This window comes from Gekko japonicus, unplaced genomic scaffold (genome assembly GCF_001447785.1).
Source record: "Gekko japonicus isolate JY-2015 unplaced genomic scaffold, Gekko_japonicus_V1.1 scaffold292, whole genome shotgun sequence".
Taxonomy (NCBI): domain Eukaryota; kingdom Metazoa; phylum Chordata; class Lepidosauria; order Squamata; family Gekkonidae; genus Gekko; species Gekko japonicus.
The window spans coordinates 768,146-820,908 of NW_015173131.1; the positions used below are offsets into that span (position 1 = coordinate 768,146).

Consider the following 52,763-nt stretch of genomic DNA (forward strand, 5'->3'; position numbering starts at 1 on the left):
GTGTGTGTTTCAACTAGAAGTGTTACCTGGGGCTGCACCTCACCCCACCCGTGTCACCACTTGCTTCTGCCCAGGAGCTGTGCTGTGTGAGTTGCCTGACCCTCTGGGAGGAATAAACACAGCTTCCAGGTGAGTGGCTGCTACATAAGCCTACCTGATTTTAAAAATGCCCTCAGTCTCACTCATCAGCCTGTTGTCCAAATAAGTACATCTTGGCAGGTAATGCTGGGCGGCAATTCAGTGACTCCCAACCCCTTGTTTTGTCTAGGGGAAGATGCGCCTCCTGTTCTCTACTGAGGAGATACATGCAGAAGGATTTATTAACTGTGGCTGGGCTTTCTCTTTCTACAGGGCCTGAGCCATCCTTGTTCTACTCTGCTGTGCAGAAGATCTCACTGTTCTTGGGACTGACCTCACGGGCTCATACTGGCAAGTTCCTTACGGTCACGCATCGTGTTAACAGTGCTCAGCTTGCTCTCTTCAAGGATGAAACTCCACCTTCTGTAGTTAAGGCTTCATCCCCACCCTGGCTTCTGACCTCCTGCTGTGATGGCGAGATAGCGGGCAACGGAATCCCAAAAGCAGCTGTTCTTTTCTTAGCATTCCAGCTGCGCTTGGATTTCGTTTCCTGCTCTCCTGCTCTGCTCTCCAGGGTGTTGTTTGCTGCTCTTCTTTGCCTTAAGGCACAGAAAGGGAGTTGGGGAGGTAGGGGGGAATGGATTTTGGTAGGAAGTATCAGTTTGATTGTCTGGGGTATGGGACCTAGAGACTTGTTCTTTGAAAAACCAAGATCCTAGATATTCTTCATATGCGGTACAATTATTTGCTAGACCAGTGTTCTGCAAAAGGATTATGATGGAGGGAGGGATTTCCTAAACCTGATAGCCATTGAGGCGGAGCCAGTGTGGTTATTGTGGTTAGAGTGTCAGACGAGGATGTAGGAGACCCAGGATGGAATTCCTGCTCTGCCACAGAATTTTGCTAGATGACCTTGGGCCGGTCACACCCTCTCAGCTTAACCTACCTCACAGGGCTGTTTTGAGGATAAAATGGAGGAGAAAAGAACAAAGTAGTTTTAGGTTCCCTTCAGGGAGAAAAATGGGGTATAAATGAAGTAAATAGGAGGAGAAGAAGAGATTGGATTTACACCTCACCCTTCACTACCCGAAGGAGTCTCAGAGCGGCTTACAATCCCTTTCCCTTCCCTTCCCCACAACAGACACCCTATGAGGTAGGTGGGGCTGAGAGAGCTTTCTCGAGAACTGCCCTTGAGAGAACAGCTCTGAAAGAACTTATGACTGACCCAAAGTCACTCCAGCAGCTGCATGTGGAGGAGTGGGGAATTAATCCCGCTTCTCCCAGATTAGATTCCACACTCCTATCCACTACTACACCAAACTGGCTTTCTAAATAAACATGATAAATAAATAAACATGATGGCCAGGTAGCAAACAAGAAATATTCCGGAAATCAGCCAGGTAGTAATGTAAGGAATGTCCCGGAAATGAGGGCTCTGTGCAGCTTTATTTAATTTGTTGTTCATCTCCCACTTTACTCCCCAGTGGAGGCCCAAAGCTGCTTACTTCATTCTCCCTGTCTTCATTTTTTAAATCTTCACAACAACCCTATGAAATAGGTTGGGCTGAAAGAAAATGACTGGCTCACTGTCGCCTAGCAGGCTTCCATGCAGAGCAGGGGTTTGGCCCTGGGTCCCCCAGATCCAGTTGAGCAAACTTTGGAGGAGGATGGAAGACAGGAGGGCCTGGTGCAATGTGGCCCATGGGGTCACGAAGAGTTGGACTCAACTGTGCGGCTGAACAACAACAACAACCACACCCAGATCCTAGTCTGACATTCTTACCACTACACCACACTGGCTGTTTATGTAATCTTCCTTGTGTAATGTATAGTCAGTGGGTAGAATTAATTGCTGAAGGGTATTGTGATGACTTCCAACATGTTGGAACTGGGTTTTCCAGAGTGTTGGTCAAACTTGTATCAGTTATTGTTTACTGGAATGGCAAAGAATGAATATGGAAGTTCCTTTTCTTCACTATTCCATTCCCTATTAGATATCGCCAGCATGTCCTTACTGTGAATTTCTTCTTCGTAGCTATCCGGAGACAGTGCAGGACTACATTTGGTCTGATCCAGAGATGCCATTACCAGATTTTTTAAAAAATGTGCCTGTAAAGGGGAGTCCTCTCCTAATACTATGTATTTGGCCCATGGAGAGAATAGGTGAGACACGATAGACTAGAGGAAACAGCCTGTGGGTGAAACCGCTGGGACTGTGTGCCATGTTGGCAGTTCGGTGGGATGCCTTCTCTGGGTTTCTTCATGTTCCTCCTGCTCTCTAAAGATAGAGGCTTATTTCCTGAGGCGAAACCGCCAGAGCTGGGTCTGCCTGCATCCTTTCAGCAGCTGCTGGCCACAAAGCGGATAAGACCATCTGCAAGCTGGGCAGGAAGAGCCCAATCGTGTAAGGCACTCATGAGCTTCCTCCTCTTCTGAGGGTGGCAGAGGTATGGTAGAGATTGGGGTTCGGCTTGGGCAGACTGAGTGTCGGCAAGGAGTTGTGCCCTCGAGACATGACCATGTGTCCAGAAAATTAACAAGGGGGGAAACCTAAAGGAAGAGAAGCGTGCTGTTTCCCTCTCACTACAGGAACACTACTTTGCATAGATTCAGGTGGGTAGCCGTGGTGGTCTGAAGCAACAGAACAAAGTTTGAGTTCAGTGGCACCTTTAAGACCACTTCATCTGATGAAGTGTGCATGCACACAAAAGCTTATACCCCAAATTAAACTTTGTTTGTCTTAAAGGTGCCACTGGACTCAAACATTGTCCTACTACTTTGCATAGCCACCTACCCACAGTAAAGATGTCAAGTGGTACGTGAAGATGCAGAGCAGGCAGGGTAAATCTGTGGCTTAGTGGCTTTGCATGCAGAAGGTCCCAGGTTCAATTCCCAGCTTCTCTGATTAAAAGGATCAGGGACTAGATGATGGGAAAGACTTCTGCCCAAGAAGCTAAAGAATCTGTGCCAGCCATAGACAACACTGATTTTACTGAATCAGTGGCAGCTTCGTATGACTGCTGCTAGGGGATTCTGATCAATAGCAGCTCCCCAGCTCATGCCCACAATGTGTCTGTTTATGGCTAAAGTTAAGCTAAAATAGAAGTGATTTTGACTCTTATTTTCCAATGCAAATGTTTTCTGTGTCCATAGACAATAACAGTCAATGTTGGTCTTCAGTTGAACACCAGAAGTTCAGGGGTTTTGTGTGATATTGATCTTTTTCTGTTTCTTTGAGCGGCTTTGAAAGCTTTTCCAGGCCTCTTCTCATCCCTGTTCAGCCAGCCTGTAACCAATAGGGAAATTTGTTGCTGTCTCCACCAAGAAGTCCCTTCCTGTCAAGGAATAAGAATGACTGAAATGACCTTTTGAGTCATGGTCTTATAGAATCAGCTGCTTTCTGAGAGATCACCTTGAAGTCCGTGTACAGGGAATATAAACATTTTACTTAAGATTGCTTTTAAAGTGTAGCTGATGTGGTTCTAGGTGTGCTGTTTTTAGGGAGAGCCTTCCTGCCAGACCATTAGCTCTTCTGACCATTGATGAGATGATAGGCTGTCAACTTCCCTTTTCCTGTATATTTTATTTCTAAAGCTGACTCTAAGGGTGTACAGATGATTTAAGGAACTGCCTTTTGGTTGCTGATCATTAATATATTTAACCCAATACCACAGTATTTAAATAGCTCTTGAGTGGCTCTCAGGCTGGGGTCTTTCCCAGTCCTTCTCTGCGACAGCTTCATAAACTGATGATGAACCTGGGCCTCACGGGTGCAAAGCGTTTGCTGTTTCCTGTTAGTTAGGGTCAGGGACTTGATGATGCTGAGTTGCAGAAGATACCTGTAGCAGTAAAAATAAGCATGCACAACTTTCTAAAACTGTCCTAGATTTGGTACGTTTCTTCAAGAAGTCTTCTATTCTTTGTGGGATAAAGCTTCTAGTTACAAAAAAAAGGCAGGTAGGCATGAGAAGTTAAGCATGTGTGGATGCACCTAGGCCTCAAAACATTCGTCCTGTGTGCCTTGGGAAAATTAAAAAAGAAAAAAGAAATTGCTTTGGAATGACACGATCACTCCCGCTGAGCGAGCAGCGAGACAGCCACGGGGATGTCGTGTCTGTCCCAAGCTTTTTCATGGATCCTGAGGCGGGCCCATGAAATGCAGCATCTGTGCAGCCATTGGATGACAAATAGCCTGTTTCAGTAGTCAATAATGGATAAACTTTGGATACTGTATGAAGAGCTGGTTTCTAATTTTACCTCATTCTCTCATTTCATGGCCTGCCCTACTGCAGAAAAATTCTGTTATGAAACTCTTGAGAAAACATAACAAAGCCTCAAGGGTTCATGGGAAATAAAGTAGAGGCAGTCAGGCCAGATTTCATCCGCACTAGACTTGCCCTCAGTAAGCTGAGGGTCTTTTCATATAACTGCTCTGTATAAACGTTACCACTGTGTAACATGAAGTATAGACGTGGGAGAAGTTAACACTTGGGGTGGGAAGAAAATTACGAATTACATGGCTTATCATGCTAGTACAATAAAGACCTTAAGTTAGACATCAGTAAAACCGCCTTGAGCCTGCCTCAGCGGGGAGGGCGGGGTATAAATTGAACTAATAAATAAATAAATAAAACATAAGTACAATAACTGGATCTAGTTCTTTCTTACTCCGATTGGTTTGCAGGCAAAAATGGCAATTGGTTTTGTGACCAGCATTATTATTTACTGAGGAAAAATATGTATTAAAAAAAGTAAAAATGTCTTCTGAAGAGATGGGGGTGTATGTTTGCTCTGAGCCCCATGGAAGAAGGGTGGGGAGCCCTGCTGGATCAAATTGATGGGCTATCTAGACCAATGTGCTGTTTCCTGCAGTTTCTAGCCAGATGCCTCCCAGAAGACCTGCAAAGAGAGCACCGTGGCCAAAGCCTATCCCAGCAGCTGACACTCAGAGGTATCCTGCCTGTGAAGGTGGAAGCCCCATTTAACCATTATGGCTGATAGGTCCATCAGTGGCTGTCCTCCATGACTTTGGCCTAGAGAGCCATTGTCCGTCAAGAACAGACCGTACTGGGCTAGAGGAGCCAACAGCCTGACTTGGTATCAGACAGCTTCATATCTATCATGTTACAGGTCTCTGGTTGTGACAGAGCTTTGTTTTTGCTCCTGATTGAAACTTTCAGTTTGGGGGGATTTCAGTTGGGCCTAGAACGTTATCCTCACTCGTACTATCAGCCATGATAAGGGTCACAATGGGGGAGTCCATTGACAAAGGTGCCTTGTCAGAGGTTGGGTAGAAGGTAGAGGGATGAAATAACTGCCTCCAGTGGAACCCTCAAATTTAGTATTTAGCACCCTAACTACATAGGCTTGTATTCTAACTACATAGGCATGTATTGCGCTCAGCAAATTTCAACTTAGTGGCTGTTCCAGGAAGAGGAAGGCTTCTTAAGCTAAAGGAAGGTATACTTTGCTGAGAGGTATATTAGAATACAGGCCCCAGTCTTCACTACAGATGTTTCTATTTAAAATGTAACACAAGATGAAGCACTTGGTTAAAAAAGGGGGTAGAAATACTGTAGGCTTTTGCCCATACTACTGTCCTAGAGTGGTAGGATTGTGAACACATGATCCCGCCTTATCAGGCCCTTGGTCCGTCAAGGTGTGTATTGTCTTCTCAGACTGGCAGAGGCTCTCCAGGGTCTCAGGTTTACTTTATCCTTTTAACTGGTGATGCTGGGGATCGAGCCTGGGACCTTATGCATGCCAAGAAGATGCTCTGCCTCTGAGCCACAGCCCCTTGCTATATCCTAGTAAGCCAGGCCTGGAGTTTTCCCAGCCACCCTTCCCTCCCACCTCGGATGTGAATAGCTCATTTCTGTGCGAGTATCGAAGCATTGTAGGGATCCTCTCTTGCCGCTGCTGACAGTCAGTAGTTGGTCTGGCGTGAGCAGGAATTCTCAGATCACCTTTTGGCTGTGGGTGGTGCAGAGTGCTGTTCTTTTGCCCCAGGCCTCTGACAGCTAACAGAAGTGGAAAGCAGGTTGAGACGAGAATGGGGAGCAAACGGAAGGCGCTGTTTGTATGTACTCCTGATCTATATAAAAATAAAATAACTCAAGTTCTGTAGAAAAGCCGAAAGCTTTGCTTTGTTTACACTGTGCATATTAGGCACAAGTTACCTGACTTGGAATAATGTTTTCTGTTGAGTATGAATCTATTTATTTATTCATTGGATTTATTGATCACCCAATCCCTGCTATTGCCAGGCTCTGGGTGATGTACAGTATCCATAAAATACCACCAGATAAAATCATTAAAACATTAGTAACACATATTCAAAGAAAAGATTTGGCAAATGCTGCTGGCCACTTTGCGGGCAGGGGGGGAAGAGGGCAAAATAAAGGTAAACAGCAGGAGGAATGAGAAAGGGTGCCAGCCAAGGAGGAGACCGAAGCTGTCCTCAACCAAAAGCCTGGCGGGACATCTCTGCCTTACAGACCCTGTGGGACTGCATAAGGGCCCTGACGGTATTTAGCAGGGGGTTCCACCAGGTTGGGGCCAGGACCGAAAAGGCCCTGGCTCTGGTTGAGGACAGCTGGATATCTTTAGGGCCAGGGGACCACCAGCGAGTAGTTATCTGAAGTGTGTAACCAACAGAGGAAGCGGTCCTGTAGGTACATTGTTCCCTGACTACTCAAGGCCTTATAGGTCAATACAAAAACCTTGAACTTGACTCGCTATTCAACTGGGAGCCAGTGTAGCTGGCACAGCGCTGGATGGATACTTGCTGCCCATGATGTCCCCATCAGGACTCGTGTCGCCGCATTCTGGATCGATTGGCGCTTCCGGGTCAGTTTCAAGGGCAGGCCAGCATAAAGGGAGTTACAGTAATATAGCCTGGCGGTGACCATTGCATGGATTACTGTGGCTAGGTTGGAGTCAATGCTCCCTCTAAGCTGTGGAGGCTTGTGAGCAAAAGCTACTGGCATTAACATTGTGGGCAGGTGATTTGGCTACTGCATAAATTAGTTTGCTCTGGAGTCATCCTTCCTGAGCTAAGACAAAAATGTGTGAGCTGGAGGCTAAAAAACTGAGCTCACATTAACTCAGCTTAGAAGGAACACTGGTTGGGGTGCAACAGAAAAGGGGCCAATTGCCAAGTCTGGCGTAGATGAAAAAACACCAGTCTGGCGATGTGCGTGACCTGGGCCTTTATATTTGAGGAGGAGTCCAAAATCACTCCCAACTCCTGACGGACTTGTGCAGGTGTCAGTGGCGCCCCATCAAGGGCAGGCCACCTGTATCCCAACCCTGATGCTCCCCCCCCCCAGGCACAAAACCCCCATCTTTGCTGGGTTCAGTTTCGACCTGCTCTGTTCCACGGCCTCCAAACCTGCAGCCAGATTATGTGGGGTGGTATCTGGGTGGCCTTCCAATAACAGATACAGCTGGGTGTTGATCATACTGATGACACCTAAGCCCGAAACTCAACATCACCTGGGCAAGGGGATGCATATAGATGTTAAAACAACATTGGGGAGAGAAGTGTCCTCTGAGGGACCCCACACGTTAGGGGGTATCTAGAGGACACTCTCTCACCCAGTGCAACCCTCTGTCCCTGACCTTGGAGAAATGAGGCATGCCATTGAAGGGCCAATCCCAAACTCCTACATTGGCAAGGCGGTGGGTCAGAAGATCTTAATTGACTATGTTGAAGGCTGCTGTAAGATCTAATAACAACAGCCGTGCCGACCCACCTTGATCCAGCTGCCTGCGGAGATTGTCAAGGTGACCGACACTGTCTCCGTCCCATGGCTGGGGTGGAAGCCAGTTTGGAATGGATTCAACGCTGAAGAGGAGAAATCAGGCACTGAAACTGCTGAGAGTCCTGCACGTCTCTGGCTTTGGGAAATCCCCCGAGCTAGAAGCTTCCTTTTTCAAGACAGTGAACTTTTATTCTCAAGATGCTGAATTCTGTTGCTTTTGTGTATTTATAGGCAACCGTGAAATACACACAGCCACGGAGATACCAAGGCCATGCCCGTCTCTGCTATCTATGATACAAAATCCTGCCCATGCGACTTGCTCTGAAACCCTTCTGAGGATCTGCCAGACATTGGCATTTTATGGGGTGGAGGAACCATATAAAAGTAGGGAATAGAATCTGAAGATCTGTGATCCAAACATGCTCCCGGACCTTTCTTCCTGGTTGCTGCATAGTTTCTGAGGTTCCTATGGATCCACTCGTACTTCAATATTGCTCAGTCATCTTGTTTAAGAGCCAATTTGGTATAGTGGTTAAGTGTGTGGACTCTAATCTGGGAGAACCGGGTTTGATTCCCCACTCCTCCACTTGCACCTGGCTGGATGACCTTGGGCAAGCCGTAGTTCTGGCACAGCTGTTCTTGAGAAAGAGCAGTTTCTGTCAGAGTTCTCTCAGCCCCACCTACCTCACAGGATGTCTGTTGTGGGGAGGGGAAGGGAAAGGAGTTTGTAAGCCGCTCTGAGACTCCTTTGGGTAGTGAAGGGCGGGGTATAAATCCAATCTCCTCCTCTTCTTTAACTCCAGGACATAAAGGACTCTTAATTTCCTCTTTTGCAGCATAAATAGTACAAGAGATTTTTTTTTTGGGGGGGGGGATGTTTTCCTTGTTAATTGTGCATGTCAGTTATTCATTCTCATATGTAAGCCCAAAGAAATGGAAATGAGCCTCTAAGGCACTTCTGTGACTATTTGTGAAAATTCATTTTGCATGCAAGGTAATAGAAACAAGGCAATTCCGCACACACGCAGAAACACCTCACCCCAGTGCAAAAGAATAGAAAAATAGGAAGATAGCTGTTTAGATCAAACTAGTTTTCTTAATCTAATCTTCCTTTCCCAGTGTGGCTGATATACTATGACTGAGGACAAAGTTTTTGCTTTAATCAGCCTGTGGACTATCATGTTCCAAATCATTCCTGTCACATCTGCAGCAAGCATCTGCTTGAAAATATTCTGCAAGCAGACACCACACACACACACTGTTCCAACCACATTTTACACTGCTATAAGCTTGGGTCCTATACCGTATCTGCCAGTCTTAAAAGATTCACTGTGTGTATTGCTAACAAAAAAACATGGGGATGTAAGATGTGTCTCTAAAGCAACACGCCAACCACTAGCTCACAGTACTGATCGGTGAGTGAATGCTCCCTCTTGCATTTACACCTTCAGTACTCAGCCTTCTGACTTTAAGGGACAATTGAAGTCTGTTATTCCAGATTCAATGCGAATACTTTGATTTCCTAGCCAATAATCACACAATATTCTAGTTAAAAACTTTATGTAAAAGTAGGATAACGAAGTGTGAGAAAATAAGGCACAAGAAAATCAAAGGTACACAAATCACACTGGCCTATGTAAAAGCTATTATAAGTAAATGAAAATGCTGTACAATTCTACTCTGCCTGCATTGAATCTAAATTCTGAGTTTCTTACCAAAGCATATTTAGAAAAGGCACCCTTGCTGAATCCAGATCAGAAGAGTTTGCATGCCATGTAGTGCTGACAGCATGTACACAGTGCAATCCTGCCATCCTGCTGAATTGTCTGTTTCATGACATTACTCTGAGGGTACAAGAGATGCACAAAGTAAAAACTGTGAAGGCTAAAGGCATGTTGCCAATTGATTTATGAAGGTGAAATGTAGTAGACAAGAAGATGGTATGCCTAGGAGGGAAAGCCCACTGTATTTCCTTGCTGCATAAAAGGAAAAAGAAGCTAAAGGAAAATGAAGCTAACTTCTATCCTTCATCAAAATAAGCGTTATACTTCTGCTAAGAATTACCAAGAGGCACTTACTGAAAAGACTACTAGGTGCCACAATGAACTTTTTTTGGGGGGGGGGAACATGTGTGTATGTGTGCGAACTGCCATGATGTCGCTTCTGACTTACAGCAACCCCATGAATTAATTTCCTCCAAAATCTCCTGTCGTGAACAGCCTTGCTCATGTCTGGCAAATGGAGGACCGCGGCTTCCTTTATTGAGGCGATCCATCTCATGTTGGGTCTTCCTCTTTTTCTGCTGCCTTCCACGGTGCCTGGGATTTCTTAAGCCGTGCTGTAGAAGTTTACAAGCTGGTGTTGGCATGGGGAAATGACAAGGAACTATGTGCAAAGACCGTAACTATGTTATGTGCAAAGACCGTAACTATGACCGTATCCTGTACCACACATCAATCACAACACAATGGCAACTGAATGTGCTCTCGGGAGGAAAGGGTCCTATTGGCCCATGTACAAAATGTTGCACACCAAATGCTAGAAAAATAGAATATCCTCATACCAGAAACACTACGACAAGAGCTGAATGTTCTCTGCAAACTGGTAACATTAAAATGCGGAGATGCCTGTGCAGTTAGGAGGTTCCCCTAGACTTGTCTGCCATTTCAAGCTATGGGCCATGATTCCAAGGATATGCACAATCCTGCAAGAGTTTGCCTGCCCTGGCTCCATTATAATCCTTTGATTTACGTTCCCCTGAAATCCAGTATAAGTTGGTGCTCACTTCAGAAGGGGAGACTGACTTCAGATAAGTGTAGATCTGCTCTGCGGCTCATGGTTCTTAGCTATAGTTTGTGGCAGTAATTATTCCACCATGCTGACCCTACTATATCTGTAGCTACAACTCTGTACTGTGCTCCAGTGCAATCATCATATCAACAGCTGAGGCTTGATGCTGACAACACATGGACTTTATTTATTGTACCATTCCCCCCCCCCCCCCTTTCAATAGCCCTGGCTGCCAAGTCCATAACTGGCCATTTGTCATGTAGTTTTCTTTTTCTCTCTCCAGGTAATGTAAAGCTACGATAATATTTTTCCACTTGCAGCACTTGATGTAGGAAGACTCGCATCAGTCACACATTATATTTAGGAAGGTCATAGTGCACAAGGATAGACTTGCCCAGCTCTGTTCCTGGCCAGGCTGAAGCAGCTTGACCAGGCCTGGTGGTGAGTTTGAGGCAGCCCGTAGCTTCAGCTTGGAGTGGAGGAATGAACAGTGCAATCCTAAAACGAGTAACACACTGCTAGATGGGTGTGATTCCGTTTAGGATTGCACTGTAAATTTTGTTAACTATCTTCAAGCTTTGCAAACTTAATCCATGCTGTAGAACAATTAAAGGGCCAAACTACATCAACGGTGAGCAAGAGATCAACAAGGAGCCGGTACAAGAAACCCAATCTGTGCAACTGAAACTATACAACTTTACATTACTGATAATCGACATGCCGATTAATAATCCATACAGTTTCCACAAACCAAACGCTGGTTGTTGCGAGTCCTTTATGAGGAAGTGGCACGTGCAGAGTCTGATAAATCGCACCCTCTGCAATTGTGGTAGTGCACTGGGATAAATCTGTAAATGATTAACTCTTGGGTCACTATTAATCTCTATCATTTCCCTTTCAGCAAAGCATCTCTAAGAAGCCTTTCAAGTCCCATAGAAATCTTTGGCTGCCATTCCCTTCTCTCACTGGTTATGCTAGCATTCCAAGTGCCCCTAAAGATTAAATTTTATTTTAAAAAGATCCATAGGCTGCCTACCTGTGCTGCAGAACCTTAATAAAATGTGATGAATAGGTGAAAAAGCAACATAGGCCCCAGTCACACAGCAAAGTTGCCGCGGGAGAGGCATGGAAGGTGGGCGGATTATCCGGGCGCGATCACACCCCAACATCTGGGAAGTGGAGCGCACCCGTGGCTTACCGCCGACAATGCACATTTAAAAACTAGTACCTCCAAGGTACTAGTAAACGTTTGCCACGGGCTGCCTCCAGACGCCCGTGGTGTGATCCCGACGGCATTCCCCTCCGGTCCCTCGTTTACCTGCTGGCACCGAAGGAAGGACCCGTGGTGTGCCGCCGACCCATCTGATCGCCTAATCGCGAATCAAACTGCGCCGGGGCAATTAGCCACGCCCCCCCCCCCGATATCCGGCCCGTGTGACCGGGGCCATAGTAGCTGGACATGTTTTGAAGCGACTCCTAATTCCCTTGGCGTCATCCCTGCATCAGACTAAAAACTTGAATATTGAAAAAGTTGAGCTGACACTGCGCAGCCTCCACCGAAAGTTCTGCCAGAGGTCCTGTGCCCTTTTCCTGGTTACTCCTTATGGCTAAATACCACAACACTACTTGGCTTTTTTAGTTGTTAATTGATGACAACATAGGGTTTGGGGGCTACTGTGCCCCCCCCAGCACATTTCCCCCCTGCTGGAGGAGTTAAGCATCTCTTTCCCGCACAGCTTTCCTATGGCTCTGAGCCGGATCAATGTAACACTGGGCTGCTTGTTCTCACAACTGCACACTCTGGATGCAGCAGCAACACCAGTGTTGTGTTGCTGCGGTGTCAGCACACCTCTCACTGGGGTGGTACTTTGTTCTTCCCAGCTAGTTGTTCCTGTTCCTACTACAGCCCTTGGACTGCCAAATACTAACTGTAGGCTTCTTGTGGGTAGATCTTCAGGAGTTTAGCAGGAAACAATGTGGATGATTTGCTAAGTGATAAGGAAGTCACCGACTACTGTGCCAGGCAGTTAGATGGCAAGCCAAGACAAAATACTCTTGGTGAGTCAGTTAGTGAAACATCTGGATGCCACTGGTCCAAGATAGGGAGCTATTAACACTAAGAATCTCAGTCTTTCCAGAAGTAGCTTGTTGCCCAAGCCACTGGCATTAGATGTTAGAAGCACAGAAGATGTTCTGTGATTGTGAATCTACAGAAAACACTGCCCATACAAAACATGGCCACAGGAAAGATTGTATGGTTTGTGTTTTGTTTGCATTTTCCTTGGCCCAAGCAACAAGACTTGTCTGGGGAGAGTTCATTTCTTGTTTATTTCAAATTGTTTGTTTGTGTATCCTGTGTTGTAAAAGAAAATGCAAACAGACAGCAAAGCTTTCAGTGGGGCCTTTGAAATCATTGTACTGATCTTAGGATAGTTAAGGCTACAATTCTGCACATGCTTACTTTAGGGTTAGCCCTAGCAAAATCAGTATGACATATTTCTGAGCGGAACTGTGATATTAGAACATTTACAGTACAATCTGGCCAGAATTACTCCAGTCTAAACCCAGTTAAATTGAAGTAATTCTGCACAGGATTCCACTTTGTAAAAAATCTCAAAATGTGTGTGTTGGTTGTGAGGAGGGGCATGTGTGGTGACAATGGCCTAGCCATCAACTGCCACTTTTTCCTTCTTGCTGACCATATACAACTGGACAGGGCTCACTGCTAAAACTACTTCTGGTGTTAGAGAGAAGTCCCAGAATATCTGGACTATGAGATTAAAGCATAATGATACAGGAAACCAGAAAATAAATGCTGGTTTTTTAAAATATATTTTTAAAGGAAAACTATTTAAAAACCCCTCAAACATTTAAAACCTTGAAATAAATGTGATATAATACCTCTTATTAATACTAACAAAAGTAACACAATACAGCAAGGAGGCTTTCAAGTTCTCTGGAACTTTTTATCAGATTGGATGTTATGAGGGTAAGAGAGAACAAAGATGTATCAGATCATGATCTTAGGGCCACTTGTCTACTTTTGTGACAAATTGGAACAAAGTGCTGCTAAAATCATATTTGTGCAGATGCAGACAAGGCCCCCTTCAGCTGAGAAAAAGGGCTGAAGAACCTGGAAGACTGCACACTGTTCTGCATACTTTTGCTTTGTTGTAGTAAAAGGTATTACTTAGCTTTTGTATTTTGCATCACAGCATCCTCATAGAGAATAGAGTCAGATGGGTTGGTTTGAAGTAGCAGAACAACGTTTGAGTCCAGTGGCACCTTAAGACCAACGGAGTTTTATTCAAGGTATAAGCTTTTGTGTGCACACACACTTCCTCACACACAATAAAATTAGGGTTGCCAACCTCCAGGTGGTAGCTGGAGCTCTCCTGTGATTATAACTGATCTCCAGGCAGCCGAGATCAGTTCCCCTGGAGAAAATGTCTGCTTTTGAAAGGTGGACTCTATGGCATTATACCCCATTGAAGTCCCTCCCTTGGCTCCACCACCAAAATCTCCAGGTATTTCACAGCCCGGAGCTGGCAACCCTAATTTCATGATGTCTGAGGAAGTCTGTGTGCACACGAAAGTTTATACCTGGAATAAAACTTCGTTGGTCTTAAAGGTGCCACAGGACTCAGACTTTGAACCACGGAAAGTCACTTTTCAATACAATTCTCCCCTGTCGCCATCATTATCGGAAACGAATACGCGGGATACTGCTTTTCCTTCTTAGCGCCTAAGTCCCATCTAAAAAGGCACATATGCCACTCTCAAGATGGCTGCCAGGAGTTCCGTACCGCAGAGGCAAAACGCCTCTATGGTTTTTAACGTCACATCCAGCGAGGTTCTAAACGGAAACGACCTCTGTTTATTCCCCTGCTCCTCAAAGAGCTCTGGAGTGCGTGGCTCCGTCGCCGTCGCTATGGAGACCGTCGACGGCCGGCTGTCGGTGTCGAAGACCCTGAGAGCTCTCAACGGTGTCCTCACAGGAAAGGTCGGCGAGGGAGGCCGCGGCTCGGTGTGGTTCAAGGAGAGCAGCAGCCGGAACTTGCGTAGCCGCGACTTCCTAGCCCCACGGGCTGCCCTGAGGGCGGTGTTCGGGGACGGAGAGGTAGGAGCGGGACCTGATTGAAAAGGGGGCGTGGCGGCGTGAGTGTTGCTGTCTCCTGTTTGGGGGTGCGGGGGGGGGGGGATAGCTGAAATGATTCTGTTAAGTAATATAATGAAACAGGAGTCCAGAAGTAAATTAAAGACTGTGTTAAGTCATTTTCGACTTATGGCGACCCTATGAATCCACGTTCCTCCAAAACGTCCTACAGTTCACAGCCTTGCTCAGGTCTTGCAAACGGAGGACCGTGGTGGCTTCCTTGACTGAGTCGATCCATCTCACGTTGGGTCTTCTTTTTCCCCGCTCCCTTTAACTTTTCCAAGCATCGTTGTCTTCTCCGGTGACTCTTGCCTTGTGGCAGGGCATCCAAAGTACGATAGCCTCAGTTTAGTCACTTTAGCTTCTAGGAAGAGGTCAGGCTTGATTTGATGTAAACTAATCTAGTAGAATTTATTTAGGTAGCAGGATTTTTAATTTTAATTTTATAAACTTTATTGATTTATGAACACTTACGCTATAATAAACGTTAGTCTTTAAGGTTCTGTTAGATTAATCATTTATTGAGTTGCAACAGACTAAGATGTCAAGTATTTGAAAGGCTGTCATGTAGAGAATGGTGCTGAGTTCTTTTCTGTTGCCCCAGAAGGTTGGACCAGAACGAACAGGTCGAAATGAAATCAAAAGTCTTTGGCTAAGCATTAGGAAGAACTTCCTGGCAGTTAGAGTGCTTCCTTGGTGGAACAGGCTTGAGAGGTGGTGGGCTCTCCTCCTTTGGAGGTTTTCAAAGGTTGGAGGTTTGGCCATCCGATAGCAATGCTGATTGTGTGAACTTAGGCAGATCAGGAGAAGAGAGGGCAGGAAGGGTTGCATCAGTGCTTAGTTCTCGTGGCCCTTTCTTACAAGCCCAGGGAAATGCCTATCACCACTCTGGGGTCAGGAAGCAATTGTTCTCCTGGCCAGTTTGGCCAGGGATCCTGAAGGGTGTGGGGGTTTTTTGCCCTCTTCTGGGCATAGAGGAGGGGTCACGGGGGGGGAGAGGTAGTTGTGAATTTCCTGCATTGTGCAGGGGGTTGGACTAGATGACCCTGGAGGTCCCTTCCAACTCTATGATTCTATGTTACCAACCCATCCGGACCTGTTAATAGTTATGCAAGCATGAGTTGAGTGTTGGGGAAGGTATCACACATGGGTGGTGATGTTCTCTGTCTTCCATGACCCTCTCTACTGGCAATTTCCAGAGGGACTATAAACAGGAGGCCTTTGGCACCATGAAGGATCACAAGCTTCTTCTTTGACCATAAACATCTGTGGACTAGAGCCTGCTTCTTCAGTATCTGTCAAAAAGAACCGAGTCTCGAAAGCTTATACCCTAAAAATCTTGTTGGTCTCTAAGGTGCTACTGGACTCAAATCTAACATGTCTACAGAGGCCATCTAGCGGGTTCTGGTCTACAGAAGTAATGACAAGCACATTTTCTAAATCGATATAGTCTTCCTAGCTTTGCTTTGTTAATTTAACTCCTGTATTGGGGAGAGAGCAGGCTAGATGGAACTCATTAGATCTTGGAAGCTAAGCAGGGTTGTCCCTGGTTTGGTGTAGTGGTTAAAAGCGGTGGACTCTAATCTGGGAGAACTGGGTTTGATTCCCCACTCCTCCACATGCAGCTAGCTGGGCGATCTTGGGTCAGTTACAAGTTCTCTCAGAGCTGTTCTCTCAAGAGCAGTTATCTCAGAGCTCTCTCAGCCCCACCTGCCTCATAGGGTGTCTGTTGTGGGGAGAGGAAGGGAAGGCGATTGTAAACCACTCTGAGACTTCGAGTGAAGAGTGGGGTATAAATCCAATCTCCTCTTCTTCTTCTGGTTAGTATTTGGATGGGGACACTAGGATTGCTAGGCAGAGGCAGGCACTTAAAAACCACCTCTGTTGGTCTCTTGCCTTGAAAACCCAATGGGGTTGCCATAAGTTGGCTGTGACTTGACAGCACTTTCCGCCACCAGTGGGGAGAGAATAATATTTTTATTTCCATTATTGCAGCACATATTAATATGCCTAACTTTGCTCATACTTCTGAACATGCAGCTAAACAGTTATGCAAATAGCTTCCCACTGGAGGTTATTTAGGGTTGGGGAGAAGGTGTGGGGGGAGCAGGAGCCCCCTTTTCAATCCAAGCCACTCATCTTCACCAAAATCACCAAAATCAGCTTCTGAGGATTTGAAAGAGACATTTGTGAAGTTGATATATGACTTTGATCAAAGCAGGGAACCTGGAGACAACTTGTAAGCAAACATATTTTGTAGCTTAGCCCTTTGCTGCCACTTACATAGAGTTCTTCTTTCAAACAGCCAGCACTGATTGTCATTTCTGTCTTGTTCTGTAACAGGTTCCTGATGGGATTGCCGAGAAGGTGTTATTGATAAAATGTCCAGGTGTGCCACCCATCCAGAGCTGCCAAAAGGGCCCGACAGGACTGACAGTGCATCTGGACAGACCTGTTGTCTTTGCAGAGATCCTGGAATCCATTCCTTTATATGCCAGACCTCCACAGATAGTCCCTGGGCACAGCATTGTGCTCAACTGTGTGCCCCTGCATGGGTGCAAGGGCCTGAACTCGCTCAGTCTGAGTCATCTGAGAGCTATCCTGGTCACTGACCACCTGGCTGATGTGCTCCAAGCTCAAGGGTCAGTTGATGGAGCTGCTCTTGCCATGGCTCAGTGGTAGAGCATCCGTTTGGCATGCAGAAGGTCCCAGGTTCAATCCCCAGTGTCTCCAGTTAAAAGGCCAGGCAGTAGGTGATGCGAAAGACCTTCGCCTGAGACCCTGGAGAGTCACTGCCTGTTTGAGTAGACAATACTGAACTTGATGGACCAAGGGTCTGATTCAGTATAAGGCAGCTTCATGTGTTCATTGAGGACCAAATCTCACCAGTCACAAATCTAGAAATGTGCAGAGCTTGCCTGTTTGTCTGCTTAAGACACTCAGCTTAATTTCTGCGCGGCTCGAGGCCATTAACATGTGGTGGGCATGGCAGGGTGTATTCTTGCTGCTTCTAGTAGCTCCTGCAAAACTCCTAGCCTTTTATGGTTGTGGAAGCACAGTAGGGACTCTGAGGGCAGGGTCTCTGCCAAAAGCAGAGGGGCTTGGGGCTTGACTGTCCAGTGATTAGGCAGCAGGACTTCTTCACTTCACCTGCTTCAATGTAGGAGATTTTCCCTAGACTGCAACCTGGGTTACTCATATTCAACAAGCATGCATGTGTGTCCTCCTTCCTCATGAAATGTATTCTGTAATATAATTGTATGGCATTGTGTGTGGAATAGCCAGGAGATCCCGAAGGATTGATTGACTGCCTGAAGCGGTAGCTCTCTTTTGGCATCATCAGGTGGCAAGCTATGCTTATCTGGCTTCAAGTGGGGAAGTGGTTCTCCGGATTAGAGTCCACCGCTCTTAACCACTACACCAAGCTGTCTGTCCAACAAATTCTGTGTCTGCTAGCTAAGGGGAGCAGCAAGCCATGCAAGACACTGAACACCCGTCACCTAATGGAACAGAATAGGGGAAACAGTGCTGCTGGAAGTGCCACAGCTAATGCAGTGTGATCCTGCCCTTGTAGGGTGGATGTCCATGTGGTCCCCGCTTTGGCTGATGAGGAAATCCAGAGATTCCTGCACCAGTTGCGAATTGAGTGGCCCGCAGGTTCGGAAACCTCCCCCAGCTCTGAGGATATCCTCGCCATGAAGGACGCCCTCCGCCAGTGCCCTCATGCCATGTTCGCTGAGACAGATCAGGAGGGAGTTGTGTGCAAACTGCACTTGAAAGGGTTCTTGGGAAAGCAACAGCCAAAGAAAGAGAGCCTGGAAGGATATGACCCGAACCTGGACGTGTTCCTTGGTAAGTATCACTTAAGCACATCACTTGTCTTACCCCCTGAGGCGGGCTGTGGTATTTCTGTATCTGTCCTCGCAGTCTCGCAAAGTAGGTCACCACAAACACTCAACGTTTTATAGATGTGGAAACGGGCCTGGGATCAAATGACTTGCCAAGTAGTGAGTGAGTACGGCTGGATTTGCTTTGAGTCTTAGCTCTAGTTGGCTGCTTCAAATCTCAGTAAAGGGAGCCCCTGGGGAAGCCGGGGCCTCGCTGCTTCAAAAGCGTGCACGACGAACTTCCTTGACCCATTCTCCCCCTCCTCTGTTGCAGTGACAGAGGAGAAGCTGCTCCATGTGGCTGAGCTGCAGCGTGCGGCCTCACGGTGTGCGGTGAGTCGAGAGCTGGCCTCCTTGGGGCCCCAGCGGATTCTCCCCTAGGCCTGGGTCTAATGTGATCTGCTGCTCTCCTGCAGGTGTCTGTGCCAGGAAGATGCGATGGCATTGTGCACGTGGTGAGCCACGAGGAGGCATTCCAGCAGCAGAAGGTGGACTTGCTGTGGAGGTTGGTCGCTCCGCAAGCTCCCCCACCTGCCCCCCAGGTAAGGAGCTGTATTTCTGTCCAGGGTGACGTACAGCACAGAGTGTGTGTGAGGCTTTTCCTGTTGCCTTCCTCCTTAAGTCCCCCTTTCCTCCTTTAAAACCTTCTTCCTCCTTGTATTACATTTCCTTCCTCCTTTAATTGATACTAATCTTCCCTTGTATCCCGCCGGCTGTTTTTACCCACCTTTGTCTACTAGGCGTCGTAAGCCGAAGGGAAAAAACGCAGCCAGCCTTGCTGCAAAGAAAGCTCAGTGTGTGTAATTTGATAAAGCGTGTGTGCACACCAAAAGCTCATCGCTTGAATAAACCTTTGTTGGTCTTAAAGGTGCCACTGGACTCTAAATGTGTGTAATTGAGACAGGCCAGAAGTGACAGAGTAGGATGTCGGAGAGCTTTGCGCTGGAAGCACACATGTATTGTGTGCTCAGCTCACCCCCCAAAAAGCATAGAAATGAATAGCCTTGTGCAGAATACGGTACCCTGAGAATCTAAGTTTTAAAAGAACAAACATTGAGTTTCTCGTTTCCATGGCTGGGAGGACAAAGTAGGAAATGTGAAGGTTGCCCATTGAAGACCCAGCAGATTCCACCCAGAGGCTGAAGAGAACGGACTTTAAGTGTAGTCAGCATTGGGGTCTTTAGGTTACTGATTATATTCCTCCCTGTACAGCTCCTATTCCACCTATGTCCAGCTGCTCCCTCATCACATCTTCCTCCCTAACCCCTTTACCATCCATGCTGTCTTTCACGGGAGGATCAAAATCAGTTGAAAAGATAAATCTCTGCATTGTGACTCTGTAAAATACACGCAAATTGGGGGGAGTGTCGTTTTTTGAATAATTGTTTCCATAGCCAAAAGTCTAAACAGACTTGCTTGTAGTCAGGTAATTCCTCATTCCTTCTGAGCAGATAGCCAGGTTAACAGAGGCCTCTGCTGACATGACCCCCTGTCTGCTTTCTTCCGTAGAAACACCTTGTCTGTGGACCAGTGAAAGTCCCCGCTGCCGCCTCTCCTGTCACCATTCTTCAGTACTTCCAGTGAGTAGGGCCCTATTCCTCCTCTCAGAAGACCATTGTGCTCTGTTAAAATGACAATGAGAATGGACCCTGTTTCCCCCTTCTTCTGCAAGGTTCTGGGCCAGGTGACAATAGCATACGCTTCCCTGAGCTCCCTCTTTGGGCCGTTGGTCGGGGGGCAGGGAGGAATTTCCCATTACTGTCTTAATCAGCCACTTCCCCCCCAAAAAAACAATTTTTATTCTTTTTCAAAAGGAATACAGAATTCAACATTATAATACACAAAAAGGTTGCTTCACTTAGAGAAGAAGAAAAAAAGAATACTATAAGATTTCTGTCTCATAACAACTTACATTCTTTCAGAATACAGAATACAGAGTGATAAACTTATAACTTGTCAACTGTAAATCATTATTTTATATCTAGCTTTGTTGATGCTTTCCCAATTAAAGTTATCAAAGGTTATTTTTTCTATCATGGGGAATAGCCAGAAGTAGAGAGTCAATACCTTTTTGTTTTCTTCCATAATGAATGATATTTAGTGTTTTGCGGATGTTGTCCGAAATATCCCTAGTCGCCATAAAACCCGTCTGGTCTTTATGAACATAGTTGCCCATAATTATCTTTAGTCTTGCCGCAATGACTGAAGTAAACATTTTATAATCTAAATTGAGCAATGAAATAGGGCGATAGGATTTTGGATCTGATACGTCCTTTCCTTTTTTTGGTATTAAAATTACATTAGCAGCTTTCCAGGTCTCAGGAAGCTTGCCCGTTTTAATCACTTTATTGCAGGTCTCAGTGAGTAATTAATCAGCCACTTGATAGGCAATTTTAGCCTACTTGTGCAGGAACTCAGTCCTGGCTTGGCATAAAACAGCTTTGCTTCTAATTCCCTTGTATACAGTGGGGCTCCAGTGATCTGGGTCCTAGGCTCTGCTTAACTTAGAATGCACTGAGAAATGTGAAGGCAGGCTTAGCTGCAGTGAGCCTGCAGCCTATTCCCCCCCCCCCCCCGGGGGGAGAGGGGGGTGATGGGGTCCCTCTCCTCCTCCTCCTGCTCCTAGTGTTCCCAAAAACCCCAGTATTGTGCAGAACACACAAGTTGCTCAGTCTCTCTTCTAAGTGCTTCCAGCCTCTCCTTTAATACTTTTGTTTATCTTGCTAGGCTGAGACACTCCCAGATGTATGAGGCTTCAGTGCTGAAGTATGGAGACCTCTCTCAGGGTAATTTCTCATCCCAGTGCTTGTCGTTTGGCTCCTTTTTGGCTGAGGTGCTTTCCAGAGGATTAGCACTTCATCAGTTGGCAGCACCGGGGCTGCTCCATTCTGCCAGCGTATTTTGGTGATAATAAAATCCAGGTTTGGGCCCATCACTCAGCTTCTTGGAAGATGCTGTTGTGAGCTTCCTTTTAGGCTTCATGTTTGGCAGGGTGGGACAGGTCTTTCCTCTTAGACCCTTACAGCCCCTTCACTGAGAAGTACAAGTTTCTTAGCACTGGCATCACTGAACTCCTCCCCGGCTCTTAAAGAAGAGGAGAAGAGAATAGATTGGATTTATACCCTGCTCTTCACTACCTGAAGGAGTCTCAGAGCGGCTTACAATCTCCTTTCCCTTCCCTTCTCCTCCCCACACCCTGTGAGGTAGGTGGGGCTGAGAGAGCTGTTTCGAGAACTGCTCGTGAGAGAACAGCTCTGAGAGGACTTGTGACTGACCCAAGGTCACACCAGCAGCTGCATGTGGAGGAGTGGGGAATCGAAACCAGTTCTCCCAGATTAGAGTCTTCACCACCTTCTGGCTTGCTCCCTGCAGATGAGGCCTGGACAGAAACGATCAGTGTCTTGACGTCAGCTGCCATCCGATTTGAGATGCTGAGCACAGCTCATCGGAACCAGGTAAATGGGAGGCTTCTTCTGAGGGTGCCTTTAATTGGCAGTTGTTTAGAAAGAGATTGGGGTGCTGCCTGGAGGTGGCAATGACATCAGCTGAGCAGAGGGCAATTCAAAATATCAACCATCTTTCTTGGATTGAGGCCGCTTTATGCTTGTATAGGACAGCACTGCTCATGGTAACATCTTCACCACAAGGGGAGGGTGCCGTGTTGTAACTGGAATATATTTTATGCGAATATCTTCTGGTGGTAGAATTTTTGTGTGTACGGGGGAATTGGATTGCAGGATATGTGGACTGTGGAGTGGTCATATGCACAGCTTTCACTCCTCATTAACCAGAGGAGGCTGAAATAAAATTATGCCTGGCATTAACATTAAGCATGATCTAAGTCAGGGGTGTCAAACATAAGGCAGATGATGGCCAGAACCTGCCCATACTAGGGCAAGCAACTGGTATGGATGGAAGTGTAAAGTACTCCCCCGTTTTATGATATCCCTTGGAAAAAACCTAATCTTGCGTATGATTAAATACATTTATTTGGGCTTTTGTGGGTTCCCCAGTAAATCAATTGCTTTCACTGCTAGGAATCAATTGCTTTTGTTTGCATTTTGAGTAAAAAATAGTATTATTAATTGGGTTTGCCTGTTGTCTTTTATAAACTTTATCTCTCCGGTACCTGGCATTACATTTTATGGCACACATGATCCGGCCTGACAGAGTGACATTTATGTCAGATCCAGCCCACGTAACAAATGGAGTTTGACACCTCTGGTCTAAGCCATGGCAAATCTAAGTCTGCATGGAAACAAGGCAGAGGCTTAACAGGGCTAGTGGGAGTGAAGGTATGGACAGATCTTGGCATCTCGAAGTGGAGGAGGGTAGATGGATTCTGAGAAATGTAAAAACACTAGAGGTCTAGGAAGAGCGAAGCAGGCCACGTTACAGCAGGAGTCTGGACAGCAAAGAGGGAGCAGCTGCAAATGAATGGGTGGATTTGGCCCTTTGTAGGCTGATGGCCAGAGTTCCAGAGGTTTGTCTGTGTTGATAGTTTCTGGACTGTTTTGCCTGGTGCTTTGGTCATTTTCATTCTTCTGAGAGGAACCTCTGGCCAACATGCTCCTGCACTGACAGAGTTGATTCCACCTCCTCAGATTCTCTTGGATTTGGAGGAGCCCTGCATCTCTACCAAAGGGACCAAGAGCGGCACCTTCGTAATGTACAATTGCGCTCGCCTTGCCACACTGTTTGAAACGTACCAGCGGGAAGCAGAGCAAGGTGAGAGCTCTTTTCGCGCTGCATGCAAACCCTACCACCCTGGCCCTGGCCCACTGAAGTGCTCAGGGACTGGAGTATATGCCCAAGTTAGGCTGGGAGGTTTTCCCAGACAAAGCAGAGCTGCAGCCAGGCTGCCTCGTCTAAGACACAGATTCCTGAGCATTCTTGCCGTTTCCTTTCCTTAGCCCTCCTGACAATCAGAGCGGGCTTTTGCCAGAGGCTCAGGAACCAATTAAAAAGATCTGGATGGTGCTTCAACAGGATATGGGGTGGTATCCCCTCACACGGAACACAGTTCTTGGTGGCTCCCAGCTCCTCTAAAAAAATCATATTCTCCCTTGCTTTCCCCAATCCCGTTCTTTAAGAACGCCTAATACTGCAAAACCCCAACCTTTGCGCCTACAACGCATTTACAAAAAATGAGAACATAGTTATGTGCTGTCAAGTCACAACTGACTTATGGCAACCCGTCATGGAGTTTTAAAGGCAAGAGACCATCGGAGGTCATTTGCTGTTGCCTGCCTCGGCTTAGCCACCCTGGTCTTCCTTGATGGTCTCCCATCCAGATTCTAAGCATGGCTTTGGCATGTTTGGGCCAGTCAGGCTGCTGCATTTAGGTTTAATTTGCTTAGTTTATTTTAACAATTTGGTGCCAAAAATGTCCCCTGGTGAACCTACTTTTGGATCACCTGTGCGACTGTTACATGAAACATTCCTCGTCTGGCTGGTTTGTTTCCCTTCCCATTGCAGGCGTGTACCCGGCTTTTCCACTGCCTTCGGAGCTGAACTATTCCTCCCTCAGAGAAGAGGTGAGCAACCATGATGAAAAGGAGTACAAAGACCTGGTCTTTGGAGGGCTACTCCCATAGGACCCGCAGAGGTTATCAGCTGTGTCAGAAACGAAAGCATAATTTGGCAATCGGTTTTGAGTTCTGGTCAATCCCAACATTGGATAAAATGCATAGGAAGGAATAGGAGACGCTTTCATCCAGTCCCGTGCCAAAGGACAGGACCCGGATGCTAGCCTTGCACAAACGGATCCCTGCAATCCAGATCATCATCAGAGAACAGGCTGTGGCTTGGTAGTAGAGCATCTGTTTGGCGTGGAGAAGGTCTCAAGTCCAGTCCCTGGCATCTCCATTTGAAAGGATCAGGGAGCAGGTGATGTGAAAGGCCCCTCTCTTCCTGAGACCCTGGAGAACTGCTGCCACTCAAAGTAAATACACTGACAGAGCAGTGGTCTGACTTGACAGAAGTGATGCCAGGAAGCCTTTGTGTGACAGTAAGATGTTGAAAGAGTGGGTGGAGCTTGTCGAGTCAGGAGACCCCCCCCTTCCTTGATCATCTTCCTGCTCTTTCATACATGGGGGGCGGAGGCAGGTGGGACAAAGGTGGGTCTGCTCAGGCTTACGCGGAGGCTTCTGTTTATTCCTCCCTCCCTGCTCAGGGCGAGTGGCTCTTGTTGTTCAACGGTGTCCTGCCCTTCCAGGAGGTCTTGAGCCAAGTGATACAGCTCCCCATCTCCAGTAGTGGGATTGGGATCTCAGCCAGCACGGAGGCGGTAAGATGACTTTTCCAGGTCTTGGGGCGGATGGGACTGTTCAGCTGCCTTCCCTCCCCGGTCAGTTTAGCTTCCAGGTGTGTAAGCTTATGTTTGTGTGGGGATCCAGTATCACTCAGGATCTGTCTCCTTTGCAGAGCTCATTCCTGGAAAATTAGTGTTTTGTTTGCAGGGCAGTGGGTAGGAAAGGGCAGTGCTTTGGAAGATGGGGGTGGGTGGGGTATATTGCAGAAGTGCCCCTGTGGTCTGACGAGGACCGGCCATTTCATGCAGAGCTGGAGCTCAAGACTGTTATAACATTCACAGTGAATCTGGATCGAACTGATCGTTTCAGGGTGGTGGCACCTGTTGTGGAATGCAAGTCCCACAGTTAACTGTGCTGATTTCCACTGCACGTTCTCCTCTTCCAAATAGTTTGTATTCAGCAGACATAAATTTCCTTGGCTCTGTGTTTTAGGTCTGCAAGTTCTTGATCCAGCTGAGCATGGATTTCAGTTCTTACTACAACCGGGTGCACATACTGGGGGTAAGTGTCCTGGGCTCAGTAGGCAGGGCTGCCCAAGGCGTTGTGAGACATTCAAAAGAATTTCAGGTGCACTCTGTATTGGTTTCATTCACGACATATATAGATTCAAGAAGGGAGTGTGGCTCAGTGGAAGACCCTCTGCTTTGCATGCAGAAGGTTCCAGGTTCAATTCTTGGCATCTCCAGTCAGCAGGATGTGGCAGTAGGTGATGCGAAAGGCCTCTGCCTGAGACACTGGAGAGCTGCTGCCAGTCTGAGTAGGCAATACTGACCTTGATGGACCAGTGGTCTGATTCAGCGTAAAGCAGCTTGATGATGTGTGAAGGAGGACCACTTCTGAGTCAGAGACACCTGAGATAAGCTGGGTTTGGACTTAGGCTACCCCTTTGGTGGCAGGCAGAGACTTGATCCTGGTTTCAGTGATCAATTCATTCTCCATGTTAAAGGATGAGCCGTATACAGTAGAGGTGGAAACCAGTGCTCCCTCTAAGCTGTGGAGTCCTGTGAACAAAAATCCTACTCTGTGAGCTACTGGCATTAAAGCTGTGAGCGAGCGATTTGGCTGCTGCATCAATCAGTTTGCTCTGGAGCCCTCCTTCCTGAGCCAATACAAAAATGTGTGAGCCCGAGGCTAAGAAACTGTGAGCTAGCTCACACTAACTCAGCTTGGAGGGAGCACTGGTGGAAACTCCACCCTATATTAGGCAGTAAGTATGAAGGGGGAGGTGTGGGCAGAAGCTTCCCTGGCTCCAGCATCCCGTCCTGCTCCTTCTAGAGCTACTCTCCGCATTTGAGAGAGATGGAAACCACTTTTAATGGTATGTCCAAGTACTTGACAGAAGTAAAAAGTTCTTCCTCCTGAGCCTGATTCCCCAGGGGGGGTCACTCTTGGTGGTGGAAAGTGTCTTCAAGTCGCAGCCAACCTACGGTGATGCCCACAGGGTTTGGTTGTCAAGGCAAGAGATGTTCAGAGGTGGTTTGCCATTGTCTGCTTCTGTGCAGCAACCCCGGACTTCTATGGTTGGCCTCCCATTCAAGTACTCACCAGGGCCGGCCCAATTTAGCTTCTGAGATCTGAGGAAATAAGGTCAACCTGGGCCATCATGAGCAAAACCCCACCCCCTTTTGAGGTGAGAGCAGAAAAGGACACATTTCATGGTCCAAAACTAATTTTGGGATGTCCCCCAAAGCATGGAATTCCCTTAAATTGTTTTTAAGGTTTTCCCAACATTGAATCTATTCCATGTCTTGGGTGTGTGTGTTTTAGCCAGGAACTCCATGGGAAGACGAAAAAGGGGAAAAGCAAGAATCTCAGCAAGAAAGGAGTACTATAGATGGAGTAAATATATAATAAAATTCCCTTGCATCCGCAAGAAGCCGCATCTGCTGTCTGACCAGGCTAGGTGACTATTCTTTGTTGTTGTTGTCTTTGTTTCATCCAGGAGCCACGTCCCCACTTGTTCAGCCAGATGTTTGCCCGGTTGCAGCTTATGAGAGCAGTCAGAGAAGTGTTCCACAGTGCCCTGCAGACCCTCCATCTACCTCCTCTTAACCAGATCTGAGCAAGCCAGATGGACACCTGCTGTGGTCCTCCTCACAGGCACCCTGCAGCAGCCATCCTGACCTGGCCGGCTCCACTGCAAAGAAAAAGAGTCGGAGGGTTACACTCACCTGGTTGGGGCGGGCAGAGAACCGTTGTAATTGAGGATCAGCCAGCAGAACACAGCCTTGCAGTTTGGACTCAGAAGTGTTTCTCCTCCCCAGTGTGGGTAGAAAGAAGATCCAGAACGAGAGCCTTGTGTATTTCTGAAGTTGAGGGAGAGCTGCTGAAATCGTTTGGTGCCAATGTGTGGCCAATTGCTAGCTAGGAACATGGAGAACTAAACTACCTGGAAACAAAATGGGTGGGGTGGGGTGGGGGGCGGAAGGAGAGATGACTATACTACTCAAGGAATCACTTGGTTCTGATCCCTCACAGAGAGTAGGAAAAAAATGGCCTGGTGGTCAAGTTCAAGCAAGCTAAGAGTTTCCCGCTGATGGATGTAAAGAAGGGTTTATTGTACCCCCCCCCCCAAAAAAAAATTAAATTCTATTATAAAATGGCTGAAGCTTCTTTCAGTCCTGTTCACTGCCTCTCTACAAAGGGTTTTGGCATCAGCTGTGGACGCAAGGGGTTGCAGATAAAATGCAGAGATTCTCAGCTGCAGTTTCTCCAAAGGCATTGCTGGGGGCAGGCGGGTTGTGAGTGACTGTCCCACAAACACTGTCTCATTGTGAGACGTGGGCAGTTTGTACGGTATGGTAAATGTTAGGGAGCACAAGGGGTTACCAGCAAATCACCAGCGTGGCTAAACGGGGCATGAATCGCTGCTTCCTCCAGCCTGCCGTTCTCATCCTCCCGGAACCTGACACAAAGAACCTAACTAAGGTAGACAAGATGCTGAGAGGTCCATGACAGGAGCCCCCTGGCAGTTTTTATTATCTATTTTTATTGTGAAATTAGAAGTGTACATGATCAAAAGTATAAATTGTTACGCAATAAAAGACTTTGTAATAGATGAATCCTCTTGCTTGTGAAAAAAGCAACATGTAGTTAAATATCACAGTCAAATGAATCAAATATCGCATATCAAATCAAGGTTTAAGAACATGGAGAGAGGAGGAAAAAAGTCTGGTCCTCCCTGCCTTAACTTGCACTAGGCAACATCTTTAGTTATATAAAGAGAAGCTGAAGAACCCCACCGGGAAGCATTCTGAATCCTTGTAGTTATTAGCAAAATGTGAACTAATTCATAAAGCTTCTTCTTTAGTGAGCTTTTCAAAAAGCCTTACGGTACATTTACACATGGTGCACTTACAGTGCAGTCCTAAGCAGTGTTACAGCGTCGTGAATCCACTGAAGTCAAATGGGTCTAGAAGGTTATAAATCTGGTTCGGATTGCAGTTACTGGACTACAGTGTTTACTCATGTAAGATTAGGGTTTTCCCCCACATATATGCCACCAAAAGGGGAGGTTATCTTAGTTTTTAAATACAAGTTTCAGAGTGCGTTCAGACGAGCAGCCAATCCCACCATGATGCCGGCTCAAATTTGATCCCGATTTTTTAAATCCATTCTTGCACGACCAGACACCCCCAGGGGAATCGCCTTACTGCGTGCTGCTTCCGCTATGGATTGTCTAGACAGCGTCCACTGAAGGAGGCTTGTGTGATGGTGAAAGTCCGCAGTTGTCCCATCGGGTCCGGAAAACTCTAGATTCAAAGTACTGTCCTTTTAAGTCCGGATAGGAGGTGCGGCAAAATGGAATGTCTACGGAACAGGGACATTTCTTAGATGTTTGTGTCTGGTTGTGCATTTTTAATTCACCAGGGAATCATGCCTGTGGAGGATCTAAAGAGCCGTCTGAATGGACTCACAGTTCTGTTAAATAATATATTGTGTTTGTGACACTTCTAAGGGGGGAGGTCATCTTACATTCAGTGTCGTCTTCAATGCTCCCTATAAGCTGTGGAATCTTGTGAGCAAGAATTCTACCTTGTGAGCTACTGGCATTAAAGTTGTGAGCCAGCGATTTGGCTGCTGCATACATTAGTTTGCTCTGGAGCCCTCCTTCCTGAGCGGAGACAAAAATGTGTGAGCCGGAGAGTAAAAAATTGTGAGCTAGCTCACACTAACTCAGCTTAGAGGGAACACTGGTCGTCTTCCTTTTGAGTAGATGCAGTGTAAGGTCTTCTAACTGATTTAATAGCGTATATTGATTTTTCTCCAAAAGCCCCTGCTGTTATGATGACCCACCCCCCAACAAGTATGTTGAAACTATTTTGGTGACTCTCGACAACCCTCACAAATGTCTTTTACAATTTTGCAGCACTTACTCAAAAGGTAGGAGCAGTAAATGATTTACCACGCGGCTATTGTTAAAAGTACATTGCAACTGCCCCCACTGACTTGGATTGGGAGGGGGCATCAGGTAGGGGACAAAGGATTTTACCATTTAGTCATGACTGTGTGTGTGTGTGTGTGCGTGTGTGCACAGTTTTTACTGATTTAAAACAGTGTCTTTCCCTCTACATCCTCAACTGTTAAAAAGGTAGCTCTAACAACTGGTATTGCTGGTGGTTGGCAACAGTGTTCCCTCTAAGCTGACTTAGTGTGAGCTAGCTCAGTTTTTTAGCCTCTGGCTCTCACATTTTTGTCTTAGCTCAAGAAGGATGGCTCCAGAGCAAACTAATTTATGCAGCAGCCAAATCGCTCGCTCACAACTTTAATTCTGCTTTTATCTGTTTTAACTTTGGCACTCGTGCCTCTTTGTTAGCCGTCCTGAGCCTTCGGGGAGGGCGGGATATAAATCCAAAAATAAATAAATAAAATGCCAGTAACTCACAAAGTAGAATTTTTGCTCACAAGACTCCACAGCTTAGAGGGAGCATTGGTTGGCAAGATAATGCACATAAAGAGGAGGGAGGCCTAAGCCCCTTCTGCCTTGAGCCAACATCAGTTATAGGTGTGGCTGTAACTTACCTATTTAAAAATGCTGAGCAGATGAGTTCGGAGACTTCCTGGGATTTCTTGTAATTTGGTTTTAAATAGAAAAGGGGGGGGTTACCTGTTGTGATGGATGCACATATAAGTCTGCAAGGGTATAATAAATCCACAACCTTCCTGTGCATTTTGCACTGCTGTGGCCCTGTGGTGGTGGTGGTGTTTCCGTAGCAGGGAAGCACATTCTCTGAAGCCTCTGGATGCGTTCCACTTGGCCTCCTGTGCTGCCCAGCTGCCAGTTCCAGAGGCAGCCCCCGGAGCCCGCCGCTTCCCTTTCCCCCCAGCTGTCGCCAAAGGTGCTCTTACTGCAGCTGTTTCATGAAGAGGCTGAGGAGCTGCTGGCGTTGCACCCGGTGCTGCTGGCTCTGGTAGGGGGGCAGCTCAAAGAACGAGAACGTGAAGCTGCGGCTGAAGCTGAGGGGGGTGATGCTGGGCACGGGCGGGAGCCTCATCCCCTGCCCCTTGCTCCTGAAGTGCCTGGGCAGGGCTCTGCTCCGCCCCTTCTGCCGCGCCCTGCCACCTTGGAGCAACTTGGCCCTGCGCCTCTGCTCCCCGTCCCCATCCGGGGCCTCCCCTCCGAGGTCCGGGGGGGAAAAGCCGCAGAAGGCAGGAGGGCCTGCTCCTGAGCAAGGGATGCTGTGCAAGATGGACACCGTAGGTGTGAAAAGGGTATGGAAGGAGGCCTCGGACCGAGAGGCCCCAGCCCATGGGGCCAGGTCATCGTTTGGAGGTGGTGTCCCTTTGGCTTGGGAGAGAGAGACCTCCGGGAGACACGGCAACTTCTGGAGTGGCTTCCCTGAAGGAGAAGAAGAGAAGAAGATTGGATTTATACCCCGCCCTTTGCTACCCGAAGGTGTCTCAGAGCAGCTTACAAACTCCTTTCCCTTCCTCCTCCCCACAACAGGCACCCTGTGAGGTAGGTGGGGCTGAGAGAGCTCTTGACAGAAACTGCTCTTTTTCAAGGACAGCTCTTATCAGAACTACGCCTTGCCCAAGGTCATCCAGCCAGGTGCAAGTGGGGGAGTGGGGAATCAAACCCGGTTCTCCCAGATTAGAGTCTGCGCACTTAACCCACTCCACCAAACTGGCTCTCAGGCGGAGAAAAGGGAGCGGAGCAAGAGTGAGCAAGGCCAGCAACAGAAGAGCAAATGGCGCTGGCAGGAGCTGGAGGCTAGAACTCTTTTCCGATTCGTTCAGTACATTTATTTAGTACATCCCTTCTTACAAGGAACTCAGGGGAACCTACATCATCTTCCCTTCTCCTCCCTGTGAAGTAGGCTGGGTTGAGAGACAGCGACTGGTCCAAAGTCACCCAGCAGGTTTTCCAGCAGCAGAAGGGACTGGAACCTGGATCTCCAAGATCCTACTCTGGCCATCGAACTGCTACCCAACTCTGGTTCTATCTGGCGGCTACATGGGAAAGAAAGATTCGCTGCAAACTGCCACGGGGCGGTGGTGGTGGGGAGCCAATCGGGTGTAGTGGTTAGGAGCGCGGACTCTAATCTGGGAGAACCGGGTTTGATTCCCCACTCCTCCGCATGCAGCTGCTGGTGTGACCTTGGATCAGTCATAAGCTCTCTCAGAGCTGTTCTCTCAAGGGCAGTTCTCTCAGAGCTCTCTCAGCCCCGCCTACCTCACAGGGTGTCTGTTGTGGGGAGGGGAAGGGAAAGGAGATTGTAAGCCGCTCTGACTCCTTCGGGTAGTGAAGGGCAGGGTGTAAATCCAATCTCTTCTCTCTTCATACCATCCCCAGCTTGTGTTTATTGGACATTCTGGCACACAAACATTTCTCTTGCTGCCTTTGTGCCAGTGTGCAACCCACCCCAGAACCCCTGCTTGAGTGCTGCCCAGTGTTCCCTTCAAGGCCACCCGTTCTAGGACCTCTGCCTCTGCTTGCCCAGTACGAGAAACCTCTTCTTTCTTTGATGGCGGCTCCCAAATACCAGCAAGGGAATGGGGTTGGCCTGGGCCAAGTGCACCGCAGCTCTCCTCACCAGTGTCCTTGTCTCCTCTTTTGGGAAGCTGAGGAAGAGCCACCCTGTTCTGCCTTGGGCTGAAAGGAGTCTTGGTAACAGTTTCGTCTTGGTCCTCGATGGCAGCTCCTACCTGGATATGGAGGGAAATGTAGATGAGTTTGGGGGTAACGCAGTTCAAGAAAAGTAGGGATTGTACATCGTAGTCTGAGATAAATGGGGTGAGACTCTTGAAGGGCATGAAACGTACACGGCATTTTTTCAGTACGTTAGGGCAGGAGGGAAACAAAGACCCATCAACCCCAAACTCTAGTAGCCAATTGTTGGTACAGTATAGAATGTTAGGGGAAATGCATTACCTTGGTTTGGTGGTGGGGATCATACATGGTTTAACCTAATTCCACCCATATCCTCCAGCAACTTTGCTAAGTGGAACTGGGGGTTCTCTCATGCAATCCTGCAAGTTCTCAGCAGTCTTCTGCTCTCATTCTTGTGTGCCTCCCCTACCCTCCTAGACACTAATGAGTAAAACTATGGCAGTAAGCCAGTTGTGGAGGCATTAAAAGGCACATCTGGGCCATGTCCTCCTGCTCTGTGGAGGGCTAGCTATGGGGGCCCAGCGTGCAATCACACTTGCTTAAAGCCTTGAGGAGGTTCATGCATAACCTCAGAACCTTACCAAGGCAGTAGTGGCTGGTATGAACGCCAGATGAAGGACAACCCTTGTTGAAGATCTTGCCACCAGGGCCATCCTGAAGTTTCAGCTATCCCAAAACCTGATTTCCAGCCACTACCCTAGACTTGCCCATGGACATATCCCCCCTATGCACTAGCAGTTTCTGTACCTTCTCCAACCAGCCTCGGGTAGGGTCTTCTTTGCTCCTAGCATGGGCCTGCCGCTTCCTGAAGGTCGGGGTCACACTCATCCTCATGGTGCAGCCCGGGTGAGTGGTGACGCTTGCTGTGGGCAGGGATGAGCCTCGGACCAGACTTCCAGTCACTGGAGGGAGCAGGCCAGTTGCTTCCAGGGGTGCCATTGGCTGAGCCCCTTCCGGGACCATTTCTCTCTGCCTGGCTTCTGGGATGCCATGTGGCTGGAATGGCATCTTTGAGCTGATCCAGTTGTGGCGCCCCCAAGTTAGTCTGTGGTACCCAAAAGGCGCTTAGGAGCTCCTGAACATAGTCGCAGAACAGGCCAGACTGAAGGGGAATGCCTGCCAGAGGAAAGCCCAAGCCTGCCTTTTTCCTCAGCAAGCATCCTTCTGTTGCAAGTGCCCCCAAGTGTATCCCATGATCTGTTCGGGTTGGAACAGCGTTGCTCTGGTTCACGGTGAGTTCAGCAGCTCACTCTGGAGCCAAATGACAAAAAGGCCATTGGGCACCGGCAGTGCATGACAGGTGCACTCGTGCACTGAACCCTGATACAAAGGGGCCTTGCTGTGACCTCCCTGCTGCTGTACTTTGGGCCATGAAATATGCATAGGGCTGCCCGGGAGGCAGTAACTCCAGCCTGTCCACAGCTCAAGTCCTGAATGACTGAGGGCAGGCCGCAAGAAGCTTGCTGGCCATGTCCTAATCTCTGTACAGGTGCCCCAAGAAGGAGAAAGAAGGCTTAACACTGAAGATACCACCGGCATGGTACAGAGGTTAGTGTTAGGCTAAGAGCTGGGAGACTCGGGCTGGAAACCCCACGCTGCCATGGAAACTTGCTGGGTGATCTCGGGCCGAGCGTTCTCTTAGCCTGACCTACCAGAAAGGGGTCTTGTTGTGAGGATAGAAAGGAGAGGGGGGGAGGAAAATGTGGTAAATTGCTTTGGGTTCACACTGGGGAGAAAGGCAGGATATAAACAGCTAAACAAACAAGAGAGAGCAAAATCTTGACTTAGCAAGATGTGTGAAGAAGGAAACAGAGTGTAGGGCTGAAAGGCAGTGTGGGGAGAGGGGGCCTTCCTATTCTTAAGAATGTTGGTAGAAAGAGACTGCCTTTTCCGAGAGATCCCCGTTGTCTTCCCAGCGTCCACAATGACGGTATCATTTTACCTTTGTGGTCCTGTCCTGAGTCAGGGAAGCTGTGCTCTACAAAGCAATGTTCTGAGCAGACAGTTGAAGAGGAAAAGGACACGCACCAAGCACCTTCTTCTGTCAGGGCTACATGTTAAGCAGCTGCCAGTTAACAGATACCCCTGGGGCGAGATTTATATGGTTGCCAGCCTCCAGCTGGGGCCTGGAAATCTGATGGAATTCCAGTTGATCTCGACTCCAGTTCCCCTGGGGAAAATGGCACCTTGGAAAGGTGGAATGGATGGCATTATGCTGTGCTCAGATCCCGCCCCAAAGCCCACCCTCCCCAGGCTCCAGTCCTCAAATCTCCTGGGATTTCCAACCAGGAGTTGGCATCTCTATGTGAGAATAAGCATTAAGGTACCTAGCATCCAGCTCTCCAGCAGTTATGCCATGTGGCAACAGGACACCTCTCTGCACTTGGAGGAGGGATCACAACTCTATGGGCTTTGCTCACAGCATTTCTCCAGATCCAGCACTTGCAGGGATACTTCCATATTGTGAAATATACCAGGAAAAACACTCTCTACTTGATCACCACACTATTTCTCTGAGTTGCTGCCTTCTTTGTGAAGGAACTACCATGGGAGGTGGTAGTTTCGCTCTATTCTGCTATGGTCAGGCCTCACCTGGAGTACTGTGTCCAGTTCTGGGCACCACATTTTAGGAAGGATGTTGACAAGCTCGAGCGTGTCCAGAAGAGGGCAACCAGGATGGTGAGAGGGTTGGAATCCAAGTCTTATGAGGAAAGAGTTGGGTATGTTTAGCCTGGGAAAGAGAAGGCTTAGAGGGGACATGATTGCAGTCTTCAAGTATTCAAAGGGCTGTCATGTAGAAGATGGAGCAGATCTATTCTCTCTTGCTCCGGATTGCAAGGCTAGAAATTACAAGGGTGGAAATTACAAGGGTGGAATTGCAAGGGTGGAAATTACAAGGGATTGTAAGGGTGGAAATTGCAAGGGAATCGATACCGGCTAAATAGCAGGAGAAACTTCCTAACTGTAAGAGTGGTTGAGCAGTGGAACAGACTGCCTCGGGAGTTTGTGGATGCTCCTTCGCTGGGCGTTTTCAAGCGGAGGCTGGACGACCATCTTTCGGGTATGCTGTAGGGCTATCTTTCGGCTATGCTCCTGCAGAGTGCAGGGGGTTGGACTAGATGACCTGCAAGGTCCCTTCCAACTCTTAACATTCTATGATTCTATGACTTTAACCATGTCAGAAAAGGCACAGGTGTCCTTGGTTTACTGGGACTGGAGTTTTTATATGAAAGTACCCGTTGACTCATGTATGTCTTTTGAGATCGGATCACAATTCCACCTCCTGTCTTTCAAGTTTTGTTTGGCCCACAGCCTCATCACCATCAACCCAACGGAATCTCTTGTTTGGTGACAGTTTCCATTTTTTAATTTAGTAAGGATTTCCACTGGCAACTTTTGCATTTATGTGATATAAGCATTACCCAACCTTGAATAGTTACAGTGGACAGCAAGGCATGAAGAAAAGTATCAAGCAAGCAAATGAAGTGATATAGAAGTCTCATTATCCTGGACACTGTTGCTATAGTAAACAAGAGGAGAATTTCAGCCATTTTCATCCATCCCCATGAAGGAGACCCTTATAGGATCAGTAACGTTCCCCTGTACAAAGATCTCAGTTATACAGAACATGAAGTCAAGGAGCAGATTGTTTCCAAGACAGGGGCTAAACCACAATTTGGCAACCCAGATCAGCAGACTTTTTAAAATTAAGGAGCAGCCGATTGCTACCAGTCCTTCCCAGCAGCATCACCTTCCATAGCAGTTTTTGAAAAATGACTGCCACAGTAACAACCAAACCACAGGGCTTAAAAATTAGCAACCTAGATTTCTGAACCTAGATTTCTAGAGTTTTCTAGAGAGCCAGCATGGCGTAGTGGTTAAGAACGGTGGACTCTAACCTGGAGAACCGGGTTGGATTCCCCACTCCTCCACATGAAACCTGCTGGATGACCTTGGGTCAGTCTCAATTCCCTCAGAACTCCCTCAGCCCCCACCTACCTCACAAGGTGCCGGTTGTGGGGAGAGGAAGGGAAGGTGATTGTAAGCTGCTCTGAGACTCCTTAGGGTAGAGAAAAGTGGGGTATAAAAACCAACTCTTCTTCTTCTTCTTGAACTTAGCCCAGCTTTTTCATCAAGAAAAACATTGGTTATTACTAATTTCCTAAAATGCCTTTGCCGTCTTCATTTTCCAGAAATTTGACCAGTCTACAATGGAATAAGGCTCACTTATTTTTTCTTTTTTTCTTTTTCTTTTTCATACAAAAGCTTTTATTTATCCACCCGGCATATTCCCAGCAGCCCTTTGCTCACACCTTGCACCAGAGAACCTCCAGGCCCTGGCCACAGACCACGCTACGCCAGCCGTGTTGCCCGCTTTCCCAACACTCTAGAGCAGCCACATCAGCTACGTGGCAAAACTTGCTACACACAAAAGACAGGCTGTCCTCACCGAGGCACCACAGCGTCAGTCGTTGGTCCACAGAAACAGAAAGGAGGTAGTCGGGATGTAGGAGTCGGACTCCCGTCACGTGAGCCGCATGTGCACAAAGCCTTGAGAACTTTCTGAGGACACGGATGCCAGCCCCACCGGTGGTTCCCTGGTTGGCCAGGCTTTCGGCATTCACGTCGATAACACAGATGTGGATGGAACCATCGTCACTGCCACTGGCCACGAGGAAATGGCCACTCGCTCTTTCCTGGACATGGAGGCTATTCACACCACAGCTGTGAGCCTGGATGGTAAAGACCGGGGTTCCCAGAGCTAGAAAAACACAGAGGCTCTGTCACAATACAATGGAAGAGGCTGGAGGAGGACACAATGCTGGCCAGAGTTCTCACAATGCCCCTGCAACAGGGAGCATGTATGGGATGGGGCGGGTCCACGGCTCAGTGGCAGAGCATCTGCTTTGCATGCAGAAGGTCCCAGGTTCGAGGCCCACCATCCCCAGTTACAAGGATCAGGAAGCAGGTGTCGTGAAAGACCTCCACCTGAGAACCTGGAAAGCAGCTGCCAATCAGAGCAAGCAATACGGATCTTGATGGGCCGAGGGTCTGACTCAGTATAAGGCAGAATCATGTGTTTTTATCATAAACCACGGGTAACAATAAGGGTACACAAAAAAGACAGTCAATACGATCACCTACCAAGAGGTTTCATCTCTCTGACTTCTGCCTTTATGGCCTCCGTTGCACAATCAACGGTAGCCGTGATATCCCAAAATGCAATGCCCCCATCAGTGGCAGCGCTGGCCAAGTAGTGTCTCCTGCAAAATAAAATGCATTGCGATGTTTGACCTTCCGGAGTACTCAGGTGTGACCAGCCCACCTCAGACTTTGGGTTTAATTTTTCCAGGCATGAGAGTGCACTGGCCATGAGAGATGCCTCCTCAGGGCACACTGAGAGAATGCAGCTGCCCCATTCTCACCTTCCTCTGTCAGCCGTCTTGCATGTAAACCCTTGGACTTTCAGGACACAACGCTGATGGTGGAAGGACTCTGCCACAAGCCACAGTTTCTGGGAGTGCTCCAGCAGCAAAAAGAGTCTGTACAGACATACATGCAGACAGTTGAAATGAGAGGAGATGTCATTTCTACTAAGGGCACAGAATGGCTGAGCAGTACCTTCAAGATTAACAAAATGTATTTCAGCAAAAGCATTCATGAGTTAGAGTTCACTTCTTCAGATGCATACAAGTACACATCAAAGGCTGCAGTTACACTCTGTCTCGGGCCATGATGCTCTGTATTCTTGGTGTTTGGGGGGCAACAGTGGGAGGGCTTCTGGAGTTCTTGCTCCACTGGTGGACTTCCTTATGGCACCTGAGTTTTGGCCACTGTATGACACAGAGTGTTGGACTGGATAGGCCATTGGCCTGATCCAACATGGCTTCTCTTATGTTCTTCTTACATGCTGGCTTACTGCTGCTCAAGTTCCCTTCTCCAATTTGGGAAAGGGCTGCCCTGGACAAATAAAGCAGCAGCTACCCCACAGACAGTATCTGGTCCCGCCTGCCTCTCTTCCTCCCACTCTTTGTCCTCTCTGGATTTTTTTCTGGCAGCCAGAGAGAACCCACAGCGACTTCCCAGGCCCCTAAGAGGTAGAATTCAATGCCCGTTCTTACCGGACAGATCCATCACTGCAGGCAGCAGCTAGAAAGACTAAAGGACCGGGCAGCTCTGCATCCTCAGGACTTGCCAAAACTGCAATAGACATATACCTGGAACACAAAAGTCAAGACAAATCATTCCCTCCAGCTGGCAGCTTCCAATGACCCCCCCCCCCCCCCCCCGCCTAGACAACAGAGGGGTCGACCCTACATTCCAGCATCCTGTTCCATGCAGTGGCCAACCAGCTGCCCTGGAGAGCAAGCACCGAGGGCATGGAGGCCAAGAGCAACCCCCTGATGTCCCCTCCTAGCATTGGCATTCAGAGGTTTCCTGCCTCTGAAGGCGGAGTAGCCAGCGATGGACCCCGTCCTGCAGGAATCTGTCTGGTCCCTGATCCCAGGCATCTATGCTCATGGCTATCCTTCCGTCGACTGGCAGGGGATTCTACACTCCCGTTACCTGTTCGAGTAAATAAATTTTGAGAAGTACTAAGTAAACAAGTATAAACCTTGCATTTTGTACTAATAATCCCTATGTTACCACCGTATCCCATGCATCCCTATACTTCCCCCCTTCTGTATCCATGCGTGGTTATTCTGAATCACAGGCCTGTAGAATGGGGAGCAGGAGGTTCTGTGAAGAGTAGAAATTAAAAAGATCTGTTTCTTTTCAAAATAATTAGCCACAAGGTATAGATGGGGACTCTGGGGCAAGGGAAGCTCTGTCTTCTTGGTGCTTGGGGGGGGGGTCAACAGTGGGAGGGCTTCTAATGTCCTGGCCCCACTGCTGGACCTCCTGATGGCACTGGTATTTCTGGCCACTGTGTGACACAGAGTGTTGGACTGGATGGGCCTTTGGCCTGATCCAACATTGGCGTCTCTTATGTTCTTAATGTATTCTGCTATTTCTAGTCATGGGAGGGGCCTCAAAACTGACCCACTGGAAATCCTGCCCCAGCTCTGGCAACTGAGATTTTGCCATGTGTTGCCCACATAGTTTCAAACTTCACAGCTTTAAGAGTTTGACACGGCAGCTGAGATTGTCGGGATGTTGAATTCTATGTCCAGTGCCAGATCCCAAGCTTACAGGATGCTGTCTGAGAACCGTGTATTAAGTATGTATACAGAGATGCAGGTGAGACAGGGATCTGTGCTTTGTGCATGGTGGTAACATATGACAATGATCAATTTATGTTGCCAGCTTTATAGTTCTTTACTCAATACTTCCCAATACTTATTTCTTTTTAAAAGTGCATGTTTCTCGTCATCCTAGTTAAGCGAAGAAAATTTAAAAATATCTGGAGAAGACCTGCAAAAAGATTAGAAACCACAGGGATTTTCTGCATTTGATGCAGAAATTGCCCCAGAGGTTCAGGGGAGGGATTGTGACTCAGTGGTAGAGCATCTGCTTTGCATGGCAAAGGTTCCAGGCTCTGTCTCCAACGTCTCCAGTTTAAAAGACCAGGTAGGAGGTAATATTGAAGGCATTAACCTAAGAACCTGGAGAACTGCTGCCAGTCAAAGCAGGCAACAATGACCTGAACAGACCAATGGTCTGAGTCAATAGTAGAAGAGGAGGAGATTGGATTTATACCCCGCCCTTCACTTAAGAGTCTCAGGCCCCGGTCACACGGGCAGGAAAATGCAGGGGGGGGGAGCGTGGCTGTTTGCCCCGGAGCCAAATAACGTGCGGCTGCGCGATCAGACGTCCCGTCGAGGTCCCGTGGTTAGGGGGGAGGTGCCGATCACAGGACAATCCTGCGGTGTGGCAAAGAAGCGGCCTCTCTAGCAAAAGGCTCCACGGGTTTAACCCCTTCCGGGGCTGCAGAGGAATGCAAACTGTGTCCTCCATCCGGTCCCCTCCAGGAGGAGCTGCAGCCGGGCCGCCCTCCTGCCACGCGCCCCCTGCACCTCCCCCTCTGCCGCCCGGTGCAGAGAGTTCCTCTCGAGCAGGCGGAGCCAGGAGTGTGGGAGGATACGGAAAAGAGGAGGGGGCTGTGTTGTTTGTTTTTAAATGAAGTGTGCGCATGTGCTGTTGGGTGCTTGTGCGCATCCCGTGGAGACTTGGAAAAAAAAACTTTTAGCGACGGGACATGGGCGGGCGCCGGATGCCACGACCTACCACCCGAAACGCGATCAGGCGCCCACCCTTGCCCCGCGGTTTCTGGAAACTAGTACCTCGGAGGTACTAGTTTTTTACCCCGCATCTTCGGCGGGAAGCCTCGGGTTCGCCACAGGAGCTCTACGCTTCCCAGATGTGGCGCTGTGATCGCTCCCAGAAAGTCCGCCTATCTTTTGTCTCTGTAGCGTGGCTAATGCTCAGAGTGGCTTACAATCACTATCCTTTCCTCTCCCCACAACAGACACCCTGTGAGGTAGGTGGGGCTGAGAGAACTCTGAGAGAAACTGCTCTTTCAAGAACAGCTCTGAGAGAGCTGTGACTGACCCAAGGCCACCCAGCTGGCTGCATGTGGAGGAGTGGGGAATCAAACCCAGCTCTCCAGATTGGAGTCCGCCACACTTAACCACTACACCAAAGGGACACGTAACATGTCTCCCCCCAGTGCTCGTTCCACACGTCAACCACTGCACCACATTGGCTCTCTTTAAGCACTTTTTATAACATTTCCAGCAGACTGGGAATGAGAGTTATTCTCAAGGCCAGTTGGATGCAAACCTTGCACCCCCTTCGACAACAACAGAATGTGTGTCTGCGTGGGCACAAATGGCAGAGGGGCAGGTGTCTGGTGGCACCTCAGCCCTGATACTGGAGAAGGTACAGGTTCCGTATTCTGTGTATGGCCTTCCAGGGCTAGTTCTTCCAACCCAAGATAATACTCTACAGCCACAGGGCCACTGCTGCTACCTGGTCTCTGGGTCCATCTTGACCAACTTGTGCCTGTTCTTCATGCGATCCCACTGCTCATCCAGCCGATGGGAGGCCAAGTGGACCAGCCGGCACAACACGCCACTGCTGGAACCATGGTCAGGGCTGAGCCGTACGCAGTAACATTCAATCTGGGCCCGGCCGCCTGCCGAGAAAAGGACGGAGGAGGTGCTCCCTGCCTCCTGCTGAATGGCACTGCTCCTCTCCACCACGGCCAGAGCTCTCACGCTCGAGATGTGGTCACCAATAGCCGTGAGCTGAGTCAATGTACGAAACCGTGCTTCAAAGGCTAGAATATTCACCATGTTGTCCTCGCTGCCGGTGGCAAAGACGCTCACCAGGTCCTGCCTGGATGTTCTTAGAGTCCCAAGGCGGCACACACATGTCAGCTCTCGCCCGTGCAAAGACTCTTTGAGGGCCCGCTGCCCATTGGGCATGTCCTTACTATGGTGGACCACCACGTCCCTGGATCTGACGTAAGCAAAGGTCTCAGCAGAGAGGCTGCGGGTGTAGCTCCAGGAGCGGTGGCCACCCCCACACGGGACGCTGAGCAGCGTCTCGTTGCTGCTGGCGTCCCAGAGCACAAAGCAGCCGGCGTGGAAGCCCAGGACCCGCGTGCTGCCGTCAGAGCCGAAACGCAGCCCTTCCAGCCACTCCAGGCCTTTGCACGGCTTCTGCTTCCTCAGCACTCGGAGCTGCCGGCCCACGACCTGGAGCTGCCGGTAGCAGCCGTCACGCCCTGTGCTGTAGACGAAGTCACGGTGGCAGGCCACGGAGGTCACGCCGGTCTTCCCGTGAAGTCCAAAGATCAGAGAAACAGGCCCCTCGGTGGGCAGCCCCTCCCCTCTAATGGGAAAGTCCAGCCCTGGCCCATCATGGACCGTCACCGACACCGAGTCCCCAAAGTCTCCTCTCCCTGATGCCTTCTCCTGTTCCGAGTCGAGGGGGGACCGACATGCAAACAGCATCAGAGAGCCCCGGCGGTCACCGCAGAGCAGGAGATCTCCCTGCGGAAGGAAGGCGGTACACGTGTGCCATCGGTGCTTGCAAGGCGGCAGGAGGAAGCATCTCTTTACTACCACAGTCACGGCACTGAGTGGGTGGCAAGACACCTCCAGCCACAGCAGAACGCCAGCCGAGCCAGACACAAAGAGACTGCGAGTGTGGAGGTCCTGGCCGGGGCGGGAGGACCAGCTCAGCCTGTGCACTTTCTCCTCGAAGAGTTGAAGATCCTTGGCTTGAGCAGGGTGGCGGAGAAGGAATAGTTTGACCTGCCCTGAAATATTGCCCATGGCGCATAGGACATCTCCCCCCGCAAGCTCAGACACTTCTAGGAGGCTGTAGGACCGATAGGCAGCATCCTCCAGGACCAATGTCCAGGCTTTAGAGGTCAAGTCAAACAAGTACACGGCCCCAGCATCGGTCGCTAGGAGGACATGGCCGGCACCCACCAGTTTTACCACTCTGGGTGATCCTTTCCTTTGAGGGGATGGGAAATTGAGTTGCAAGAGGCTGCTCCCATTGGTCCCCGGCCCTTTGAAGTGCCAGCATCTAATGCCAGAGTCGGCCCCACCCGTGAAGACACAGCCCCGTGACTCATGCACAGCCACTGCGCGCAGACCTCGGCCTTTGTGCCCTTTGAAGCTGCGGACAATCTCGCCTTGGTAGCTCCACACGAGACAAGCGGAGTCTTCTCCTATGCTGACGACGTAGTCATTCAGTAGCCGGACCGACCACACCCTGGACTGGTGCCCGTAGCACACCAGGAAGCACGGGATGTGATCCGGAAGCACTCGGAGGTTGCCGACGCCCCACAGCCGCAGGCTCCGGTCATCTGAAGCGGAGGCCAAGATGCCTTTGCTTTCCAAGTAGCAGATGCTGAAGATGACACCGTGGTGCCCGCTGATCCTGCCGCGGGGTCGTACCCTCCCTGTGTCGTCCGCTGGGTCAGCTGCACACCAGATCACCAGCTGGTTAAAGACGGTGCCAGCCACCAGGACCAAACTGTCCCACCTGCTCCCAACCAAATGGGCAGAGTAGAGGATGCATTTCTCTTGGCAGTGCACTTCTTGGAGGATCCTTTGGCCCACACAGTCATACAGAGCCACAGAGTTATGGCCCAGAGCCAAAGCCACACAGCTGGGGGGGGTCTCGGTGCTGCCTTCCAGCCACTGCAGGTCCCAGATCCAATCATGTAGTTCACAGGAAGGAAAGAGCTCGGCTAGCTTTATCGTGCTGTTCTGGAGGCTGAACTCTATGACGGCAAGGCTTTTGCCCCCAAAGACAGCCAGGGTAGTGGCTTCCTTGGCTTCCGGAGCCAGTTTCTGTTGCTCTTTGATACCATGGATGTTATCGTTGTGAAGGGCCTGTTTGAAGCATCTTGGAGACTGGATGGCATCTGGCTCCAAAGGGTAGATGGTTATGTTGGGTCCTTCACCTGGAAGAGCACAAGAGGCCAGAATCAGCAAGACAAAAGGAGATCAAAGTGCCGCACTCTCTTTTCCACAGTGCCCGCACCAGCTCAGAGTCTCCTTGCGGGGTGTCTGCATCGTATACAAAGACCCAAGGTGGTGTTGCTTCTGACGGGTACTTCTGATGCACACCTTCTAGCCTTTCTGCCAGAGATCAGCTAGCAGCCTGAGCAGACAGTGGTGCGCTGGATGGCTATAAAGGCAGCTGCAGGCGATCACACATTTCGGGGCAGGGAATTAATGAGGAGGGCCCATAGCTCAGTGGCAAAGCAAGGCAAAGCGGCATCGCAAGTCACAGGAGAGCCTGGAGGCCTTCTGCCATTCAGAGTGGACCATCCTGGGTTAGATGAACTGATCGCTCTCTGACTCTCAGTAGAAGGCAGCGTCATAGGTCAGGACCTTGGAAACTGCTTCCCCGGAACTGACCAATCACTTTACTCCTGACTGAAACCAGAAAAGTCTTCCAATTAGTTCTCTAATTCCAACCATGTCCGTGATTTCCCTGATGGTAATCTGGTCAATCCTGAAATAACCAGACCCTTGGAAGCCCTGTACAGCCAGGGACGAACATACCTTTAGGACTGCCTCCTCCTATATGAACCTACCTGTACACTCTGTTCATCTTTGAAAGCCCAGCTTTGGTTTCTCCCCACCACCTGAAGTTGGATGGGTGAAAACCTGAGAAAGGGCTTCCTCGGTCATGGCACCAAAACTCTGGAACTTCCCCCCAAGGGAGACACATATGCCTCCTAGAACAAAGATCCTAGAATCACAGAGTTGAAAAGGGGCCATACAGGCCATCTTGTCCAGCCCCCTGCTCAGTGCAAGATCATCCTAGAGCAGTGGTGGTGAACCTATGGCATGGGTGCCTCTCTGTGGGCCCTCTCTGTGGGCACGCGTGCCATCACCCCAGCCAGGCCAAGACCATCATTAAAGTGTCGAATTCTCTGCCAAATGATTTTAAGTAAATGAAAGCATTTGGGATTGCTTTCCTTACTTTGTTTGGATCATCTTAAGTTAATGTATGAGTTGTTTTTTCTAAAGTAAAACCTCAGTATTGAGGTTAAATTGCCGTGTTGGCACTTTGCGATAAATAAGTGGTTTTTGGGTCGCAGTTTGGGCACTCGGTCTCTAAAAGGTTCGCCATCACTGGCCCAGAGCATCCCTGACAAGTGCTTGTCCAGCCGCTGTCTGAAGACTGCCAGTGAGGGGGAGGTCACCACCTCCCGAGACAGCCCATTCCACCGCTGGACCACTCGTCCTGTAAGTTCCCCTTCCCCCAATATCCTAATGTATGATCCGGTCTTCCCCCTTGCCACTGGCACACTGTTAAGCTATCCTCTACTGGTGTCTTTCACCTAGTAGCTGTTTGTACGGTTGGCTTAAGACCGTACAATAAATGAAAGGAAGCTAATAAATGAAAGGAAAGGGTGTCTTTCACCAGCAGGTGAAACACTGGCCCTTCTTCTAGTGTTGTTTGTTTATGAGGTTTTAATGGCATTGTTTTATAACCTTACCTGTATTCTTAATTGGTTAAATGTTTTCAATGTTATGTCCGCCACCTTGTGGACCCGATCGAGTGGAAAGGCAGCACAAAAATGTTTTTAATAAATAAACAGAATCCTAGAATCACAGAGTTGGAATGGGCCATACAGGCCATCTAGTCCAGCCCCCTGCATCCTTGACCAAGTGTTCGTCCAGCCGCTGCTTAAGGACTTCCAGTGAGGGGGAGCTCACCCCCTCCCTAGGCAGCCCATTCCACTGCTGCACAACTCTGACTGTAAAAATGTTTTTCCTAATATCCAGCGGGTACCTTCCCACCCTCTATTTAAACCCATTACTGCAAGTCCTATCCTCTGCTGCCTGATGGGATTCTCCAGCTTGCTGCTTCCCTGCCTTAAGTACTACCCCCAAGCAGCTTTACACCCTTCTGAGTGCACTGAAGTGTAGGAGCCCAGAAGGGTGTAACTCTGCTTAGAATGGCACCCCTGTCCCTCTGTGCTCAGCCAGCTTTCTTTGCCCCCGTTCCTGTTGTGCCTCGCTATTCAGCAGGGCAGAAATGTGGACGCTGAAACAAAGAAAAAGCAAAGAAAGGCAATATAGAAATATCTGGATAAATACATATGTATCGTGCTTGGCTATACTCAGTACTTCAGGGTCAGGGCCAGATATCTGGGATATCGTTTTCAACATTTACTGACAAAAATCTCTGGGAAGAGTCTGAGCCATCACCCTTTTGGAACGACAGAACTACAGGGCTGTCTGCAAGTCACCCACCTGCCATCAGATGGTCTCCTACGATCTCCAGAGCTGTGATAGGAGCCAACAGCAATTCTGTTTCCATTGCTGCGGAAGGATGGGAGATGCGGTCCCTTGCTGGTTCTCTCATTCTTACACAAGAGGATACAGACGTGTTCAGAAAGAAAACCCGTGAGGTATGCTCCAGATGCGCATCAGCTCAAAATGATCACTGTCATAACGATCTTGTACAAATCAACGTTGTGGCTGTACTTTGCATCCTGTGCACATTTCTGATTGGTAGTAGAAAGTGCTGTTAACTTGCAGCCGACTTCTGGCAACCTGTAGGGTTTTCAAGGGAAGAGAGAGTCAGAGGTGGCTTGCTATTGCCTGCCTGCCTATATGGATATACCTGTGTTAAACTTGCTTTCCCCAAAAACCTCAGAGGGACCTGGGAGACAGAAATGCAGTAAGACCAGGGTCCCACAACTCATATTGGTCTGTCACAGGAAGGCAACAGGGAGCCAGAAAAGACTCCATTTTGAAGCAGCCTGACAGGCTCAGGAGGAACCGAGCCAAATAGGAGGACGGTGAGGAAGCACGTATGCAGGATCTCATGACTGCTACAATCAACAGAGACAACCAGTCTGGCCATACTAATCCCATCTTCCCTGACCCTGGCATCACCTTAGTAAACGGCACTGACTCCTCCAACATAATTTCGAGAATCTAGCACCCTTCCCCATTCAACACTGAGCCAATGACATGTAGAAAGACAAACACTGGTGAAACCAAGCATCCTGCACATACTCAATTTTAATCTGGCTACTCATTACACCCCGAGCCAGCCCACCCCTGGGTCTCAAAATCACATTTTAACTGGCATTCTACGCCTCAATTTTTGTATAGCTCTTGGGGCCCGTAAGAGTGTACCCTCAGACCATCTTTTCGTAGATCTCTAGAATACATTCCATAACTTCCTGCTCCCTTATTTATCTCAGATTCCAATCTTACCCACTTGTCCTCTTTCCTCCATTCTAACTCCATCACTATTTTTAGCTGAAATGCATCATAATAAGCTTGTATACATGGTAACCCCCATCCTAAATCATCTTGGGGCATATATACTAATTTTTTTATCATTCTTGATTTTTTCCGTCCAAACACCCAGTTTTTAATATGTTCATCCCATTTCCTCATAACTGCTTGGTCTAATTCTATTGGGAGTACCTGAAGTAAATATAGCATCTTTGGAAGTATAAACATCTTTACTGCTCTAATTTTCCCTAAAATACTCAAATTCTTGTTTTTCCACTCCTTCAGTTTCTTTATTATCTTTGACCAAGCCTTATTATAATTAATTTTTTGCAGCCTCTCTATATTTCTATCGAGATATACTCCTAGATATTTAATCTTCCGAACTCCTGATTTTATCCCCGTTAGCTCTAGTATCGCTCTTTTAGTTTCTCTATCTACATTACTAAACATTATTTCAGATTTCTTAATATTTATTCCAAGCCCAGAACTTAACTTAAAATCGTCTAAAATAACTAACAATTCTCTTATTGCCTGTAATGGGTTACTTATTGTCAGCAGGATATCATCCGCAAAGAGATTCAGTTTAAGTTCTTCCTTGCCTATTTGGAATCCCTGAATTCTACCACTATTTCGTATCCTATCTGCTAGGGGTTCCATTGCTAATGCAAATAGCCTAGGGGACAATGGGCACCCTTGCTTTACTCCTCTCTCAATTAAGATTTCTCTAGTATGTCCATCATTTATTCTAATGACTGCTTTGCCTCCCCTATAAATTTCCCTTATAGTATTCAAATACGGTCCCCTAAAGCCAAATTTTTCCAATACCTGCATTAGATAATCATGATTTAAAGTGTCGAACGCCTTATATACATCTAATTTTAATAAAACTAATGTTTTCTTATTTTTACAGGACAAGGCATTTAGTATATTTCTCAATGGGTGGGCTATGAATCTATTTTTGACAAAGCCATATTGATCTTCCTTGACTAATTTTGATAGCAGTTTTCCCAATCTATTATCCAACACTTTTGTAAAAATTTTATAATCTTGATTCATCAGACTAATTGGTCTATATGAATTTATATCTAATGGATCCCTCTGGGGTTTTAATATTGGTAGAATTTCAGCTTTCTTCCATGTGTCTGGCATTTTGCCTTCTTTTAGAATATAATTAAATAATCTTTGCATTTCTGGAATCAGAATCTCCGCCATTTCTTTATAATATTCTGCCGTGAACCCATCCAACCCGGGGGATTTCCTATTTTTTAACCCTTTTATTACTTCTGCTATTTCCTTCTTTGTAATTTCTTCATTCAGTCTTTCTCTCTGTTCTGATGTTAACTTCTTATCTAGTTGTTCCTCAAATTTTTGGTTTTCTCCAGATTTAAATAGTTGCTGATAAAATTTAGCAAATTCCTCTCTTATCTGAGTATTTTTAAAAAGCTGGTTCCCCCCATCCCCCTTGACACATCCTATTTTTTGTTTTTCTTTTCTTGATTTTAGATAATTAGCCATTCTTTTCATTGTATTCATATTAATTCTATGATATTCGTTTTTTACTAATATTTCTTTTTTCCACATAGACAAAGAATCTAAATTCTCTAAGTCTTTTTTAAGTTTTTTTAATAATTCCTGAGTCTGCCTATTATAGTTACTCTGAAGTTCCTTTTGTTTTAGCGTGATTTCATTTACTATCCTCCTTCTCTCCTTATTATTTTCTCTTTTAATTCTAATTTCCTTAGCAATATAAACTCCCCTTATCACTGCTTTGGCTGCATCCCAAACTACTTCTTCCCTGGCTGAGTTCCTATTCTCTCTAAAGTAACATTCTATGTTTTTCCTTACGTCCAACCGATCCTCTTCAATTAAAGGCAAATTTGCCTTATATCGCCAAATAAACTCTTTTCGCTCTTCGCTTAATTTAAATTGAACTACCAAAGGAGCATGGTCCGAAATCCATATAGGCTCAGTTATTGTTTTCACCACCTCTATCTCATTTGTTTCCTTTACTAAAACATAATCAATATATGAAAAGTTCTTAAATCTATTAGAGAAGTATGTAGGTTGTAACGTTTTCCCTCCATACATAAATGCATCTTTCAATTTCCATTTCTTAAGCTTCAGAGTTTTACTTTTCCTAAAATCATAATTAACATCTCCTGCCACTACCAATTCGCCTTCATAGAAGTTCTGCAGTTTCTGAAATATCTTATTCAAAAATCTTACCTGGCCTGTATTTGGTGCATATATTGAAGCTATTGTAAACTTCCTATTATTCATCTTAAATTTCAGAAAAGCATATCTTCCTTCTAAGTCTACTATTTGATCTAATACTTCTATCTTCCAACTAGCATGTATAAGGATCGCTACCCCTCTTGCTTTCTTAGTTCCTCTTGCTTCCACCTTTGTTTCCCACAGTGGCGAATTTAACAAAGGTTTTTTATCCTTTTTAGATTTGTGGGTTTCCTGCAAACACACTATATTTATTCCATGTTTTTTAATCAAATTTTTTAATCTGTACCTCTTTAAATCTGAAGCCAAACCATTTATATTTATAGATAACAATTTTAATGTCTCAACCATTTTCGTCTATACATTCATTATATCTTTGCTCATGTCTATCCTTTATTACTTCGATGGTCCCCCTCATCCCCTTTCCCCCTCCCCGAAGAGCCTCCCCTAAGGGGTATACAGTTGGCATACACCTCCTGACCTCTTCGCTACTTGGTTGAGGTCTACGTTCCCAATTCCCCCCTCCCTTATTCTTTCAATCATGTAAGTTTCAATATAAGCCACCATGCTTATTCTATATTGTTTCTGATCCAAATAATTCAAAATACATTAAACACAAACAAAATACCTCAAACACCAACTTATATCTCTATTCACATTATATGGTGCCAATTATAATCTAAGAGCAGCTAGCATCCTTTCTTGGACGTTTTGACTGGCTTTGCAAAGCCTGACTCGATTCTCCTTCTTCACTACTAGATGTAGTTATGTCGAAAGCTTCCCTTTGTTGGGCTTCTTCTTCCTCCATAGCTTTTGATTCCAACGACGTCAGACCATCTGAGACTTTGACATGAACCACTGGTTGGCCATGTCCTCCTTCTTCCATGTGGATTCCGGACCTCAGGATCAGGTGAATATTGCCCTATCTAAAACCAACCCCCTTCTTGTCACTGTCGATCACCTCTCTGTTTCCTAGCTCTGTCAAGAGCTCTCTCAGCCCCACCTACCTCACAGGGCGTCTGTTGTGGGGAGGGGAAGGGAAGGGAAAGGAGTTTGTAAGCCCCTCTGAGGCACCTTTGAGTAGTGAAGGGCGGGGTATAAATCCAATCTCTTCTTCTTCTTCTCTCTGTGTGTGTTGATCTGTTATTATTTTTGCATGAGTAAGTAGTGTGAACTCTGCATTTATCCACAATAAAACCATTTATTCAATCAGAGGTCTCTTCCTTCCACTGGTCTCCCTCGCAATTTGACCCTCATATACATAGAGTATAAAGAACCCTTGTACATGTGTACTGCCCCAGGCAATCTGTTTAACACAACCCTGGACTTCCTTGGTGGTGTCCCATTCAAATACTAACTGGCGCTGACCCTGCTTAGCTTCTGAGATCTGACAAGATTGGGCTACCTTGGGCTATCTGGGCAAGAGCACATTTCTGACTGCTGTGTCTCAAAAAAGGACATAATCTCTCCTTATATATAATTGAATAGTGGGTGCCAAAGTTCTAGTACGTGGAAAATTTAAGATAAAAAAAGGACATCATGGTGCTTGAAAAGGTGCAGAAAAGGTCAACCAAAATGATAAAGTTTCAGGTGAGCAGCCATGATAGTCTGTAGTACTAGAAAATAAATTTGAATCCAGTAGCGCCTTAGAGGGTAGCCCTGTTGGCCTGCAGCAGAACAGCCAGATTCAAGTCCAGCAGCACCGTAGAGACCAACAAGATTTCCAGGGCAGGAGCTTTCAGGAGCCAAAACTCCCTTGATCAGATATCTGATGAAGGGAGCTTTGACTCCCAAAAGCTGATACCCCCCAAATCTTGTTGGTCTCTATGGTGCTGCTGGACTTGAATCTAGCTGTAGTCAGCAACGTTTTCAGGGCAGCTTTTGCGAGTCAAAGCTTACCTCATCAAAATGCTCAAGGACTGGTATGTGTGCATGAATTAATTACATGATTGTTTATTGTATGAATTGAGAGGGAATAGTGGTTGTCACATGGCTCTGTGCGGGTGGTATCAGACTGACCGGCAGGAGAGTAATGCAGTGGTATTTGGAGTTTCAAATGCTTTGTTATGTAAACTAGCGGAGTGAAAAGAGTGTGAAGGAACAAGACAGTATTCGCTCACTCAGACCATTGGTAGGTCTAGCTGTGCCTGACAGGCTCTCCCTAGGTTGGCAAGCAGTGAAAGGTCTTTCCCAGCACCAACTGACCTTTAACTGGAGACGTTAGGGATGGAAACAAAGCATGACATGAGCCTTTCCACTAACCCCAATACTGTCCTAAAGTAGTACTTAAACTTGAAGCCCTCTGTTACTGGAGAAGGAGAAAAGAGCAAGAGTCCAGTAGCACCTCAAAGGCTAACAAAATTTGTGGCAGGGGGCATGAGTTTTCATGAGTCACTGTTCACTTCCTCAGATATCTGAAGGAGCAGTGGCTCACGAAAGCTCCTACCCTGCCACAAATTTTGCTAGCCTTTAAGGTGCTACTGGACTCTTGCTCTTTTCTACTGCTACAGACTAACACGGCTACCCATCTTGATCTGGAGACTAAGCATTTGTTCCAGCATAAGATTTCATTACTATACTCATTTTATCCTATATTACTTTTATCTACATACCACCATTACTTAACTAGGCCTGTTGCAGAGAGGTATGTGGCACAGAGGCCAAGAACTTACACTCCACGTTTTAGCATGATGGCAGAACCAAGAGGAGGACAGGGAAAGTTAACGTAGGCTGAATGAAGAGGAGTGCATGGAGAAAACGGGGATCCTCCACGCACCCTTGAGGTGGAAGAGGACTCATTCCTCCTTGCCTGCTTTTTGAGCGGTATAACATATTGGCAGGTGCTTCCAGGGGGGCCCTGGAAGTGGTCGGCTACAACTGCTGACAGCGGCAGCCCCCCGTTGGCGGGAACGGATTCCGGGACTAGGAACAGGGGGAGAGCGGATGAACCAAAAGGGTACGTCGCTAAACCACATTGAGAAAAAGCTTCTTACCTTATACACACGCGGCGAGCCGCTCATCTCCCAATCAGGAAGCTCCACACAGAGGAACGCGAACGCCCTCCATCCTACCTCCCACGCAGCCATTGGTCCGCGCTTGCTAGGGCGGGCTTATCCAGCCTGGGATTCCGCAGTAGTTAAGTGTTGTAAAGGAACCAGTTCTTTTAAAGGGACGGCGAACCAATTTTGCGTTGACCGCTTGGTTGCAAGAAGAACGGTGCGGTTGAGTTGCTTCTGACGCAGTTCACTTTACTCGGCAAGCCAACGCAGAAATACTCTATCAACCTGACAGGCAATGAATAGTATGAGAACGACACAATACATTGTGGCGGCGGCCAGAGAAACCCTGCTGGACTGTGAATCAGTAACTCTCTTTCAGCTCCAGGTGGGGGTAGTCGTGTGGGGGAGATCATTCTGGCTCCCCCAGCTCTCCTTAGGGGCTATTTAAGTTATGGGCGCCGCTGCTGTCGGCGGCATCTGCAGCGGCCGTGGAGGGCCCCCCCCCCCCAAACGTTCCCCCCCACTCCTGGCCCCCGGGGGGGAGCTCTCCTTAGGGGCTATTTAAGTTATGGGCGCCGCTGCTGTCGGCGGCATCTGCAGCGGCCGTGGAGGGCCCCCCCCCCCCAAACGTTCCCCCGCCTTCCTGAGCCCCGGGGTGGTTGCCTTGGACTCGTAGGGGCAAATTC

The 52,763-nt window shown here is 47.8% G+C and overlaps 2 protein-coding genes across 2 annotated transcripts; one reads left to right on the forward strand and one right to left on the reverse strand.

Annotated features, from left to right (window-relative positions):
• The first annotated feature begins 14,507 nt into the window (after nucleotides 1-14,507).
• DALRD3 (DALR anticodon binding domain containing 3) lies at nucleotides 14,508-27,954 on the forward strand. Its single transcript, XM_015422123.1, has 13 exons — nucleotides 14,508-14,754; nucleotides 17,134-17,432; nucleotides 18,365-18,642; nucleotides 18,952-19,010; nucleotides 19,094-19,219; nucleotides 20,187-20,257; nucleotides 21,405-21,463; nucleotides 22,050-22,132; nucleotides 23,282-23,405; nucleotides 24,156-24,214; nucleotides 24,853-24,966; nucleotides 25,424-25,492; nucleotides 26,934-27,954. Exons 1-13 carry the CDS (start codon nucleotides 14,566-14,568, stop codon nucleotides 27,051-27,053), a joined length of 1,650 nt encoding a protein of 549 aa, XP_015277609.1. The 5' UTR covers nucleotides 14,508-14,565; the 3' UTR covers nucleotides 27,054-27,954.
• Nucleotides 27,955-36,391: 8,437 nt separating this feature from the next.
• WDR6 (WD repeat domain 6) lies at nucleotides 36,392-46,094 on the reverse strand. Its single transcript, XM_015422134.1, has 6 exons — nucleotides 45,848-46,094; nucleotides 41,079-43,536; nucleotides 38,228-38,323; nucleotides 37,532-37,648; nucleotides 37,251-37,369; nucleotides 36,392-36,867 (listed from the first exon to the last, which is right to left on the reverse strand). Exons 1-6 carry the CDS (start codon nucleotides 45,957-45,959, stop codon nucleotides 36,413-36,415), a joined length of 3,357 nt encoding a protein of 1,118 aa, XP_015277620.1. The 5' UTR covers nucleotides 45,960-46,094; the 3' UTR covers nucleotides 36,392-36,412.
• Nucleotides 46,095-52,763: the final 6,669 nt, after the last annotated feature.

Coding starts and splice junctions, on each gene's coding strand:
- DALRD3 (XM_015422123.1), top strand. CDS start 14,566: ATGGAGACCGTCGACGGCCGGCTGTCGGTGTCGAAGACCCTGAGAGCT. Junction 14,755..17,133: donor CGGTGTTCGGGGACGGAGAG/GTAGGAGCGGGA, acceptor GTTCTGTAACAG/GTTCCTGATGGGATTGCCGA. Junction 20,258..21,404: donor ACCATTCTTCAGTACTTCCA/GTGAGTAGGGCC, acceptor TTATCTTGCTAG/GCTGAGACACTCCCAGATGT.
- WDR6 (XM_015422134.1), bottom strand. CDS start 45,959: ATGAGAGAACCAGCAAGGGACCGCATCTCCCATCCTTCCGCAGCAATG. Junction 43,537..45,847: donor AGGAGACCATCTGATGGCAG/GTGGGTGACTTG, acceptor GTGCTCTTCCAG/GTGAAGGACCCAACATAACC. Junction 38,324..41,078: donor AAGATGGACCCAGAGACCAG/GTAGCAGCAGTG, acceptor TTTGTGTTCCAG/GTATATGTCTATTGCAGTTT.